The 72089-nt window shown below is 32.1% G+C and overlaps 2 protein-coding genes and 1 pseudogene across 3 annotated transcripts; all 3 read right to left on the reverse strand.

Annotated features, from left to right (window-relative positions):
* Positions 1–4862: 4862 nt before the first annotated feature.
* On the reverse strand, positions 4863–18282 carry LOC129291769 (uncharacterized; annotated as a pseudogene).
* Positions 18283–41352: 23070 nt separating this feature from the next.
* On the reverse strand, positions 41353–54355 carry LOC129289945 (tropinone reductase homolog At5g06060-like). Its single transcript, XM_054926684.1, has 5 exons — positions 54213–54355; positions 44143–44350; positions 43215–43434; positions 42488–42597; positions 41353–41517 (listed from the first exon to the last, which is right to left on the reverse strand). The coding sequence occupies exons 1-5, from the start codon at positions 54353–54355 to the stop codon at positions 41353–41355; spliced, it is 846 nt and encodes a 281-aa protein (XP_054782659.1).
* Positions 54097–59697, reverse strand: LOC129290728 (uncharacterized). Of its 2 annotated transcripts, XM_054927629.1 has the most exons (12): positions 59139–59697; positions 57803–58359; positions 57630–57719; positions 57285–57524; positions 56785–57006; positions 55739–56018; positions 55324–55658; positions 55121–55230; positions 54941–55044; positions 54777–54853; positions 54594–54690; positions 54097–54407 (listed from the first exon to the last, which is right to left on the reverse strand). In XM_054927629.1, exons 1-11 carry the CDS (start codon positions 59431–59433, stop codon positions 54595–54597), a joined length of 2406 nt encoding a protein of 801 aa, XP_054783604.1. In that variant the 5' UTR covers positions 59434–59697; the 3' UTR covers positions 54097–54407; position 54594. The 2 variants fall into 2 exon arrangements, with proteins under 2 accessions (XP_054783604.1, XP_054783605.1); XM_054927630.1 differs by having other exon boundaries at positions 54097–54690.
* Positions 59698–72089: the final 12392 nt, after the last annotated feature.

Here is a 72089-nt window from a genome sequence, read left to right on the forward strand (position 1 = left end):
TTAAAAAAATAGAAAAAGAAAGTCTGTACATGATTGGAAAGTACATTTCCCCAAAAAGATCAAATAAAAAAGGAGGGAATCAAACTGCAGGCCTTTGTTATAATCTTTCTTGGAGAAAAAGTATAATTTTGCTATTTTGTAATTTAAAAACTCAGATAATGTACAACACAATATCATAGATACTCAATACACAATATTCATGAATTATTAACATAATATTCATACATGTTTAATTGATCAGTACGTTTAATAAAATATATAAGTGATGTAAACAATATACAACGTCATCTTTATGGATGCACAATACGATATTTATATATTTTTAACTGATGTCCATGCATGGACACACATAGATGTTGTATTGAGAATTCATAATATCATATTGGGCATCCATGGACATTGTATTGTATATACTCTACGTAACTTATATATTTTAATTAGCATATAAATCAACTCAACATGCATGGATATTATATTGAGAATTCATAGACATTGTGTTGTTCATCCACAAACATAGTGTTATACATTATTTGTGTCACTTGTACATTTTATTAAACCTATGATCAATTAAACATACATGAACATTATGTTGAGAATTTATAAATATCATGTTGTGCACCTATAAATATTGTGTTGTACATGATCTGAGTTTTCAAATTATACAAGCAAAAGTGTACCTTCACTTTCAAAAAAAAAATTATAACAAAGGTCCTTGACCTGCAGTGCAATATTAGAATGTATTGGACCTATAATATAATTTTTTTATTATTTTAGGACTTGCAGTATGATTCCCCGTAAAAGAATTCAGAAAAAACCTAATATTCGACCCAAAAAAAAAACAGAAAAAACCTAATAAACCTGAGCACACAAACACATATGGTATCTAATGGAATCTTGTTTGTCATTATCAAACTTTGGCTGGTTGTCTTATTATTCCTCAAAGTCGCTGTCGTTTTGGCAGACACAGGTCACCGGAAAGGACCCAGAAAAACTCGACGATATTGAGACCTCATCTAGAAGCCCGTGTAAAAACACACAAGGTTGACGTGGTAGAATACCTTTCTCATGTTTGATATAGGTCCATAGTTTATATTAATTTCCCCCTCTCTTCCACCATTAGATGCTTGGTTTGTTAGATAAATGAGTTATGTTATACCAATTTAACTGAAAGTTTCTAATTTAAAAAGGATCTCATTTCGGTTCAATCCAAATTAGTCTAGGTTTCATGCAAAAACTTTCAGTTTCTTGATTGTGCACATTACTCAAAAGCCATTCGTTTAACATTGGCCGAGCCATTCAAGCACATCACGTCATGCTTTGAATCTTTATTGAATATTTTTTATCATTACAATTTTTTATTCTCTTCCAAAATTTAAAATTTGTTTTATTGACAGTTGTTAATCATGCGCAACTTAGTTTTGATTCTAATATTAGTTTTATAAAAAATATATTAAAAAAATTGACAGTTATTAATTATGTGTAATTTAAAAAAAATGATTTTTGATTCAAATGTTAGTTTTGTAAAGAATATATTTTAAATGATAATAATTATATTATTTTCAATGAAAAATTTATTTAAAAAAATATTTGTAAGAACTGTTTTTGGGTCAATTGAGCCAAACTCAATCCAAGCACTTGACCATCAGGTTGGGCACTGGACAAAAGTAGTGCTTAGCTTAACACTATCACATGTGCAACCCTACTTTCCATAAGAACTGCACATGATGCACTTTAAATTAAAGTGCTCTCTTTATTCACTCAAAAAATTTAACATGTTATCTATATACATAGACACACAAATCTATTATCGAAATATGTTTGATGCTTGGAAAAAAGTAAGTTGTGTGGTGAGTCACTTTCCATCATTTGGAAAGTGATAACCATTTTGTGAGTGCACGCGTTAGATTGGCCGCAAATTTGACTCGCCAACAGGGACAAATCCATAAACCATTGTGTGGGGGCATAAATGAAATTTTATCAAAAAGTGGGGGAAATTAATTTTATCATTTTTATAAACAAAATTTTATCTATTATAGATAGAATTAATAGGTAAAATTTTGCAACATGGGAATTTTGCAACATGGGAGGCCACAGCAATTGCTGGCCGCTTGAATTCGTCACTGTTCGCGGATCACTTACTCACTCACTCTTTATATATAAAAAGTTTTTTAAAACTTTTCTTATTCTTAAATATAAAATATTATTAGTATACTATTTTAATAAATGGATCATTATACCTTTATTAAATTGAAAAAAAAATAAATACTCTCATTAATTTACTTTAAAAAAAATTATTTTTATTTGCAATAATTAGTGACAAAATTAGAATATTGCGATGTTTTTAATTAGATAATTAACTTTTATTGATTTATGTAATTCAATTTAAAACATCTTATATACAGGAATTGAGGGAGTAATTGATTGGCCACCGGAATATAGTTTGGATTTTGGCATTGTTAAATATAAATAATGCGACTTTATTGTTTTTCAAATGTATGGAAGAGTTACCCGTGTATGTATCAATCGCGTGATAAGCTATCTTCTATCCTTTTGAAAGTGATAATCATTGTGAGCATGAGATCGACCGTAACTTTCACTCACCAATGAATTTAATTTGAACGTGATAACTAAATCTATCCACCAAAAATAATGTTGTTCAATAAAAATTACTTTTGAAAAATTAAACTAGTCCAACATATTATTGTTAATCTCAATTTGAAAGTGGTAAAAATTAAATTATTTTATTTCATATTAGTTGAACACTAATTTTTTTGTAGAACGATTGATTGTAAAATATTTTAAATTTATTTTAAATATTGACATATGTATTCTCTAGTTAGAGAAGAATTAATTCATTCATGTCGATTCCACTTCCCAAAGACTAATAACATGGGCTTTAAGTTGAACATGGAGGAATAATGATTAGTTGATTACATAATTTCATATAAAAAGAGAGAGAGGAAAGAAAAAATGGATCAATACTTCAATCCATCGTAGTATCCCTTGTCCAATTAAATATGAAAACAAATATTTCATTCTTTAAAAAAATCATTAGATCTCACATATATAGTTTTAGATTTAACAAATAAAAAAGTCAAGCACATTACTATCAAATATCATACATGCATAAGCTAGGATTTTAATTCTAATTCTATATATCTTAATCTCGATGGCTTGAGCATTGCATGGGAATTCGTGCTAGTTCATAAGATAAAATGTAAGTATGTTTGTAAGTATTTTTTATTCTTGAAACTTATATTAAGAAAGCCTCTAATGTTTATTATTAACCTTTGGCCAAAAACAGAGGACTTGGCTTTGGTCCGCTGAGAAAACGTGCCTCCGCAACTTCACTGAATTTTGGAAAAAATCTAGACTGTTATATAAATGTGGATGGTCCAAATTTAATGTTTTAATTTTTATTTTTATTTTATATTTATTAAAATAAAAAATTTAATAAATCTAATCACCAAGCTAAACAATAGTTTTAATATAAATGATTCAAATTTAATGTTAAAGTATTTATAATTTTTATAAACTAACTATTTAAATATACTTTGGCCAGTGTAGATTTAATATTAAAATTTTTATAATTATTATAAATTTTCAATTTTAAATTCAAACCATCCATATTAAACCTAAATTGTCTAACCTAGTGATTAAATTTATTAATTTTTTTTATAAATTTGGATCATCTATATTCAACACAAACTGTGCAAATTGATTATTAGATTTATTAAAAAATGTTATAAATATGGACTATTCATATTAAACCTAAAATGTACAGACTGGTGATTAAATTTATTAAATTTTTTTCATAATTTTTTTAATAAATATAAAATAAAAATTAAAACATTAAATTTGGACCATCTGCATTTATATGGATAGTCTAGATTTTTCTCAAAATTCAGCAAAGCTATAGAGGAGCGTCTACTCAGCAGAGCAAAGCCAAGTCCAAAAAAAAAAAAAAAAAAAAAAAGCCTATTAGTGACAAGTTCTTTATTTCATTAACATATGGTGATAATGAATATCTATAAATTTCAAATCTCAATGTAAATAGTAAATAGCATCAAAAACTTTAATTCATATATTGATAATTTTCTTAAACTTTGACTTACTAGTAGATGACTCATTTGTCATATATTGATAATTTCTTGAACTTTGACTTACTAGTAGATGACTTATTTGTTTGTTGTATTATTGAACTGATGAAATAATCAACTCACAATCTATAAAAAATTAATAGAACAAACTAGAACAAGAATTTATTGCAAGTTTTGAAGGTTAAAAAAATTATTTGCATATATTTTTAAGTTGAAATAAATTCTATACAATTTAACCAATTTTTGAATTGTTTGTTTTCACTTTTTTTATAATTAAGTTATAACATGTAAACATTTCTTATTACTCTATATCACATTATCAATTTTAAACAAAAAATCCTCATATTACAATTTTATAATAGTCTAGAACACAAAAAGTCAAAACTCAACCTTGACATCATGAAAAGCTTCCCTTTAAGCCTCATAGGAATACAGAAGTATTCTTGATAAATTGACCTGGATCTTAATCATTGTATTGGATCAATTCTAATATTTTAGTACAATGAACTTCATAGAAATTAGTTACTTTCTTTATTTAAAAATATAAGACATTTTTTTTTAAAGTGAAATGTTAAAAAATATAAGACATTTTATATTATTCAATGTGCAATTAATGAGATTTTTTTTCAAAAATATCCTTAATGAGAGGTTTAATTAATAAGGTTTTCAAATTGAAGCACTCTTTTAAATAAGGGTAAACATAAAAAGAGTATGTCATTTTAAAGACAATTAACTAATTCAAGGATGTAATAAGGTTAAAAATGCCTTATAACATTAACCAGGGGAAGTATAAATCTAGCAAAAATATCTACATCTCAATTTTCAGCATGAAGACATACATACATGAAGATTTTTCATAGATAGCCTCAAGTAGAAAAGTAATGCCATCATTATCCCATAGCAAGTACAAACCTTAGAAAAAAAGAGAGTAAATCTTTCTGCACCCGCCAAATTCTGGTTCTAGGTATGCAAGTGATTTGAGGTCTCATGACTTCGTATTCATTCTTTGGAGTCTTAATGAAACAGGCTCCTCCAAGACAGAGACACTAATATTGCTCCAAACCTCAGGGTTAGTAGGAAGCTGAGCTATTTTCTCCAAAATTGGCATATCTTCAGATAGAACGTAACCAAACACAGTATATTCCTTCTTCCACTCGTTGTGATTAGCTAGGCTGATAAAGAATTCTGGACCTGAATCAACCCATGCAACTGACCCCCTTCTCATTATGGTAGGACAGAATTCTTTTGGAATATCCCTGAACATAGACCCTTGAGCTTCAAATGTTCCTTGAATTAGTGCAAAAGGAGGACCAAATAAACCCTACATAAGCAATTAAACCCATAAGCATATCATAAAGAAGATAAGAAAATATGCGCTTCAGAGTTAAGTTATACAATAGCCAGGGATTTTTGCAAGCACTTGCTTTTTTAATTTTCAACGATCCCTTCAACTTTGTAAACTGGAAAATGCTGCCTGTAGTTATTAATGTTCTGGATTTAAGCACTTTTGCTCATTTAATCATTTCCCAGCTACCCATGCTAATATCAACGCGACCTCTCAAAAACTGCCATTTGTCACATGACACATTTCCAGAATGTCTAGAAACAACTAACAAACTCTATGTTACGTAATTATAATAAATAAGGAAATAATTAAGACTTAATTAGGGTTCAAATAGATTTAGATATGATTAATGATTTAAATAGACAGGATTTAGATTTAAAATAGGATTTGATTGATTTTTAATTATATTATTTTTTATATTAGTAGGATTTGGATAGATTAAGATATATATTCATGGAAAAATAATGCCTATAAATAATAGGCAATAGAGTACCTAATTTTAGACTTTGATTTCCAATGAGAAATGCATATTTAGATTTTCTCTCTGTTTGGTTTCTCTCTCCCTTTTACCCTCTCTTTCTCTCTCTTTCCAATCTAAATTCTATGACACTTTCAGGTGGCACCTCATGTAATGGGGTCAACGGTAAAGTATGCAGAAAGGTATAAATTTTGTAGGTGACAGATGAGGAGATATTTTCTGGTTTTCAAATTGAAGGATATCTGAAATTTGCTGCAATGGAATGAAAGAGCAATACAGTAAGCAATCTATCAAGGAACCGCCATCATATTTCTCCATTCTAGGACAAGGTAACAATAACTTCATCACATGGGCAATATATGATGAACATGAAGTAGATAATAGATATGCAAATAACCACTAACAAGAAGAGGAGGCTCAACTAATTAAAGTTGACATAAGTGATAGGGGCTCTCCTCACTTAAATAAGTGATTGGGGATTTGAATCTCAACCTTTGGACATGTAACAACTAAGTTAGGAAAGGTCTACTTTTTGCCCTCAATAACTTGGGGGAGACAATATCTGTTGTTGGCAGAACCCTTGTATGACAGTAATCCATTCTATGGACAAAAGCATTAAGGTTTGAGTACTGCTATATCAATAAGAAGACATCTAATTCTAACCTAGTAGGCCATCAGTTTGAAGCCCTTATATAAATTTAAACAAAAAAATAACATAAAGGAAAACGAGAAAGTTCATTGATTCATAAAGGATTACAATATTTTTGAGATGGGACTAACTCTAATTTCTAAATAACTTTTAAGACTAGAAGGTTAACAAGATTTTATTATAGCATCATGCTGTGTCTTTCAACATTCATAAAGAATGACATGACGGTATTGGCATCCAACCAAAAAAGTACAAAAATCAGGCACTTCATATGCACTCAGCCACTCACACGTGCAAAGAGAGATATAGATGGAGAGATTTTCAGCCACAAGAACTCATCAAATGATCCATATTATAAAGAGATTGAACACAAATAATTAATAAAAAGCAAATGCAGGAGACTAAGAAAGAAGCAGTAAAACAAAGGAGGAATTTTCTACAATCGTTGGTCATTATTATAACACATATATTGATCCTTACACATTTTTGGTGGTTTCCGTCTGAGTCCCAAAAACTTCCTTGGCTTTCAGCACGATAAAAGTGGCATCCGACACAATGTTTCAATGCCAAAAGATCAAGAATGTAGGTAACGGACTGTGGAGCGCAATTAGGCAAAAGCTGTATACCATAAAAGGATCAGTTTAAAGACAACACACATGTTATTCTAATCGATAAGAAATAAAGAAAAAAAATTACGTTTCAATGCTGCATAAGTACACTAGGAAAATAGATTAAACAGCTTGGAATTTGGAAAAAAAAAAAAATCTAAATTTCAAAATTTTCCCACTAAGCAGTAGCAAGAAAACAAAGTTTGGCTTTCTCCATTCAAGAAATCTCCAAGACAACTATTGGAACCTTGGATCATCAGGAAACAGTATGTCAGTAGACATGTACACCATTAATCCACTGTTCATGACATTACACTGCATATCACAGTGAAGGGCAAGCACAACTAATACTTAGACAAGCACAAATCCATATCTTATTACAAATGTAGAAAAAGAAGTATACAGATTCAGGATTTACGATAGTCTTGTAAGCAGGTAAAAAAATTACTTGTATGCAAACAAGGGGAAAAAAAACAAGAAAGAAAGAAAGGTAAAGGGTGCAATTACTTGTGTGAGGTCTTACAACAACAAAACAACAACAACAAGCCTTTATCCCACTAGGTACGATCGGTTACATGGATTGCAAGACGCCATTGTGTTTTATCATTTATCAAGCTTTTAGGAATATTATTAATTAAGAGATCGCGTTCAATAACTTCCAAGAGTGTTCTCTTAGGCCTTCCTCTACCTCTCTTAATCGGCTCAAAGTTATATGTTCCACTCTTCTCACTGGTGCCTCCCTTGGTCTTCTTTGTACGTGTCCAAACCATCTCAACCGATTTTCTACCATTTTTTCCTCAATAGGTGCCACCCTCACTTTTTCGCATACGTGCTCATTTCGAATTTTATCTTTACGTGTATGTCCGCACATTCATCGTAACATTCTCATCTCTGCTACTCCAACTTTATGCTCTTGCTGTCCCGTTAGAGCCCAGCATTCACTACTATATAACATTACCGGTCTGATAGCAGTGCGATAAAACTTTCCTTTAAGTTTATTAGGCACCTTACGGTCGCAAATAACTCCTTTATCTTTTCTCCAATTAAACCACCCAACTTGAATTCTATGTGAAATATCTCCACTGATTTCGCCATCATTTTGAATAATGGCTCCCAAATATCTAAACTTTTCCACTTGAGGTATAATTTGGTCTCCCAATTTCACTTCCAAATTATTGTCGAATAGTCCTTTACCAAATTTACAATATAAATATTCCGTCTTACTTCTACTCAGACGAAAACCTTTTGACTCCAATGTCCTCCTTCATAACTCAAGTTTGCAATTAACCTCTTCTCTTGTCTCTGCTATAAGAACTATATCATCCGCGAAGAGCATACATTTCGGAATTTCCCCTTGAATATGTTCCGTCAAAACATTTAAGATCAAGTTGAACAAATAAGGACTCAGAGATGATCCCTGATGTAGTCCAATCTTTATAGGAAAATCCTTTGTTTGACCACTAGGCGTTCTTATACTAGTTTTTACCCCCCATACATATCTTGTATGGCTTTAATATAAGCAATCCGTACTCCCTTTTTTCTAACGCTTTCCAAAGCACTTCTCTTGGTATACGGTCATAAGCTTTTTCCAAATCAATAAAAACCATGTGTAGATCTTTATCTTTACAACGATACTTTTCCATTAATCCCCTTAGTAGATAAATCGCCTCTATAGTCGATCTACTTGGCATAAAACCAAACTGATTCTCAGAAATACTTGTCTCCAATCTCAACTTGTGCTCAATTACTTTCTCCCACAATTTCATTGTGTGGCCCATGAGTTTAATCCCTCTATAGTTAGTACAATTCTGAATATCTCCTTTATTTTTATAAATAGGAATTAATGTACTTCTCCTCCACTCATCAGGCATTTTCTTGGACCGTAAAATCACATTAAGTAACTTAGTTAACCATCTCACCCCTTCTTCACCTAAACATTTCCACACTTCGATAGATATACAATCAGGTCAGGACAAAATCAAGTATAAGAAGAACTGTTTTAAAGCCATACATTTGTGTAACAATAAGAAAAATTGGGAGAGGTACCGTATGGCTAAGAAGGAAATTAAGAGAGCTGTGGGTGAAGCTCGTTCTAAAGCTTTTGAAGAATTTTATAAGAGCCTTGAGACGAAGGAAGGAGAGCGAAATATTTATAAGATTGCCAAGAGTAGGGAAAGAAAATCAAGAGATCTAGAACAGGTAAGGTGTATTAAGGATGAAGAGGGAAGAACTTTAGTTACAGATGATGAAATTAAAAGTAGATGGGAGATTTACTTTTCTAAACTTTTCAATGATGGAGAGGGTTCATCTAGTAACTTGGAGGATTTAGTAACTGGTGAAGGAGAACAAAATTTGTCATTCACTCAGTGTTATACCCAACATTATACTTTGTTTAGTCCTTTTTAACCGTTAAACCTATCTTTATTGTTCATTTTTAAATTTGGGAGTGCATGTATTAAAAAAAAAAAGAAATTGGCGTGATAGCCTGTATGAGTCTATGTTTCATATTTAATAGCATTTATGTACTTGAAAAAACAAGTATAGAAGTATGCTTACATTCAGGATTAGCTTCAAGGGATAGCAAACAGATATATAATGACGTAAATGATCATGCTAAGCATACTGGGTATACAATATAAATGGCAAAAGCATGTTAGAAAGAAATATATAATATACACAGAAAAACTTACTCTTATACGAAGAGTTCCATATTCAGTTTCCAGACCAACAAACCCCTGTAAGTATAATTGTATAAATATTTAACAAAAGGATAAATAAATAGTTAATAGATAGGTTAACAAAAGGTCAACACTCATACACTTATGTCATTATCTTAAACATGAAAGGCTAACAAAGTATGTCAACAATATATTTGGAGCATGTTACTATAAATGTCATGATATGATAAGATTCCGGATAGAATTCAGACTTATTCAAGAAGGAAGAAGCAAAAGACAAATTAGGATTAAATTCATTTAATTTAGTATTTTAATTTTAGATAACTAGATAATTAGTTTTAGATATTTCTTCAAATTTTATTTAGTTATTTAACTCTTTAGATTCAGATTTTATCTAGTTAGATTTTATTCAGTATTATAGATTTTAGGAAATTTTATTTAGTTATCTAAATTTTATTCATTATCTTAAATAGTTATCTAGATTTTATTTTAGATTGTATTTAGCATCATAAATATGACTAGCAACCTTGAAGCTAGGACATGAGAAAATTAATAAAACAATCTTTCAAACCCTTTGGAGATTCTCCCAAGTGTCTATTGAGAAAAATATAGAACGAGATTCTTATTCTATATCATCTTAATAGATTTATTCTTATTATTTCTTCCGGTTATTGTGAGCCCTTATCAATTTGGCACCAGAGCCATGGTTACTACTCGTACGGGTCAAGAAACAAACCATCCTGACAATTCATCCAATCGCTCCCTAGAAAATCAAGACTCAATCGTTTCAAATCTAGCTGCCATAGCCTCAAGACTCGAAACTCTTGATTTATTAAAAGAGAAAATAGAGGCACTCGAAGCCTCTGCACTTAACAAAGGCAAACATGCTCGAGAGGGCTCCCGCAGGCGTTATTATGAAGATGAAAGTGAAGAGGAGCAAGAAACTCATAGACATAGCAGATTTCATCGCACAAAAATTGAATTCCCAAAATTCAGTGGAGGTGATCCACAAGGTTGGTTTTTGAAGGCTGAAAAAATATTATGGCATACCTGAAGAAGATAAAGTAGACGTAGCTTCATTGTCTCTCGAAGGTGACGCCCTCGATCTGTTTGCTTGGATCAGCCATGAACGGACGCTTCATTATTGGGATGAACTGATGTCAACTTTTCAGGAGAGTTTTGGACCCCCTGAGTACCAAAACCCCGACGAATTCCTGTGCAGCATCAAACAAGAAGGAAGTGTGCAGGAATACAAAGCAGAATTTGCCAAACGATCATCGTGAGTCAAGAATTGGCCAGAGCACTGCCTACTCGGCGTTTTTCTGAACGCACTGAAGGATGACTTGCGCGCAGATGTACGTATTCACAAACCAAGGAGTGTTTACCAAGCTATGAGTCTGGCACTGGAGTTTGAAGGGAAGCTTCTCTCTCATAGGTCCAAGCCGAACAGTCTACAAACCTAGAATCGATATAATTCTTCCTTTCCCTTCGCACGAGAACAAACGACTCAAGCCCAAAAAGCTTTGACGGCGTCTTTAAACTCGTACAAAAACCCAGCAACGTCTTCTTCATTCAACAATGCATCGTCGAGCTTGGCCAGACTAGCTTCCATGGACGCCGAGCACCTGCGCAGGAAGGAGAAGGGCCTTTGCTTTCGCTGTGGGGACCCATTTAGACCTGGGCACCGATGCAAGAGTTCATTCTCTTTAATGGAGGTCACCGAAGAGGGCGAAGAGATAATTCCTCCACTCGAAGATGCTGCACTTGAAGAAATAGAACCACATGGAGCTAAAATTTCATTAAACGCCATCTTGGGCAGCAACTCTGGGTCAGCAATGAAACTTAGTGGAAGATTGGGCTCTCGACAAGTGTTATTGTTAGTGGACAGTGGGTCCACACACAATTTCATCTCTGGTGCATTAATCCAGGAACTTCATCTACCTACTCAATCAATTTCTACTTTTGGAGTTCAAATCAGTGAAAGTAGTATTGTGCACTGCAACCGAATCTGCAAAAATGTGGAAGTAGAACTGACAGGTCTAACCATTAAGGAAGATTTTTTCCCCTTCACTCTAAGGGGGGCTGATCTGGTTCTTGGTATTAAGTGGCTAGCATCTCTTAACACAGTGCAAGCCAATTGGAATCAACTTTTTATGATTTTCTGGAAAAATGGTAAGAGGTATAAGCTGCAGGGAGTCCCTAATACTACTAGAGGTGCTCAACTTAACTCAATACAACAAATTGAAACTTCCGCTGACTCTAAATCTCTCCAATATTTCAACCCGAAACTGTTAATTGCAGCTTTCCCATCTATTTTTGAAGGACCTACAAACTTGCCACCATTTAGAAATCACTCACATACCATTACCCTACTGCCAGGGGCCAGTCCTCCTAATTTACGACTGTACAGGTATCTTCATTATCAAAAAACTGAAATTGAGAAACAAGTTGAAGAATTACTAAAAAAAGGGTTCATTCAGCCCAGTTCCAGCCCATTTGCCAGCCTAATCTTGTTGGTTGCAAAGAAGGACGGATCATGGCATTTGTGTGTAGATTATCGAAAATTAAATAGCATCACAATTCCAGACAAATATCCAATTCGTAATATTGATGAGTTATTAGATGAGCTACATGGGGCAATTTATTTCTCCAAATTGGATCTACGATCTAGATACCACCAAATTACGATGTCACCTGATGATATTTACAAAACGGAGATTTGAACCCACTCTAGGCACTACGAATTCACAGTCATACCATTCAGCTTAACTAATGCTCCAGCCACTTTTCAAGCAGTTATGAATGATTTATTTCGTCCTTATTTGTGAAAATTTGTATTGGTATTTTTTTTATGATATTTTGATCTACAGTTCCTCCGTCCAACAGCACCAAGATCACTTGCACACTGTCTTGCAAACACTACAGGAAAATGTGTTCTGTGTCAATTTAAAAAAATGCTTTATAAGGAGGCCAAGAGTTCCTTTTTTAGGACACCAAATTTCTGCTCAAGGAGTAGAGGTGGAAGCTGAAAAGGTAGAGGCAGTACGTGAATGGCCTATTTCAAAAAATGTCAAGGAGTTACGTGGGTTTTTAGGCCTTGCTGGATATTACTGACGTTTTGTGCAGAATTTCGAGATTATTGCTCGACCCCTTACTGAGTTGACTGAGAAGGATGCCTTCTTATGGTCTGAACCAGCTCAAAAGGCCTTTAATCACTTGAAACTTGCATTGATGATGGCACCGGTTTTACACTTGCCCAATTTTGAAAAGGAATTTACAGTTGAATGCGATGCATCCACCAAAGGGATTGGGGCTATACTGTTGCAAAACAACCATCACATTGCTTACTTCAGTAAAGGGTTTTCTTTCTCTAACCGCTTCAAGTCCACTTATGATCGTGAACTCCTTACATTAGTACTGGCAGTACAAAAATGGCGTCATTACCTTCTTGGGAGGCATTCGTTAGAACAGATTACGCCAGTCTTCAATATTTACTACAACAACGTATCACCACCAACACTCAACAAAGATTGATTATCAAGCTTTTACCATTTAATTTTACTATTATCTACAAAGCAGGAGTGGAAAATAAGGGTGCTGATGCGTTATCAAGATGACCGTAACATACAGATTTTTTTCAGTTGGCAGTACCCTTCGCGCCTGAGCTACATGACCTCCCCTCTGAATTGGCCTTAGATCCATTCACTAATACAATAATGCAGGAATTGCAAAACGACCCAATATTTCATCCTAAATTCCACCTAGTTAATCAAAAACTTTTCTACGATCACCGAGTAGTCATTCCCTATTCATCCCAGTTACGACCAAAGTTACTAGCAGAAGCCCATTCTACTACCATTGGAGGATACAGCAGTTTTCTTAAAACATTTAAACGTCTCTCAGAGAATTTTTATTGGCCAACAATGAAAGCGGAAGTGAAAGCATATGTGCGACATTATGCCACTTGTCAGCAAAATAAGTATCAAACTCTGGCACCAGCAGGCCTTCTTCAACCCTTACCGGTACCCTCTCAGATTTAGGAGGACATCTCAATTGATTTTATCACAGGTCTTCCAAAATCTGGTGGGTTTGAAGTTATTTTGGTAGTGGTGGATCATTTGAGTAAGTATACTCATTTTCTTGCTCTTTCACATCCTTACACTGCTAAGAAAGTTGCCACAATCTTCTGTGAGGAAATTATCCACCTATATGGGGTACCTCACTCAATTGTCTCTAATAAGGATCCTATCTTCATGAGCTCGTTTTGGTAAAAGTTATTTCGATTAAGCCAGACCCAGTTGAAGATGAGTACTGCTTACCATCCTCAAATAGATGGTCGAACAGAAGTGGTCAACCGCAGTCTTAAAGCCTATCTACGATGTTTTGCACACAAGCAACCCAAGTCTTGGCACAAGTTCTTTTGTTGGGCAGAATACTCATACAACACAAGTCATCATACATCAACCAACCATTCACCTTTCAAACTAGTATATGGGAGAGATCCTCCTCCCCTACTTCCTTATGTGAAAGGAGAAACACCTATAGCTAACTTGGAAGATCAACTTGAAACCAGAGATGCAATGATCCGACCTTTGAAGGATGATCTGCGCAAGGCTCAGGACCAAATGACAGCTTATGCTAACAAGCATCAAAGGAAAGTCGAGTATACTATGGGTGATGTTCTGTGGTTGCGAGTATAGCCATTTCGTCAATAGTCCCTTGCCAAGCGAAAGTTTGAAAAATTATCTCCGAACTTCTTTGGGCCCTACAAGATTCTTCGAAGAATTGGCAAAGTAGCTTATGAATTGGAACTGCCAGCAAACGCTCGTATTCACCCTATTTTCCATGTATCTCTCTTGCACCCGGCTCATGGGATAAATCCACCGCTTGCACCAGCTGCCTTACCATTATCAGCTGATTTTGAGTTACATGTACGAGCTTATCGAGTCTTAGATCATAGATGGACTCGTTATCATTCGCTTGAACTATTGGTGGAATGGCACGAGCAACCTGTGGAAGAAGCAAGCTGGGAGGACTACGACCTATTGCATGCTCAATTCCCTTCTTTTCAACTTGAGGACAAGTTGAGTTTTCAAGAGGGGGTAATGATAAGATTCTAGATAGAATTCAGACTTATTCAAGAAGGAAGAAGCAAAAGATAAATTAGGATTAAATTCATTTAATTTAGTATTTTAATTTTAGATAACTAGATAATTAGTTTTAGATATTTCTTCAGATTTTATTTAGTTATTTAACTCTTTAGATTCAGATTTTATCTAGTTAGATTTTATTCAGTATTTTAGATTTTAGGATATTTAGTTATCTAGATTTTATTCATTATCTTAAGTAGTTATCTAGATTTTATTTTAGATTGTATTTAGCATTATAAATATGACTAACAACCTTGAAGCTAGGACATGAGAAAATTAATAAAACAGTCTTTCAAATCCTTTGGAGATTCTCCCAAGCATGACTATTGAGAAAAATATAGAACGAGATTCTTGTTCTATATCATCTTAATAAATTTATTCTTATTATTTCTTCCGGTTATTGTGAGCCCCTATCATGATACTGCAAATTATCTGTTGGGATATAACAAAGGTTTAATCAATCAAATGGTCCCTAAAGTTTTCTTAATACTTTTGACTAGATTCCTGTAGTTATTTGTAATTGATCCATATGTTACTAAAATAAATTTAATTGAAACCCTGCTGTTTCAAAGCTGTGACATATCCATGAATTAACTGTGATATAGCAAGGGGATGTAATTTTGGCAATTGAAAGTATGCCACATCTGTCTACCCTTTACAAATGTCAGAATCAACCCAAAAATCTTCTTTATAAGATAGTGCAGTGAGTTGTAAGAAGATCATATTGTTGATAGTCTGACAGAAGCTATTTTCTCCCTTTCAAACCTCTTTTAAGGGATAGAGAAAATGTCAAATTTGGGCTGAAGATAGTGCAGGAAAGCTCATTAGTCATCTATCGTGTCACTTTAGCTCCAATGCTCCTGGTAAGCTTAGGGAACCGAGTGAGGGGAGATGGTCTTATTGGCCAACCATTAATCAGAAACGTCATTGGCTACAATGACCAAGAAAGGTGTAGCAGCTCCAATGCTCCAAACGCAAGAGCACTAGTTGCCACTCTCAAACCTTGAAGGCTTGAATTCAACCATTGGTGGAAGTGGGATTCTTCTTTTCACTACAAGTAGCCTATGCCTATGTCCATCACACCCACCTCTAGAGAGGCTAGTGATCATCAAAGCAATGCCAGAATTAGCATTGGGTCTGTGAAGGGGCCCCAAAAAAATACCTTATCTCAGGCTCTGGTTTACTTTATGCCCTTCCATCATCCATGAGAGGCAGTGCCCAGTACTGTAAGTGATATGGCAACAGGCAACACTTGGATTCCCAAAACATATCAATTTGCCACATCAGAGTTTTTTCACAGGCCTGGGACAACTCTGGTGGCAGGGTTCAATTATATTTTTGCAAATAAAATACGGATTCAGTGACAAAAACAATATTTAGAAACATTGCAGCTCAAAACATAAGCATGTACAAAATGAAATGTTTGCCCTATAGAAAGGGGGAGGGGATTGGTTGAGAAATTAATCGTCTAATGTCTCACTTGTCATATAGAGATAGAAACCCATATGTCTATTATTATTTCAAGAAAATCCCAGAATCTACCACCAGGTGATATTTCTTACATTAGAATGCCATTGTGATAAACATTAATCAGAAACACTTTAGCTCAAAATAAAGCTGTACAAACAATGAATTTATAGAATTAAGAACAAACTTATCATAGGTGTACATATCTTGAAGTATTATGATGCAGCATATATTCAACAAGAGAATTAGCAACAATAATATGACATTCCTACCTCTCTTTCCAAAGACAAGCCCAGAAGTCCACATAACTAGATCACCTGAATCTCGTCGTTCAGGGTTAAAAACATCCTTCTGTCCTTTTAACCAACACTGCAACCAAAACAGGTAAGTGAAGTTCAGCCTAAAAGCAGGGATATTCCTCTATTACATAAACATCAAACAACACGTATTGTAAGATCATATATTTACCATGATTGTAAATTTGTAATGTATACGCCAACAAACATACAAAGTCAAGATATAAATTTTTTGGACAAAAAGTCAAGATGGCATCCTATTAAAGCACACCCTTGAGGAAAATGCATATTATATCTTTTCAGACATTTTTGTAACCATTGATTTAATGATATCAAGTAATTCTACAAGTGCATGTGTTGGAAATATTAGATAGATGGCAGAATGTAGGTCTATTGTCAGATTTTGAAGGTGAGAATAATCTAGTCAATTAAAAGGAAACGTGTATGAAATTACCTTTTTTGGTGACAAGTTGGGGTCAAAGACTGATGGTTTATCAGAATATGAAGGTTTAGGGCTAGAGAAGAAAATTTTCTAAACAGAATTGAAATCAGTAATGATTGAGAAACAACAAAGAAACCTTTGGCGCCCATGAAATGCAGAGAACACACCATGCTGCAGAAGATAACCAAATTAAAGGTAACAATAGGCATACGATCAATCAAGTAATTAGTCAAGTCTCAAAAGTGCCTTCAATTAATCAAAAAGTTTAACTTCCAATTGCCATAGGAACAAGAAGAATATAAGCCCATGTAACCATAATTAGTCAATAAGTTATCGTAGCACAAGTATAACCAGACAAACGTAAAACCCAAGTATCGGATCACATGTATGAGCAGAGTAACAGATTTAAATTAGCATAAAACCCAGAATTCTCAATAATGTTCCAGACATGAACAGATACAGTAGTAAAACGAATCTAAATAGGAGCAATACCTCGCCAAATCTAGGCCCACTGGCTTCTCTATCTCCACAAAATACCCAAGAATTACATAAACAAGGACCACAATCATCCCTACACATAGCCTGAGAAGCCTTGCAACAATCCTCCAAAGAATTGAACCTAAATTCTGTACCCCATTTAACAGCATCACCCCAGAGCTCCATATGCTCAATTCCTCCACAACATTCTTCTTCATGTCACCCCAAATCCTCTCTAACCCATTCTTGCATTGAAGAATTTGCTTCACTGCCGGGTCTTAAGACCACAATGATGAAAAGGTACATCATGAAACAGGAGATTGCGCCCATTAAGAAAAGAATTAGAAGAGAAAATCGACCAAAACCTGAATCGATTTGGCAACGAGCCATTTGAAACCATGGACCGATTGGAATGATCTAGAAATTGCTCGTCCCAAATCTCTTTCTTCGCTAATGAAATTACAGTGAAAAGCTGGGGAGCCTGAATCAACAACATTGGAAGGTAGCATTGCCAAAGCAGAACGAGGCGTGCATTGTAAGTTTCTAACGACACGTTTTTCGTCCATTTTCTTCTTCCCTTTCCTTCACCAGAAAAGGAATAAATCCTTGTTATGATTTGTTTTTAATAGATAAGCATAGACCTGATCTCCAAAATTATTTTTGATTCTCAAGAATAACGAAACGAAAACAGTAAAGCCTATAAATTGATCTTTTTCCTATTCTAGGTTTATAATTCAAAATTGGACAAGTCTCCACCCGAGCAATCATCACACAGCATGTCTGATATAATATTTATGTTAAATATGATTTAAAAAAACCATTACTCATCAGAGGATTAATGTCCATTTTTCGTTGCAGCATTCAGTATCTTAAAATTTTAATTGTAGCAATGTCGACCTATAAATAATTAAACTATAGAACAATGTTCCCACTAACGTTAAATAGGCAAATGTTAACTTTGTTGACTCAAATCGTGTTAATATGGCCTTTGACATAATCAAATCACAACTATGTTTTTCATTGAAATAATTAAATCATAATAATATTGCTCCTAATGTTAAGTCTAAATCAACAAAATTAACAATTAATATTTATTCATTTAATATTAAAGACAAAATTACTACGATTTAATTATTTTAAAGGTGACACTGCTATCATAAATAATTTAGGACACTAAATATTTTTACAAAAATAACTTATATGCAAAAATAGACCTTCATCCTTTATTACAAAATTGGAGTGAAATTAGGGTAGCCATATTGTGTTTAATTCAACATATTGTGTTAACTAGCTCCACAAAAGAAAATTAGTGACAAATTGAAATTTGAGTTGAGTTGGGTTTTAATACATGAGAAATTATTGCAACAATCTTTTTCTCCCTCTCCACACACTTATGATTTTACTAAAGGATACTTGTACTTAATTTAACTGTTTGTAATAATTTGTTAAGGAGTTTGTAATAATACTTATGATCAAGTATTTTCATAATTTCTCCCTAAATAATTTGCAATAATTTGTAATAATACTTGTACTTTTCTTTCATGGTATCATTTGTTTGTTAAAAATGTTTAAAATATATAAATGTGTGTTTTTTTTAAATTTGTTTTTGTTTGGGCTAAAGTCCAATTATTTAGGCCAAAAATGATAATTTTAGCCCACATCCACTCAAGTATTTTAAAAGTGGAGAAATTATGAAAAGAGTTGATCAAATAAAGTATCATTACACTAAAGGAGAAGTGGAGGTAGTTTTGGGGGGAAAAAAAAAAAGTGCAACTAGCAACCTTAGTAACCTTAAAAGAGTGGAATATGAATTATAGGGAAAACTGTTACTTAATACCTATAAAAAGGGAGAAGTCACACACATAAAAGATTCTTCATCTCTTTAACAATACAGACACATCTATTAAACAACTCTATTTGCCACTTCAGGAATGTGATACTTTAGATAAAATTAGTTAAATAATCTAAACTAAACACTTTGGCCCCGTTTGGTATAATGAAAGAGTTTTTAATAAAATCGAAATTGAAATTGAAATCAAAATTGAAATTGGAATTAGAATTAGAAGTAAAATTGGAATAGAATTTGATTCTAAAAGTGTGTTTGGTATGGAGATGGAATCTTGATATAATTTTAATAAATATATGTACTTAAAATAAGAAAAGACTAAAGCAATCCTTTAAAAAAAAAACTAAAAAGCCATCCCCATCTATCAAGCCTAATAACCAATTATTAAAGACCCCAACACCATTTCCCTAATCAACATCGTCAGCATCTTCTTCATCAATAGCTATGGCAACACCAACTTCAGTGGTCACTCTCAGTCTCAAACTCTGAAGACCTGTAATGTGTTCGGCCATTCTCTCTTCTTCTCATCATCATCATCTCTCTCTCTTGTCACGGTTTTTGCTGCTCCTACATCAACGTCGAAATCATCGAAAGTTGCAGTGGACGTGTCGTGCTTCATCGTTACACCAACTCCAATGATCACACTTAGTCTCAAACTCTAAAGACCCAAAACGTATTCGACCATTCTCTCTTCTTTTCATCATCATCGTCTCTCTCTCTCTCTTGGCATTGTTTCCCTTGCTCCTACATCAACATTGAAATCATCAAAAGTTGCAGTGGACGTGTCGAGCTCTGTCATTACACTAACTCCAATGGTCACTCTTAGTCTTAAACTCTGAAGACCCAGAACATGTTCAGCCATTCTCTGTTCTTCTCGTCATCACCATCTCTCTCTCCTATCATGGTTTCCCCTGCTCCTACATTGATGTTGAAATCATCAAAAGTTGCAGTGGACGTGTCAAGCTCCGTCATTGCATCCTCCATGGGGGTTGGTTGTTGCTTGATACTGTGATGGTTAAGATAGTGGCCTGTGGGTGAGGGGGTGACAATGGTAAGGTGAGAAGGGCAACAATGGGATAGAAGTAGAGAGAGAATAATTCCATAGAATCCAACCAATTCCATAGTTATCATCACGGAATCTAATTCTAGCCTTTTTCATAGAATTACAATTCTTGAGAATCTTAACTCTGGGCTATCAAACATGCTCACATGTGGAATCCATTTCCAATTCCATTTCTAAGATTAGGATTCTTATATACCAAATGGGGTTTTTTTCTCTCCATCTTTAGGAATAGATACTTTGGAATGCTAATTATGATATGGGCAATGCTTGATCAAGAAAGATCCCTTGGTAGAAGCTGTTCTCCCACGTGTGTTGGAACATATGTGATAGGGATTTAGTCGCTTATCCTCAAAATTAAACTAAAGCTAACCCTAGGTCATCTCTCAAGGAATGGTCTTAGTCTAAATTAAAGTTATCTAGTGGAATAAATCACCCAAGTTTGAAGGAGTTTAGTTACCTAACTAATTATTTAGTGAATTAAGTTAGCAAACTAAACCTAATTATGAATGAAGTGGACTTTCCTTTTAATGTAAGAACCCCAGGGTGTTGTTAATGAAAGAATCCTAGCCTCTAATTAATTATGGCAGCTCACTTAATTTCTCTTCCTTAGCTGAAAAATGTATTTACTTAAGATAACTATCTCAAGCAATCTAGCTTCACTAATTTAATTCCCTAAGTGCTATTACAAGCCTCTTAGGTAACCTCACTAGCTTAGCTCAAGAATTAATCAAGTGTTTAGTTAAAATTCATTCCCAATTGCCACTGGCCAAAGCTATACCTAAGTTTAAAACTATGAAAACTCAAGCAACTCATCAAGTATTCACCACACAATTACATGCTAGGTTAATACAAAATATTCACTAAATGAAATCACATATTCCAATGCAAAACTACTAAGCGGAAGAAATTTCCAACAACAAAAGGAAGTGAAATTCAAGTCAACAATCTTGTTTCAACACTAACAATTACAACCAACCATAAAACTAAAGTCAAATTGAACTACAATTAACCATAGTCATATTATTCTAGTGAAATTGAAACAAAATGAAGAAATAATTAAGCTTAGCCAAATGAAGACTTCAAAACTCCTCTTCCATAAACTCCTTCCTAGGATTCCATGGAGAATTTAGCTAGAAAATATCAAAACCATCTTATTTCAAGAACTAGACATAGTCAAGTAGAGCTCCATGGAAATGATGGAATCAAACTTTAAATCTCATTGCAAGTGGTGGGGATAGGTTCATCCAAGCAAGAAGAATGGAATGGTGGTGGTTTTGTGGAGGTTTGATATTTGAATGTGGAGTTATGGGTGCTAGAAAAATGAAGAAAGTAGAGAGAAGGTGAAGAAAATGAAGAACAAGATGAACTAGAGAGAGAAATTGTGGAAGATGAGTGAATGAGTGAATGAATCTCATTTTGGGAGCTGAATGGTGTGCTTATTTTGTTTTGCCACAGCTGAAACTTAATTAAAAGAAGAAAAATAAATTAAAATGAAAATGGGAGTCTTGTCACACTTGCAAGGTGGCAACCTTCTATTAGTTTGTAAATGATTCCAATTTGTGTGTAATTTCTCATGTGTCATCCACATCATTTAAACTGATTTAATATCCTAAAAATAGCATAAATTATGTGCAAATGCTCAGTCGTTGACTTCAAAGAGTATTAACTTTAATTGCCCAATTGATACACAAGTCACATGCCATTTATGTCACATAAATCACATAATTCAATTAAATAATGTGTGATATAATAAAATCTAATTAATGTTCATAATTAAATTCATAATTAGAAGGTAGAATTTATTAAATTAACCAAGTTTTAGGCTGTGCAAAATTATATAAAAATTTTTACATAAAAGCAAACTGAAAATTAAGTCAAATTAAGACAATTTAAAAAGTATTGACTTTTTTATTTAATTACTTTCAAACTAAAATAAATTTTAAAAATATAATTTTGCCACTCATCAACTGGATATAAAATGAACTTTCTCAAATTTTCTCGTACATTTTCTCAAAATTTTATTTTTTTAGACCAAAATACCCCTACTGCACTAAACCTAAAAACTTAAGTAAAGTTTCAAATCTAATGCAATGTATGCACTTAAAGGTGATAAATAATTAATAAAAAGGTCCTAATTGACCAATAAAAATGGGTAACAAATGTGTTCTATTAATTTTCCCACATTTATCTTTTGCATTTCGGGCAAAATCAAGTAAAAAAGGTCTCAAAAGCAACTATAAGATAAAGAAACAAGAGAAAAACAATGTTCAAAGTCACTAAAATGCTAATTCATGAAATTTTACAAATTATCAATCAATGTGGCAATAATTAGAAAAGAATTATGCACATCACAAATAAACTCTCACCAAGAATCAATGTCAAGGAGTAAGCGTCTCTTAGTTAAGTATTTGCTCTCATCACTCAAAGTGTATAAGGTATTAAATTTCACTCAAAATTCTTTAGGATAAACCCTACCATAAATTTGTAACCCTTCTACATCTACATCATTAAATAACACTTGCAATCAAGAATCAAGTGGACCTTATTAAGCTATAATATGGGTAATGAAAGGATTTTTAAGAAATGCATGTAAGAAAAATAAGGTTAGCATTAAGATAAAGATAAAGTCAAGATATATCCCCTTAATATATAAAACATAACCTAATTCAATTGAATGGACACCTTAACATAATGAGGATAGAAAGCAATAACAAGAAATAATAAAACAAATGGAATGGATGAGCTAGGCAACTTTTTATTCTTTTCTTTCTTTTCTTTATCTCCTTCTTTTCTTTTCTTTTTTTGTTTTGTTTTCTAGCAACTTTATTTCTTTTCTTTTTCTCTATATACATTTTTTTCAAATCTATCTTTTTTTTTTCTTTTGATTGCCCCTAACTGTTTGAAAACAATGGAAAAAATGGATGTAATAGTGTAACAATAAAGGATAAAGAGTAATGGATAGAAAAATGATAATAGGCATCCACTCACTTGATCTAGAACAAACAATGAATATTAAAAAGATATATAAAAGTGTAACATGTATTCCTTGGGAAAAAATAGGGTAAATTTTTTTTTTTTAAGAATCAAACTAAAAGCTCAAGGTGGCTAACAAAGGATAATCAATAATAATGGGTTGGCTATTTGGCTTTTGGCTATTTTTATGAATGTCATCTTTTATCTCCTATCAAACAAGTGTAAGACATGTGGTCTCAATTAAGAAGTGAAACAAATTCTTGAGGGCAACATCACTAAGGAATTAATCACACATGAGTGTTTAGCCTCTTCCATGAAAGGGTAATGTGCCACTCTAATCCATTAATTTAAGGTAAAAGAGTGTTTATTTCACACCTATTCAATCCTAAAAATTATCATATCTCAAGCATCAAAATATTCATTCAAGATCTAGGTCATTAAAGAACCTCAAACAAAACAAAACAAAGCAAAGAAAAATTTAAATTTTTTCAAAATATTTTTGCAAAACCAAACAAACAAAGTACAATGTTTATTTCTCTTCCCCACACTTAAATCATGCATTGTCCTCAATGTATGTATAAACTAGTGATAAAATAAGGTGAGATCAATAATGAATGCATAACAAAAGTGTGGTGTAGAATTTTTTTCAACACATAAACAAATAAAAAGAAACAAGCAAACCAAAAATAATGAAATTTTACATTTTCATACTAGATTCATCTCTCCCACACTTGCAATTTACTCAATCAACAAATCAAAGTATAAAGAAAAGTAAAGTAAAGAGCAAGGTTGAAGAAGATACAACCTAGTTTAAATCTCCACAAGCTTTTGAAGTTGAAATTTTCGTTTTAAGAAGTCGCATGAAACTACTCATTGTAATCTTCTTTTCAAGCATCTTGGGTAGAGGTTCAGGACCAATTAATAATGACTCCAAGATGAATGGTGTGGAATCTTCGATAACTTTATATGGTTGATCATCTAAGTACATGTGGGTTCTTGGCCATATCATCATTTAGACCTATAGAATCAACAAAGAACCCATTTGGCTTTGTAAAATCAATTCCTTGAATTCCAACCTTGTCATCTTGAGTTATTTTCAATTTCTTGTTCAAATCCTCAGTAAGAGCCACAGCCTCTTCAAGCGTTTCAATCAGGTGCTCGGCCAAAGGTATCATAAGTGTAGAACTTTCCTCCAATAGCTCGAAAACCTCTTGGACATCAAGCTCGAGTGGAGGAAATTCCTCAACATTAGCTCCTTTGATGCTTTCACCATTAGGATTTTCAAGAGCATTTACTTTGACTTCAATTTCCTCATGCTTTAAATCCTCCAAATTCTCTCCTTCTTGTGACTTGTCTTCAATTTCTTGTAAACCTCGCACATTAGCCTCTTCAAGTTGAGCAAGTTCCTCCTTGAAATCAAGAGATGGTTTGGCCACATTGCCTTGTTCACCTATAAAAGAAGGTAAACAATCTTTCTCAAGCACATCATGGTTAGAAGAAGCAAGTCCATATGCACTATCAAAAATATCACAAAAAGGAATTGGAATTTCAAGCACACAAGATAAATTATCGCCACCATTAACATCCATTTCATTTTCTTTATTCAAGCTAAGTGAAGAGGTCAACACTTTCAATGATATTTGAATCTAAATCAAGAGAATTATCATGTGAACTCAAAGTGTTTTTCTCCTAAGTGTATACTTTTTCACAATATGATTCATGCTCAAACATCTAAGGTAATTCAATTATAATTTATTCGTCTATGTCATCATCATTTAAATTATTATGCTCATCATTAGATAAAGTCAAATCGTGAAGAAGAATCCACCTCAATAGGAATAAGAGAAATTACCTCTTGAAGTAAAGGTTGGAGTGAGTCCTCTCTTAGAGATTGAGTGGCTTGAGGTGTATTTATGTTCTCAATAGCTTCATAAGCAATTTTTTCATGCATCTTCAACTTGAAACATGTAATTGTTCTCTTGTAGGGCTAGGCTACTCTATATGATTCACAATATCCTTTTAGAATAGGACAATCATAATAAAAGTGGGAGGTAGCCTCACAATGCACACAATAAAATTTACCCCTTTATGCATATAATTTTTTTAGATGCTCAATGTCAATGGGTGGTATATACTCAACATGAGTGCTGAGATTGGATTCAAAACTCATGGGATTGGAAAATTCATAATTGTGACTTGGATGGAAATGACCATAATATGGGGGTGGATAATCAAAATTATATTGTTGAAATTGATTATAGAAATAGGATGTATGATCAATGTTAACTGCTGGAAATGGATAGGAATGCATGTTAAATGAATGATGGAATGAATCATGATCATGAAACCAAGCAAAAATGCAATGAAACTTATATCCATAAGTAATGATGCAAATTCAAGCTCAAATGATATGTTCTATACAAGTGTATGATGGAAATACAAGCAAAACAAAATTAAGAGAATTTTTTTCTTTTTCCATTAAACTCAACAACAATGAAATAATCAAACACAAACAAAAACAATACCAAACAAGTGGAAAGAGAGTTAGAAATACTCAATCAAAAAGCTTTGACAATTTTGAAATTCGCATAGCAAGATCTCTAGAGACAGTGAACTTGTGAATTTTCTAACAGATGATCCACACAAGAAATTTCCCTGAAAATTGTATTCACCATAAAACTACATGTTAGGCTAATACAAGACATTCACCAAATGAAATCACATATTACAATGCAAAATCACTAAATGGCAGAAATTTTCAGCAATAAAAGGAAGTGAAATTCAAGTCAAAAATCTTGTTTCAACACTAACAATTACAAACAACCATGAAACTAAAGTCAAATTGAACTACAATTAACCATAGTCATAGTATTCTAGTGAAATTGAAACAAAATGAAGAAATAATTGAGCTTAGCCAAATTAAACCTTCAAAACTCCTCTTCCATCAACTCCTCCCTAGGAAAAACATCAAAACCATCTTACTCCTCCAAGAACTAGACATAGCCAAGTAGAGCTCCATGGAAATAGTGGAATTAAGCTTTAAATCTCCTTGCATATGGTAGGGATAGGTTCATCCAAGTAAGAGGAATGGAATGGTGGTGGTTTTGCGGAGGTTTGATGGCTAAATGTGGAGTTATGGGTGCTGAAAAAATGAAGAAAGTAGAGAGAAGGTGGAGAAAATGAAGAACAAGATGAACTAAAGAGAGAAATTATGAAAGATGAGTAAATGAGTGAATGAATCTCATTTTGGGAGCTGAATGGCTTGCTTATTCTATTTTGGCACAGTTGAACTTAATTAAAAAGAGGAAAAGAAATTAAAATAAAAATGGAAGCCTTGTCATACTTGCAAGGTGGCAACCTCCCATTGATTTGTAGATGATTCCAATGTGTGTGTAATTTATCATGTGTCATCCACATAATTTAAGCTGATTTAATATCCCAAAAATAGCATAAATCACGTGCAAATGCTCAGCCATTGACTTCAAGGAGTGTTGGCTTCAATAGCCCAATTGATGCACAAGTCACATGCCATCTATATCACAAAAATCACATAATTCAATTAAATAGCATGTGATATAATAAAATATAATTAATGTCCATAATTAAATTCATAATTAGAAGGAATAATTTATTAAATTAACTAAGTTTTAGGCTGTACAAAATTATATAAAAATTTCTACACAAAATCAAACTGAAAATTAGGTCAAGCTAAGACACTTTGGAAAGTGTTGATTTTTTATTTAATTACTCCCAAACTAAAATGAATTTTAAAAATATAATTTTACTACTCATCAACTGAACATAAAATTCACTTTCTCAAATTTTCTCATACATTTTGTCAAAATTTTATTTTTTTGGACCAAAATATCCCTAGTGCACTGAACCTAAAAATTTAAGCAAAATTCCAAATCTAATGCAATATGTGCAATTAAAGGTGATAAATAATTAATAAAAGGGTCCTAATTGAAAAATGAAAGTGGGTAACAAATGTGTTCTATCAATTTAGAAAGATATATGCAAAAACATTTATTCTACAAAAGATAATTCTGACAGAGACATCGCACTTACTAGCATTCTCAATGATCAATATCTTCAATCAAAAATCAACTTTCTAAATTAATAAGGAGATAGATGAAATGCTAAGTGATTATGCTCTAAAGATGGATGGGTTAGACTTGATATAGATGGCTCAGTCAATAATCAAGGTGCTACTTCTTGCAGTGGACTCATATCACCCATGTATAGGAGCCAAACTTTCGAGCATCTTGAAAGGACTAAGCATTTATTAGGCTAAAAAGATTGACAAAGTTCATGCCTACTCTAACTTTATAGAAGCTCTCACATTAATACGTAATAAGTTCTCTACAAATCACCTTCTAATTGCTACTATCAATAAAATTAGAGATATTCTCATGAAAGACCGGATGATCATGCTCGATCACATCTATGGGGAGGTTCATAAATGCGCAAATTGGCTAGCACATCAAGCTTCTATTGACAATCTTAATATTCACATTTTTGACACTCCACTACTTAGATATAGAAATTTTTTATACGTTGACATGACACAACATGTCTTCTAACACGGTGTCTCTATGGCCTTTTATTTAAAAAAACAACTCTATTCGCCCAATGCAAAACTCAAATCTTGACCTTAAATCATCTGTTACTTCACCTAATATGACTCCATTGTTTAGTAGATTCAACCCAACACCCTTGGCACGCCATGCATCTAGCAGAGAGCACTGAATCCTCCAATAACTAATAGAGCTCTAGCTTCTGATAGAACAATAGTAACAATGTGCCAATGCTCTTCTTTTTAGTATTACATCTCTTACTTCTTGTAATTTTCTTTTTATCATTATCAATATCATGGTTACTCTCACCATGCAAGTTTTAAATGTTTCTCCATTTTTATTTCTTAATTTTCTTTATTTTTAAACACATATATTCAAGGGAATTGTGGTAAAGGATCCTATCAACTCACCGTTTAATTTTTTAAGTCAGCAACATCACATATTTTAAGGATACAGTCCTCTAGCATGCCGCCTAATAAAGACAAGAAACAATTTTGTTCAAATTATAAAGGGAAGAAACTTTAAAGCATATTTATTATCAAAAAAGACCAAAAGAATATGAATTTACTTAGCCAAGAGACTTATGTTGGATAGAGAGGCACAATGGAAGATTAAAATTTTAAAGTCCCTATCCTGATATGGACCGAACAAACTCGTTTAAGTCAAGGTGGATAGAAGAGTTAACTTTTTAATTCTTTAAAGTTGGCACACATTTGGATCTCAGGAGCTGACAACATAAATCTGCTCCCTTTACTGGTATCCACACGAATAGCTCTCTAACTCAAACAGCGTCCATTCTTCTTTGAACGTTAATTTTCCTTTCTATAGTGTGTTTAGTGGCTCTCAGAGTATTTTTGTCGTCAGAACTTTTCTAACTCTCTCTCTACCTTCATAAGGACCTCCCTATCTATATATAATATATAGATAAGGTTTTTTATCTTCTACTCAAAAGCTCACAAAAATTTAATTAAATTTATCTTATAAATTTAATCTATAATATCATATCTAATTCAAATTTATCTTATAAATTCAAATTATAAAACTGACATAATATTCTCTCTTATCATGTTAGTTATTAAATTTAATCTATCATATAAAATTAAATTTAAAACTAACATAAAATAATATAATATAATATATATCACATATACATATTATATTATATATATATATACACGAATATATATATATACATAAATATTTCAAAAATATATATATATATATTATATTATCTATATTTAATTTTATATATCATATACATATATCATATATATATTTGATATATATACACATATATGGATATATATATATATATATATATTTCAAAAATATATATACATATATATATATATATAAATTATATTTTGAATTTTATATTTCATATATATATATATATATATAAATTTTTATCAAATAAATATTCAAATATATATATAATTCATTCACCCTATATTACATTCTTTGAATCTAGATATATTCCAAATTCAACGAACTTGGACATTATAGCTCGAGTTGAGCTGTTCTTGTGTGCGATCCTGCAGGCCCATATGAAATTGACAGTGGGCTAATTACACTATTAGCCCATAAGTTACAAGTGGCCTTTAGCAAGACATTGCAACTATCCAATTCACATAGAGATCGATGATCCAATGTAAACCATCATGCAACCATATCACATCCCTTTTGTCATGTAATATTTTAGTCAAATATAAGACATGAAATTGTCATTCTCCTTTACCTTACCATTACTTTCTCAATCTTTGAGTAGATTGACAATAGCAATGGAAAAATCCTTTCCATTATAGTATGGTCATATATTTTCTCAGTCTTACTCATCGAGGGGCCCAGTAATATCTCTCACTTAATGTGAGGGACAAATTTCATCTTGATCACTCATATTCCTCTGCATGAATATAACTAAACTCAATCATAGCTTTTATAATCACCCAGTCAAAGGTGACTTTTGACTAGGTCAAAGTTCAATAGTCATCATGTAGGAATCCATGATGATCTCAGGTCAAAGGACTTAGTGATATAGTTACATATGAGATAAGCTTATGACTTGTACCATGCAGCTTTCTCATAGCTTGGTCCAGCACTTTATACTCTTTCAAGTGCCTATGACTTTAATTTATATCTCTATAATTAATCAAAGTCATACCAGTCTTGTTTCATCTATAATCTCTTAAAAATAACCGACCAGGGACATTTAGGACAATCACTATAGTTTGTCCAAGGATACAGTTATCATATTTAACATGCAATTGTTATGATAACAAAAGAGAAATTCATTAAATAACAATGTGCATAGTATAATAATTGGCCCTAGGGCACAATTTTCAACAACTTAAATGTAATTAAAATTTATTGCAAAAATACAAAATTACCCTTACTTTTCCTTTTTCTTTTTTCTTTTTAAAGGGCCACTCACTACCACCAATTGGCAAAACTTTAGCAATGGTTGCTGAACCATGATTGATAGTCACTAAAGATTCAATACTACTAAATCTAAGTTGTGGCAAAGGATAGAGGTTGGAAACGAGTGGGTGTAACATCTAAAAAAACTTCAAATCTAGAAAAAAATTGACTAATTAAGGGATAAATTAGTTAAAAATATGATTAATTAATTAAAATATATTTTTGGGTTGCTAATTAGATTTTTAGGTTATATTTGGCTCTAAATTGAGTTAGGATGGAAGTCAGATTAAGTCGGGTGGCATCGGGGAAGTAAAATCAACATTTTGCTTGCTGCGTCATGAGCCGCGGCTTGTGTGGCCTGCACTGCAGCACATGGCACAACAGGAAACTTAAAATTTTGAAAATGATATGAAAAAGTCAGTTTTTGTGGTAGGAAACCTAGAGCACAAAGGGGGCAACTTTGGGCATTACTAAGGCATCATTTTGGGAGGATTTTGAAGACAAATTGAGCCTTCAAACTCTCTTGAGTAAGTTTCTTACCCTTCTCCTCTACCTTTTCATCTCATTTTCCATAGGATTTGAAAGAGGGAGAATTTGCTTTGATTGGATTAAGCCATGATTCTATATTTTGAAGGTTTCTATTGACTCTAAAGGTTTAATTTAGATTCATTAATCTTGGATATGTGGTAATATGAAGCTACTTTATTGTTTGGTGAAAGTTGGATCAAGCCCTAACTTGATCATGGGGTTTTGAAGTATGATAAGTTGAGATATTAAGTGTGATATTATGAGAGAGCTAGAGGGAGGCTTGAAGGGATTGTGTAAACAAATTCTAATCTTAACAAGCCTCTTTGTTGAGAATATGAGTGAGAAGTGGGAGAATTAGGAGGTTATTAGTAGCTAATAGTGCTTGTGTTAATTGAAAATTAACATATAGTACTTGCTGATGTAGATTGTGGTGTAGGAAGACTTACCTTGACACAAGAAGAAATTTAGTACCATAGATAACCCTTTTAGTAACAAAAGGGTTGATGTAACTAGATAATTTGCATTATTTATTACCTTGAATAAGTTATTCTCAAGTTGCTTTTCTATGATTTGTTGTGTATATATGTATAAATTTTACAAAGGTTAACTATTTTAGAAAATGAGTGGAGTATTGGTTTGTGAAATTCTATATTTTTGAAGTGAATGGTAAGATTTGTTATATTTGTTTTGAAAGTTGTTTATGCATGGTCAAGTGGAGATATTTAGTGAATTGTGGCATATTAGAGAGTGGGAGGTCACCCTTATAGAGTTAGTGAAAATTAAGTCCATATGGCACTACTGATACCTCGGGATGCCAGGTGCAGCATTTACTCTCCATAGTGCCCGAAAATGGGTGCGGTGTTGGAGACTTACTCTCCTTAGTACCCAAAAGGGTGCGGAGTTATAGAATATGCTCCTTAACATCCGTAGGATGCGATGTTGGAGTAACAATACCTCAATTACTTGTAATAGGGGGAACCGGTAATTCAAAAGTAGTTTAGGATAACTTGGCCAGGTAGTTCTACCATGGATGGTGAGCTTGGGGACATACATATGGTTTGGTTCTGTGAAATAGCCTACCGGTTTGGTTGGGAGTATTGGAGGACCGGATGGTTAGGGATCATGCGTATAACTTGTGGTGATTTTATATGTTGTGCTTATTTTACTTGATTTAAAGCTTGTTTATAACTTGGCATGTTAATCAATAATGTAGCTTATCTTAGTTACTGAGATTTTTATCTTACCCCGTGGTTATCATTTTATAGATTCTACCACTGAGACTAAGCAGGGAAAGGAATTGGGCAAAGACTAGTAGATTTGCTACATTATGAATAGTAATGCCTAATTTTAGTTTGACTAGTGTACATAAACGTATATGGATGATATTATATGTTGCCAACTAAGAATGCATATCATTTTGATTGGTTGCAATTGTTTCATACTATGTTATTTTGTATTTTAGCCCAATATTATATATGATGTGAATATGTGGAAATTTTTATGGTGATAGGCTAAAATACTAATACAAATGTAAGGAATGTTTTATCTATGTGGTGACAATGTATATGTCATGTATTATGTGACAATAGAGGCCAACTGTGTATATGGTGTTGATTATGTAATTTGGCCATATTGAGTAAAAAGGGCCATTAAGTGGCCAAATTTTATGTTTGATATGTTTTTGTGTATTTGAATGCTTACTCAAGTGTATTTTGGTCCATTAAACTTGATTCAAGCCTCACAATGGGTTAATGGTATAAGTTATGAGTTTTGGGTACTTGGATGCTTGAAAATCATTTTAAAAACTGAATTTTTCATCCGAGCATCTAAAATTCTCATACGGTGTCAGATCATATCAAAACGTGTATCATTTGTTTGCTTATTGAATAAGTTTCACGTGGGCACTTAAATCACTCTAATGAGACATCGGATGTAAAAATGGCACACATTCGAAGTTCATCCAGAAAAGCTGTCATGATAGCATTGTTGTCATGGACACATGCACCGCAGCGCGCACGATATAGCGAGCGAACTTGCTTTTCTATGCCATATGCCGTGGCGCACAGACCAAAACACTCAAAAATGACATTTTTTGGCCCTGTTTTGATGTGTTTTGCTTCCCAAAACTTTTCCATGCTTCCAATACCTTTATAAATTATTGAGTTTAAGCTCAAACTATCAATTTAAAGGGTTTTTATGGGATCCTAAATTTTTCAAAATTATTTCTAAAAGATTATTAGTTTTAACCCTTATATAGATAATGTGAGTTTAGGAGCAATCTTTGTTCCTAATTATGATTGTGTGGTAAATTTTGATAATGTCAAGGTGAACATTACAGTAGGCCTGGCCCATATAAGCTCAAACCTTCCTATAAAGGCCAAGCCCTTTGTAAATTCCTCAAGGTTAAACTATAATTAACTCTAAATCACAATAATCTAGGGTTTAACCCTTAAAGAATTACCAAATTGTAAAGTTTTATAAAAGGAATTTCTCAAAATTCTTTGGATGGAATCCCAATCTTAACAATTTAATCTCAAATATTATTTAATAAGTTCAAGACAGAGTTTTAAAAGTAAAACTGAAGCTTGGAAATCACTTGGGACCCAAATAATAAGTTTTAAAATTCAAAAATAGATTTTGTACAGAAAATGACACGTGCATCGCGGCTTACATCTCATGCCCTGTCTTCTCTGTGCCCTGTGCCATGGCGTGAGGCGCCGTGTGCCACGGCACATTACACAAAATTTGACAGATCAATACTATCATATGGTAGCACAGGGCACGAACTTTCAACCTGTCCCAAATCTCCGCCCGACCTCCAATTGACGTGGTTTCGGTGTTTACACAGACCTTTCTCCTAACTCTAGTTAATGGCACTAGTTACACATTCAAACTCATTTTCTATAAAAAGTTGAACACCAAAACTCATTATAACCACTTTTTCACAAAATTTCACAAATGGGGTGTCCCAACTCAACCACACGTGCCAATAGCTTACACCAACCCTCCAACCATACTCAATGAATCCTTGCAAAAACACTTACATCATAAAATCATCACTCAATCCCAATTTTCACAAAACATAAAGGGGGAGAAAATGTTGCACAAAATCAACTATTTCATTCCAAGTTTTTCAAAATACATATGTTTCTACTTGCATAAGTATTTTGGCCTTATCCACAGGTTTACAAACAAAACTCACTAACACAAGGCACAAAATACACTAGTTATACACAAAATCATACAAGTAGTGCATAAATCATGTCAATTAATCCTAGATGGCAATTACATTAACAAATACACGTGAAAGTAACAAAAGAGGGCATATAAAGGATTACTTCACAAATCATAAGCCTTTGTATGTTTTTCCCAACTCGAATCCAATGAGTTAGGTTTTGAAAATATTAAGAATTGAGGGGTGAGTACAATCACTCAGTAACCAAGTTTCACTTGAACCATACAGTTGTATATCAATTATTAATAGATACAATTAGGCAAGTAAACACGAATAACATATAACACTCGGCCACGGCTTACCAAACTAACAACCATGTGATCGGGCTTGCCATAAAGCACTGTATCAGTTTATTTAGCAAAGATGTTACACGGGGTCACAAAGATAACAACCATACGCCCTCCACACATGCAGGACCATAAAACTAACAACCATGCGGCCAAACTTATATGCACGATCATATGCTAACCTTATATCCTCCTGTTACCTTCGACATGAAACTAGTGGCTATTATATGGTTACATCATTCACGGACTAACTTAGCCTTCTATTTGTGAGGAGCTACCAGGCCAAGGTGAACTCACTCACTTATATAATCCGATTTTCCCTTATACTAATAATCATGGGATGTCGTACCCCTAATCTAGCCTCCTCATGAACTAGTGGAGACTAGTCTTAGGTTCGAGTCCCTTATACAACAAGTGGGATAGTCCCAAAACAACCATTAGACAAGGACTACCTCTCGATTTCAACAGTCGGTGCTAAGGCTAGTTCTCAATTCCAACGATCACTGCCAATACCACATGAATTTCAACTAATCTACTCCTCTCCTTAGGCTAACTCTTGCCAATGATTATGTTATGCACATTTCTCATATAAAATAAAATTTAGCAATCAATTCATAATACATGAATTCACATAACACAAATGCTCTTCAACTCAATACACAATTATTCACAATTCTCTACCCATAGTAATAAATCACAACCAATTTCATAAAACACCAAGGGTGGCAAAATCAAAGTTTTCTTTCCAAAACTATTTTACAAATCAAACACTTTGCCAATATGCATCATTAATTTAACTCATTCATCATATTTCACAAAACACAATTAATATTCCATCATAAAAGTAAAGTTTCTCCCAGTTACCTCAAACTTCTTAAAAGTCAAAGGTTTACCCCTTACTATACCAACTTTCCAAAGCTTCAACAAGCTCGAATAGTGCCAAAATGAACCTCTCTACATCCATACCACAAGAACATCATCATTATCTAACTTTTGAAGCTTCATTAACATAAAACTCCGCATACTCTATTTTTATCAACTCATAATCACTACCCATTCATACCTAATAGGCTCATTAAGTTCTATTAATGTACATTATTGTTAATGACACCTCAAACCATCATTAATGCACATAAACCTCTCCCAACTACCATATTTATAATAATTTTTGGATAATAAATGCTTCCATGGACCAACCACTTTCAAAATTATCAATATAGTGTTCTAATACATTAAACAACTACCATTATACTCATTTTAACTAATGGAATCGGACCCATACTCCTATGAATCAAAAATCCATCTCCCACCTCAAACTCTACCATAAATCATCATAAATGAGGGAGAGAAAGGAAGAATGAGGCTTAGATTACCTACCTTGGGTGTTTGAAAGCTTTAAAATGTCAACAATGAGAGCTAAAATGTGTGCCTTAGCAGTGCCTTAGTGTTCTCTTCGTTTTCCTCTTCCTCTTTTTTGTCTTTCTTGCTTAGAAAATGAATCAGATGTATCTAATTTTTGGTCTTACACCGCAATGCACGCTGCCCTCCATGGCCACGCATGGCACAGAGGAGTATGTTTAAATTATCTCTCTACACCGTGGCAGACCAACCACGCACCGCAGCATGTGGCACAGAGAATGGTTCTTCACTTTTTCTTTCTCTTTCCTTACCTGGGTGGCCCACCATCGATCTAGACCCACTTCTAGGGTTGAAATCACATCAATTGTGCCAAGTTAAGTCCCTCTAACCACACACCTCATTAACTCACTAATTACCCTCATTAGATTAATAAAGCAAGGTTAAATTTTCTTGGGTGTTACACCTTAAGCTCAATTTTTTAAAAATTATTTAATTTTTAAAGCTCAGTCCTTATTCAAAGGGCTCAGAGTCAAGCCCATAAGCTCTTTATTTTTTTTATTTTAGGTTTTTTAAAAATTAAAAATTTCAATTGTAACATTTCATATATTTTAAAAATACAAATTATAATATTAAAAAATTAAAAATAAATAATAGAAAATCAAATCTTAAAGCATAAACATATATTTTAAAAGCTTAAATTCAATTTCAAAATAAAAATATTTTTTTAGAGTTAAAATAAAAAAGGGCCTAAAACAAATGGCCGAGCCCTTTTTTCAGGGATTATTAGGGTTGGGCTTCAAAGCTCAATTTTTCTAAAAAATAAAATCTTTTTAAAAAACCAAAACTCTTATTAAAAAGGAGCTTAAATTGGCAGCCTGTCAAGCCCAACTTTTATTCCTAACTCTAGCTAAGGATAAGTTTGAACCCATAATCCTTGGCACACTAAATGAGGTATAGCCACCAAGCTACCAAACACTTTTAGTTGTATTAGGCAAAACAAATATCTATAGTGGCAGCGGCGGCAACAGTACTAATATAGTTTTCTTTTTTCTTTTACCACTTCTTTATTACAAACACAAAGTTGACATACTAATTCCTTAATAGCTTTTATTATTTTATGAACATTACTTATTAATATAATATAGTTAATTACAAATTGAGAGGTTTGGAATTTCATGTATTTTACAAGTTTTCACTTATAAATTCACATTTAAGTGTTATTAAAATAACATGTTCATTACATGTAATAAATTTAATTTTCAAATCATTTGTTTGTTATAATGTAAAGTTGACTTATTAATTTTTTTAATGACACTTGTTATTTTAGTAACGCTACTTGTTACTTGTAATTGACTATGTCAAATCAACAATAGCATTGCTAAAATAACAATTGTTGTTAAGGAATTAATTAAAAAGTCAACTTTATGTTATAACAAACAAGTGATTTGAAAACTAATTAAATTTATTGCATATATGAATTTTTTATTTTAAAAATATTTAAATGTCAATTTATAATTAACTCGCAAAATACTTGAATTTTGAAACCTTTCAATTTATAATTAACTATGTTAGATTAACAAGTAATGTTTTTTAATATAGCAAGTGTTGTTAATGAATTAACAAGTCAACTTTATGTTATAACACATAAGTGATTTAGAAACTAGTTAAAATCATTAACTATATGAACATGTTATTTTAGTAATATTTAAATGTCAATTTACAAATGAAAGCTTGTAAAATACATGAATTTCCAAACATTCTAATTTTTAATTAACTTTGTCAAATTAATAGGTAAAGTAATGCTCATAAAATAACAAGTTTCATTAAGGAAGTAATAAGTCAACTTTGTATTCGTAATAAAGAAATGGTCTTGAAACAGAAGAGCAAGCTAAAATCAACCTTGTGAGGTTGTTTGGGGTTGGAGATTGTCAAGGTAAGCTTCCATTGCTTCTCCCTAGCTTTTTCATAAATTTTTCTCTAAGGTTTTCGGGGGTGGTTGAGGATGATTTTGGTTTTGAGGAGATAATGACTGAACCCAATGTGGAAAGTTGATTCTTATTTTTAAACCAAAGGTTAAGGTTTATATGTTTGAGAAACAGCCATAGAAGTAAAAGCATACTCCCTTCAATCCAAAATATAATCATTTTTTAACTAATCGTAATTCAAAATATAAGCAATCTAATACATGTAATTTTTTTTCATTTTACCCTTTATATTTATTAACAAAGATATTTATGTAAATATATTTCTAACTCATCATAAAATACATTAGTAATTGAGATTAGGAGTAAAATGGAAAAATAATATTTGTTTTTATGGAAATGAGTACTTTATTGATATGTGAAATTTTTTCAAAGGCTGTAATAAAATTTAGAGGAAGGAATTATTTTTAAAAGGAAGAAAATGTAATATCCCAAAAAAAATTCTTATAAAAGGAGGAAAGAAATCGAATAGAGATTGAAGCCCTTTCAAGACATAATGAGAACATGTCAAAATTTAAGAATTATTTTTATAAAATCTCAAACAATTGGGAAATCAAAAAACACATTTTGAACTAACATGTGAGCTATGTCTGCTTAAGCATGATATCTTGAGTTTAAGGTCATTGTTAAGCAATTCCAACATTGTCCTAAAAAATCATATAGTTTTTTAGTTAATATTTTGGAAAAATCGCACCAATGGCCCCCAAAGGAAAAAAATTGCACTTAAGGGCCAATACATTCTAAAATGGGAAAAATTTAGTGAGGGACTTTGATCAAATATAATGAAAAAGAGAACCTCTAAAATTTTGAAATTTCACTGAAAGAACTGTACAAATTTTTATTTGAATTTGTGACAGAAATGATAAAATTGCTCTCATTTAAATGAAAAATATAAATGACTTATTCACTCCCATACTATATATTGTTCTTTTATTTATGAAATGTTATTCATTTTCCTACTTCACTTGTTTATAGTCATACTTTCACTTGATTTCATTTTAAATCCATAAACAAGTGAAGTAGGGAAACGAACAACATTTTGTGAGTAAATGAATAACATACAATATTAAAATATTTTACCAGAATCAAGTAAAATCTTAGATCTCATTAATTTTATCTAAAAATTTAACAAGTTTTTAACTTTATTCTTATTAAATATATATACTTGAAAAATAAAATAATTTAGCATTTAGTAACCTTTTCATTATTTAATAAAGGTAAAGATGTAAATAATAACCATTGAGATGCTTTATTTACCAAAACAAATATTTTCTCTACCTTATCACTAAGACCATAGGAGTATCAATTAAAATGATGTGTGTGTGTAGTTAGAAGGTCCATGTGAACTGGAGGGATGAAGGGACTATCGTCTTCAGAAATATTAAATGACACGGAACCAAAAACATTCGCAAGCTTGGGAATATCCTGCATTTACCCTTCATTTGAATGAATATAAAAATATAAAGAAAAAAATTTGAGAGAAAACTCCTAAAAATAAAAAATTATTATTTTTAAAATTTCTCCTCTAGTTTTCTTTTCTTTTTATTTTTCTTTTACTTTTCCCCCATCCAAACCAAATTTTAATGTTATATTTGAATTAATAATGATTTAGTTTTGGATCAAATCTCTTATTTAGATGCACAAAAATTTATAAACTTGGATTTGATTCATTTCAAATTATAATCCTTTTATAATTTTAAATTTTTTCTACACTTTAGTTATTTTAAATTTTAATCATTTCAAACATCTTATTTTCTTACATTTTTGCTATTAATACTTTTATGACTTTTGTATCTTTTCTTATCCCTTTTTAATTAAAAATAAAAATAAATTCATTATTTTTTTTATTTTGAATTTTAGTTCACCTCTTTTTCATTTAAAATTTTTTAAATTTTTCAATAACATGAATTTTTAATATAAAATTTAAATATAAACCCATCAATTCAAACGCTATTCAAAGTTACCGAAATGCGATGTTTTGGAGCAGCTTCTGGCGGTAACGATGAATAATGATGCCACTCTGTGCAGAAAGCAAATTGGAACAATATTCTCTAGGCCTGGTTAAAATATTTCGACTGCAAAGCAGATTAGGACAACCTGTAGGCTCAGTATCTGTTGAGCATTTTCACATGAAGCAATGCAAAAATATCTGCTGACTTTCTATTATAAATATTATTGAGACAACGTGTAAATTTTTTCTCTTTTAATGAGTGTAAATGACATCAATTAATAATTAAGTAAAATAAATGAATATTATAAAATAACAATTCTATCTTTTCACAGAAAAACTTACTTGCAAGGCTTGTAGAATATTTTTTGATTCTATGAAGCCTTTAATACAAATATATTTCTTCCATTTCCGAGTCTTACTCCTAATAAAATAATTAATTACTTTCAAATTAATAATAATTTTTTATATTTATCTCTATTAAACACCTTACAATAATTATAAAATCATTATTAATAGAAGCACTTAAAAAAAAATAATGATTACATCTCAAAAAATTAAAAATATCTTATATTTTTTAACATTCAACTTCTTCAAAAATACCTTATATTTTTTAACGGAGTAAATATTGGTTTTGAGACCCTGCAATGTAATATTCTCCCTTTTTCAGTTTTCAACTTCTCTTCACATTAACGGTAATTTTACTTCTTTGGCCAGAAAATGGTAGTTTCACTTCTTTTTATTTCAGTTCCAGACTAATAGATTATATGGATCTGTTTATAAGTCCAATTCAACACATGTTTGACAAGATAATATTTCTATATTCTTGACGGATTCTTCTCTGCGGATGGAAATCTAACTTCTACCTTCGAGCCATTTTCAAACATCACTATAACAATGAAAAAGATTTCGCAAAATACGGAGAAAAAAAATCTCCATTCACATTTGTAAATGACATATGAATAGCATATGATAAATTATCCATAGACCATTGTTTCATAGTTTCAATTATGATCAATAGATAATATTCATAAAGCCAAATGACCCCTTAAATTATATGTTTAGAAGCAACTACGACCCTAAACTTATTTTGCCTAAAAAATTACATAAAAGGACCAAGAATTTTAGAGTCTCTGCCTGTAATTTTTGAACTCTTTATTATAATTTTTGGGTCTTTTTATAATTTTGAGGTCATTTTTTTCATTTTTTTTGTAAACTAATAGTAAAAGTTAATTTATATTAACAGTAGGAGTTAAATTATACTATTTTTAAAAGTTGAAGAGAAACATTTCATAAAAGATAAGTATAGAATCCTAGACATTTTTTAACCTATAATTTAGGAGTCAATTGGCTCGTTTAATAAGAAAAATAAGAATTTCAGATGGCAATAACAGAGAACCTTTTATTTCTTCCACACTATCTATAGCAGAGACAAAACAAAACCATTTAAACTGTGAAACCTCCATCTGCATGTATAATTTGTCCAGTGATGTATGAAGCAGCAGGAAGGCAAAGAAAAGCAACTAGTGCTGATATCTCTTTAGGCTCTCCAATGCGATTGATAGGAAGTTGAGACGATATAGAATTTAATATTGTTGCGCCATCTTCTTTCTGCATGCAGATCAGAGATTATGTTTCACTTAATTAGTAAAATGATTTTCTATGGAGGAAAAGAAAAGGATGAAAACAGGACAAATGATGCTTAGAACATGACGTAACAGGATTGTGAGCAGTTAGATATAGCAGCGGGCAAGAATTTAAGCTATGATGCAATGCTTTTCGACAGTGATAACAAATAAGAACCTATGAAACACGTACATGAATATCAGCTAATAGATAAATCAAACGATTAAATATGAGTTTTTTTTTTTTTTTTTGCTAGGCATCTTGTGTTTGTCATATAAAAAGAGTAAATAAGCAAATTGGTCCCTAAATATAAAAAGGCATTTTGGATCCTGAACTTATCTTCTATGTAATATTTCTCTTCAACTTTTAAAAACTGTACAATCTAACCTCTGTTGTTAATAATGCTAACTTTGATTGCTAGTTGACCAAAAATGATTAAAAAAAAGACAAAAAATTGCAAAATAGGGCTCCAAAAATAATATTAACTTTGATTGCTAGTTGATCAAAAAATAATAGAAAAAGACATAAAAAATTGCAAAAAATGACCAAAAAAAGAAAATTTTCTTGATCATTTTCTGTAATTTTTTAAATCTTTGACTGTAATTTTTGGATCATTTACTATAATTCTTGAATTTTTTTTTTTTGTAATTTTCGAGGCAATCAAAGAATATTTAGATAGGCTTACTGGTTTGTAAATCAGATTAGGATACTTGGTGAATAAAGAAAATTCTCGAGTTGAGAAGCACAAGGATAATATCCTCTTTGGAATAATCAATACTATATGGTGGCTTACCTACAAAGAAGAAAGAAAATATAAAGCATGTAAGGCTCGCAGACTTGGTTATGAGTATGAGAATATAGAAGTGTCATGCAGGAACTTCAGTTTTCTTTCAGTGCATTTCAAAAGTGACTGAATAATGAAACAGAAATTTCAGACGATCTTGCATGAGCATACCGAAGTAGTCTCCAAAAGTGAGGTCATTATTGCCCCAGGTGCCACCGCGTTTACACGAATATTTTCCTTTGACCATTCAAAAGCCAGATTCCTTGTGACTTGATTCATAGCTCCTGAAATGTATGTAATTCTTTCGTCAACTGCATTTGCTGAAACTTACCATACTAGATTACAGAGTCTAACATTAACTAAAGAGAAAATTAAATTGAATACCTACATTCATTCAAGAGAAGGGTAAAAAAGCAAATTAACTCTTAAACTATAAGTTCAAAAGTGTTTAGGATCCTAAATTCATTTGGTGCAATGTTTCCCTTCAACTTTTAAAAATATTACAATCTAGTTTCTATTGTTAATAAAAGTTAACTTTGACAACTAATTAACCAAAAATTGACAGAAAATGTCTTCAAAATGTACAAAAAATTACCAATAAAATTTTCTCAATCCTTTTTTGTATTTTTCCTTTATCGTAATTTTTGTTGTTGTAATTTTTAAGGTCCTTTTCTGTCATTTTCCGGTCAACCAACGGTAAGAGCTAGGTTGCATCATTTTCAAAAGTTAAAAGGTAACATTGCACCAAATATGAGTTTAAAATCCCAAATACTCATGAATCTATAATTTAGGAGCCAATTTGCACTTTCATTCTTAAGAAGAATGTGACTATGTGTGGAGTCCACAACCTAGTAAGCTTATCTTTTTTCGTTTGTCTTTATGAGAAAAGGGATTAAACATACCTTGGAAGCTGCATAGACTGAATGCTGAGGGAAAGCTCTGAAACCAGCAATGGAGGAGATATTTACTATGGTACCATTTCCTGATGCTTTTAGAAGTGGGTGAGCGAGTTGGCTCGAACGGTAAGTAGACTCAAAATTCGTTTTCATCAGTGTTGAGAAAACTTCAGCAGTACAATCTGTTGCTTCCTTAAATATATTAGTCTCAGCATTGTTTATCTAAGTAGAAATTAAACAAGGTATGAAGTCAACCGGAATATGACATTTTTCATGAAGAAATATGACATTTATTAACAATGGATAGTTATGCAAACACATTAAAGTTTGTCAACATAATTGGATGTTCTAAGTATCTTATATTAAAAAAAATAGAATATCTTGATAGCCATTTACACACAACTGCAATCTATATTCAGTGGTTTAGGATTTTGTGCAGTTTGTAGTATCCTTTCCAATATAGTCAGGGAATTGTCATCCATCCATTTCAATCCAATCATCTATTGCAAGTTTCTATATGGCGTTAATTCACTTAGCACAGCAAATGAAATGATATAGCTACGGCATGTGACTGTATTCAATGGCGAAAATACATTGTTGTAAGGAGGCAAGGGAATGCATTCCCCCACTTTTGGAAAATTACTTATTTGTGGTATGAATTTAAGTATTTCGCATTTAAACCCTTGATATTTTGAACTAGTACCTTCCTTTGAATTTTAATATTTTGCATCCCTATCCTTGACTTATGATATGTTGACCCTAATTCAGGGGTCTTGGCTCTTCCACTAAATGTATTGGACCAAAAACTGATAGACTGAACTAGTTCTATTTGCATGCCAGCCCTGTGCCTAAGCCAATGCATTTCTTCTTCTAACATGCATGTGCACGTGTCAATCATGTGTGTCCTATGATTTTGTGAGAGAATCTCACTAGGATGTCGAGCTTTCCATGAAAGATTGAGGCGACAGTTTCCATTAGATTTTCACGTTGGTCATGGAATTGAACATCACAAACTGATCCAGTTACACTAAATCCTCTGCTTTCCCACTCTTTCAGGCATCTATCAATATCTTCTTGGTTACGCGAGCATATATGCACAGCTGCTCCAGATTCTGCTAATTCTTCTACCATGGCATGCCTAATTTAACATCAATAAATATGAAGCAGTAGTAGAAAGAGCACTGATATGATTTAAAAAGAAAAACAAACAAAATACACAACAGAATATAAACATTTATTTTAAAAAAAATTTAAGGAGGTTTAGTCATATTTCATCCAAAGCTCAGTTCTTCGTCAGTTTATACCCCAAATTCTGCTAATTCTTCTAAATTTTTTCATTATTCAATCATGTTAAAATTTAAAAAATAAGTTACAAATTCATCACAATGCATTCATAAAATTGAGAGATGGACTTATAAATTTCTAGAGTTTGACACTTGGGACCTAACTTGAATTAATTGGTCCTTTTAGGACCTCTTTGTCATTCTCCCATTTTTCATAGGAAAATGATAATAAAATCTCTCTAAATTATGTAAATGGAAATTTGATCTCTCGAAATATCATAATACTAATGAAATCCTTAAGAACCTCTTTGTCAATAAGTTTTTTAGAAAAAAGATTATTTTACCTTTATTGACAAATTGTGATTTATTGTTCAATTCTTGTAATTCTTTAAAGAAAAGTTGTGATTCTTTAAACAAAAGTTGTAAATAAAGTTTGTTATTTTGATAACTTATTTTTCAATAATAAAAATTACACTTAATAAATAGTAATTTTTTGTACAACTCTTGCAATTCATAGAACAAAAATTTTTATTCCTTAGACAAAAGTTGTGTTTGGGGCTTGTTTTTTAATAATAGAAATTACACTTGAGAAATTGTAATTTCTTGTTTAATTCTTACAATTTACAAAACAAAAATTTTGATTCCTTAAATAAAAATTGTAATTGGGTCTTGTTATTTTTAGTAAAGGTAAAATGATCTTTTTTTCTAAAAAAGTTATTAATAAAAAATTTCCTAGAGACTTCATTGATATTATAGTATTTTGAGGGACTAAATTATTGTTTATATAATTTGAAGGAATTTTTTTTTTTCATTTTTTCATTTTTCATTGACAGAAATATTTTTATTTTTCATTTATTACACTCTGGACTTCGTTATTGATGTCAAAAGTAAGTTTGAATGAGATTATTCAAAAGTAAAATTATTTTGTTAAGATTTTGATTTTTTTTAAACATTATTTATTTGAATTAAAGAGGATTAAATTTTAAAATATTAAAATAAAATGCACCAACCTGCTATCTATTTTACCTTAATCCTCCATTCTATTCTTAAAGCTTATACCAAACTCCTTTAAAAGGATTTATTTTTTCATTCGTTCGACATCATTATCTCACGTGTTTAACTAAAATATGATTCTTTAAGCATAAGTATTGCTTAAAATTCATTTTAAGTTATTCAACAAAAAAAAAAATAACACACGCACACGTTTTTACTCTTTAATTCTTGTTTTACTTTTTTTAGTTATGTACACTTATTTATTTAGTATTTTTTAAAAAAATTAAATAAATAAGTGGATTATGTTTTGATTGATGAAATTCATGTTTCGATTACGTGACAATTATTATGAGTATAGTCATCGAGTATTGGATGCTGCGTTGATATATGGGTACAATAATCGTAGGTCTCTGTTAGCAGGTGTTTCTATTTGGATGAAAAAGGTCAGGTCGATGGGGTCAAATTGCAATGAAGCCAAGCTACCTATTTAATCTTGAACTTTTTACTGGAGAGGATGTGAATGGAAGGGAATCCTTAGTATAGTTGTTAAACTGATACTCCATTCGAACCCTAGTATATACTGTTTCGTCCAAAATATAAAATATTGAATAAGTTATATATATATATATATATAAGATTAATATACAATTTAAATCTTGAATTATAGTTCAGAGGCGATTTGAACCCTAAATTTTTAAAAAGTGCATTTTGAACATTAAACAATTAAATTTGATGTAATTTTATCCTTATCGTTAAATTTAAACAAATGTTTGTTAAATTAAGACATAATATGTAATTTTTATCAAATTTTACTCTCCCTCTTTCTCCTACCCTCATTTAGTAAAAATTACACAGTGGGGTTTAATTTTACAAACGTTTGTCTAACTTAACGATGGAGGCAAAATTATCCTAATTTTAATTGTTTAGGGTTTAAAATGTACCTTTTAAAAGTTTAGAATTCAAATCGTTTCTTTAAAATGCATGTTAACCCTTGTGTTTTTTTAAAAATATTTCTAATGAATAAATTATTTTATATTTATTTTAGAGTAAAACACTATAGTAAAATAGAGGTAAATTTGAAAAAATGGGGTGAGTTTGAAGATAAGTAATTATTTTATTGAAAATAAAATTCAGTTAAAAATATCTTATATTTTTTAATGGAGCGAGTAGTTAAATATCACCATATATTTGTGCTCATCATCTGTGATCAAATAAATGTGTATTAATAAGAAAAGGATTAATGAGCAAATAAGACCCTAAACTCTTGCTCAAAAATCACCTTAGACCGTTAAATCTTAAAATATGCAAAATAAATTTTAAACTTTTAAATTCATAGCAAAATAAATCCTGATCGTTAAATTTTTTAATACCGTTACTGTCTACATAGGTACTGTAATGGTTAAGGTAAAATTCATGAAAAAATAAACCTTGAACAATACCTGCGTGGACAATAACGATATTAAAAAATTAACGATCAAAATTTATTTTGCTATAAATTTAAAATTTTAGAGTTTATTTTATATATTTTAAGAGTTCAGGGCCTATGATAATTTTTTAAAAAAAATTAAGATCCTATTTGCTCATTAACCAATAAAAAAATACAGGGTATATGTTTCGTCTAACACAATCATAAATAATAAAATTAATTTATAAATTTAATTATGATAAAATATATCTTTGTAGATAAATCTAACATAATAAGTAATAAAATATAAGATAGTACAAAAATTATGATAGTTGAGACAATCTATATCATTGTAGATTTGATTTAACTATGTATTTTATGATATCTTTTTTATTTTTAAAAAATATGATTTATTATTTTTATATTGAAATTTTTGATATCTTCTTGTCCCGTAATTTTAAATATTCTTTCTTCCCTATCCCATCCGATTATTTTTAAAAGTTACTTAAAGTAATTTTTTAAAATTATTAAAAATATGTTTTTTGAAATCTGAATTATTTTCAAAATTTTAAATTTTAATTAAAATAAGCTTGATTTTAAATTATCTCCTTGAAATTTATTTTTTTTATTTTTTCTTGCTATTTGTATTATCACTTACCATCATCATACATAGTTAAATAAACGCGTATTAATAAGAAAATGGAGTATATTTTTCATCTTCCGCAATCATGGACATTAGAATTATTGAATCTAATTTAATAAGTAACAAAACATCCGGAAAACAAAAAAAAGTATGATACAGATCTTTGTGGATTGGATTTAACTACATATTTACCAGCCGTTAACTAAGAATTTTTTATTTGTGAAATGTAAATGCTCCATAAATTTAATTAACTCAAAAATAAGCATTTTGGCGAAATGTTATGAATTAAGTTTTAATATGAATTAAGTTTTAATATATAAACCAACTGATAATAAAATTTTTCGAATCTGTAGTTTATTTCTCTAATTCGAATTACTCAATGTTGGAGACACAACCAATTGATTAGATTCCTTTATATTAGGAAATTTCTCTTTCTCTCTATATATATTGTTAAATTAATTATTCATAAATTTTAAAATGTTAGTAAAGAATGATCAAACACTGGAAAAAAGGATTCTTAGTTAAGGTAGGCCATTAAAAGAAAAAGGTAGAATTACGTCCAAGTTTCACTCAAAATAATTAATTATTTTTAGGTCCATTGATAGCTAAACTTTAGATTTGTGTTGTCATTCTTATTGTTATCAAACTCTTGAATTGATTTTACGAGTTTATCATTTTTACATTTCAATCTTACAAAATCATGTTAACTCATTCATAAACTTAAATTAAATAAAACTAGATTAAACTTGTGAATTGACTTTTTAAATTTATTATTTTTATATTTTTAACTTATAAAATTATGTCAATTAACTTATAAACTCATTAAGCAAGAGATATATATATATATATATATTGTATAAAACTTGATCCATAGAAATAGTAGAATAAAATTCAATGAAAAATAAAAATAAAAAACAAAAACTAATATTAATAAAAAAAGAAAACCAAAAATACTAAAAATAAGTTACCTTATTTTAATATTTTTATGTTCAGCATAATAATCTATGAAGATGTATAGATCTAATTTCAATTATTTATATTTAAAATATATTTAAATTAAATTATGATCATATTTTATATTTTAATTGTTTAAATATGTGTTTTTTAAGGCTATTTATTAATACTATTCAAGTATACGTTTTAAGTTTATATCTATATCATGAGTTTACTTAAATTTATGAGTTTAACAACCTTAATCATTTTCCTAAGCTTGGTTGTTAATAGACCTAAAGCGAGAACTTAAAGTAATTCCCTCAAAAAAAATGAAGAAAATAAGGAAAATAAATTACAGAACATGTGACATAAAAAAAAAAATACATATCGCCCCGATCGCATTCAACTAAAAGAGACAACGCCCGAAGCCCCTTGGGAGACAAACATGATGATATTAATTACAATGAAGAGGATAGAACCAATCCTGTGCAACAAAATATCAACAATAAAAATATTAAGCTGTGCCAGGGTCAATACGCTGGATAACAAAACGAGGCTACGGAATGAGTCACAAGCACCAACCCAATTTGTCTGAGGCTCACAAGTTAATCCAAAGGAAACCAGAATGGCACTCACTTCAATTCCCATTACAGTGCCACTTATTCCGACTATAATACTGTCATTTATTTCCAATTTAAATGCTACATACCATAAATCACTGCGGTGGAGAAAAAGATCTCATAACTCCAATACTGAAGGCGTTAAGGACAACGGACTGGCTTTTTTAAGAGACAAACAACCCAAATTAGCAATAACTCGCCCAAACTCATCACAACATTTATTAGAATGGGTATGGTGGAACCTGAAAAAACAAAACATATGATTACCAAATAATCTCAATGTCGTAACCGTTAAGGATAAATAATATGGTTAAGGTGTATTTTTGTCTTTAAAATATTTTTTGAGAAGAACCCAACATCTTAATGTTTTTATTAAAACAACTTTGTCCTTAAAATTATTAAAACAGAATATTTTTGCCTTTTCTATCAAAATTGCTATATTAACCTCAAATGTTGATTGTTAGAAAATTTGATAAAATGGCAAAAGTGCTCTGTTTTAATAACTTTAAAAATAAATTTACTTCAACAAAAATGTTAAGAGTGCTAGGTGCTCATAGGGAAATACTTCAAGGATAAAAATACACATTTATCCTAAATAATAAAAATCGCCTCACTGTTTGAGCATGCAGACCACAATTCCAGAGCCACAATGAAACAAAACATCACGTTTAACAAGTATGCATTGCAACGATTGCATGTCAAATACAAATTTAAACCAATTTAATTATTTGTAGTGGGTGAAGAAGAAGAAGAAAATATTTCAATGATTCAACAAACAATTAAACAAAGAAAAAACTTACCTCAAAACTCCATTTTAGGAGTCTCATGGCTAGATGGTATCAATAACTTGTTGAGTAGTAGAGTCTTGATTCAAGTTTTTTTGTGGCTGAATGATATCATTAACTTGTTTACGCTCCATAATGATAATTAAGGGTAACTCATGAGTTTTTATAGGGGATGGAAGGCCATGGGGAAAAAATTAGATCTAGCCAAGATAATGATCATAACACACACATTTATATAAATATATATTAATTAAGTGATATAGATAGTATAACTAGTGTGAATTATATTAATTATTTTAAAATATATTGTTAATTTAAAAATTAAACTAATAAAGAAAATAAATCCAGCTTCCTTTTTATAAGGCAACAACTATCCCTGCATCCATATATTATTTCACAGGTTAATATTCAATTTAAATCTAAATTATAGGTCTAAAGACAATTTAAACTTTAAACTTTTTAAAAGTGCATTCTGAATCCTAATCAATTAAAATTAGAACAATTTTACCCTTACCATTAAATTTAGACAAACATTTTCAAAATTAGGGGCCTAATGTGCAATTTTCATCAAATGAGGGTAATAGAGAGAGGGAAAGTGAAATTTGATAAAAATTACACATTAGGCCCTAATTTAATAGGAAACGTTTGCCCCCAACTTTAATTACGTAGGGTTCAAAATGCACCTTTTAAAAGTTTATTATTTAAATCAAGTCTAAACTTATAGTTCAAGGTTCAAATTGCATATTAAATATATATATATATATATATAATTATATGCTTTCTTTATGATATTTCACTTATATAATTACTTAGTGTTTTGAATAAGCCAAATGCTACATTTATTCCATTCAAAGATGCACTTGAAAGGAAAAAATTTTGAGAAAATTAAAATTTTAACTAATTTTTTTGAGAAGCGCAAATTAATTAATAATGATTTAATATTATGGTTCAAAAAAGTATGGCTGAATTTTTAACATGTCAACTGATTTGCTAAACTTTCAATATTGTAGAATACTTTAAGTAGCTTTAAATCCGTGGATGGTCAGTTGCAAATATATGAAGATCAGTTGTAAATGATTTATAAATTTTGGAAGTTTTGTAAGTTTTGAAAGTCAACTTACAAATATTAGAAACTTAATTGTAAATAATAAAAGATTAGTTGAAAAAAAGCTTTAACATTAAAAAAGTTCGTAAAACTTCCACAATTTACAAAAGAACTGCAACTAATTTTTTGAATAATGTAGGAAAAAAAATTCTTCTAATCAAAGTTTTAAAAATGAAATTAATTGATCAAGATAAAAAATTAATTTGATTTAAATAAATGGTAAATTAACAAGGTTACTAAAAATATTAAATTAAAATTCAATAAAAAATAATATTTTTGTATCAAAAATTGTTATTTTTAAAAAATTAAACTCAATATATTAACATTTAAAAAATATTTTATCAATATTTAAAAGTTCAATATAAAAAAATTTTGTTGATAGAACTGATTATGCTTGGATTAAAGAAATGAAAAGACACTCTAAAATTAAAGAACCAAAATAAAACCATATAAAATTAAAAGACTAAAGTTGCACTTTAGCTTTCATTCAATAGTGACTATCTGAATCAGTAAATCGTCCATGGTCAAAGATTTCACACAATTCACATCCATGTAAATAGAAAACGGAACAAACGCGACGAGGAGTAATGAAACGGCGTATCAAACAGCCTACAACAACATTCATGCATAAAACTTCTCTTTTTATTTTAGTTTTCTAAAAGCATCCTATATAATCCTATTTGAAACATTATTCATTAAATATGCACACCTCTCACAATAAAAATTCGATTCTTAAATTTGCATGTGAAAAACTAATTTATTTTACTAAACCCAACCTGTTATAAACATGAGTTTAAAATTGCGGAAGGCAACCATTGGAAGGAGATTCTATCCTTATCCCTTCTCTCCTTTCCTTCTCATCCCCATCTCCACGTTTGGTTAAAAAATGAATTGCTCAAATTCAATTATTTTATAAAACAATCATTATATTATATTATATTATATTAAAAAAATCATTTTAAATTATTAAAATTTAATCTACATAGTTTATAACTGTAATAAAATAAATAACAAGATTAATTTATAAAAAAATTAATAACAACTATATCAAATTTTAACAGTTTAAATTTATTTTTACTATTATATGATAATTATTTTATAAAACTAAATCTAGACCATTTATTCTGTTTCTAAAGGGAGGAGAAAAGGATGAGAAGATCCAAACCCGACAAGCATTCAGTCCATTCAAGCCTAATTTTATTAAACTGGCTTAAAAAAAAAAAAAGCATAAACTAGCTTCCAAGCATGGCCCTTTCAAGATAGAAACAATCTCAGACATTTGTTTGAACCTATTTTTGTGTTAACCCTTGAAGACAATATTTTCAATTTTAAAATTGAATTGAATTTTCATATGTTTATGTTTTGCATTACTTATTTTTAACTTCTGAACATTCCACTTTGCATTTTAGAAAATGAATATAAAATATTATAACGTAAAAATTAAAATTCCCAAAATAAAAAAGGGCTTTCAAACCCTACCCTGCACACATTAAGGTCTGGGCTTCAAAAATCGGGACTTATGGGCCCAGCCCGCCCATTTCCCTGATCTACTGTTTTTTTCCTCTCATCTCGCCTCACAGGATATCATACAAAAGGGACAGTTCAGTCATTTCAGCAAATCTTGATCTCAATATGTTCAACCAAAAGTACACAGAAGAAATGCAACTCGTGTGGCAAGCGCATTTTCATAAATATTGGTCAAGTAAATTGATATGTTTTGTGAGATCACGTTACCAAACCAATAGAATGTGGACAAGGCATAACATACTTTACCAGTATTACAATATCACACCCCAAAAGATTCTACATGATAAAACTATTTACAAAAAAGAAAAATCATAGTCAAATTATGAGCAAGAAACTAAAAATAAACATGATGCAAAAACTGGCTTCACCCAGCAAAAGGACTTCACAGCACCCTGCAGTGCAGAAAACAAAAGGAAGACAAGAAACTAAACAATTGAACAATTGAGTCAGTTCAGTGCACATACACTTTGGTTCCCAGAAAAAACCTAAGACTTACCTTCAAGCAGCGGACAACCTAATAGAGAGACCATCTACTTGTAAGCATGAGAATCTAGAAATGCTAACCACCAGTCTAAAGAGCATTGACAATCATATGAAACCCTAAATAGGTAAACTTCGATATTGGCAATCAGCATTAAAATAGGTAGGGATGTTTTCTGAAATCCTAGCAGCCCCTGCAGTCCCAATAAATAACAGTCACACATTGGAAAACCCAGATAGAGTATTTGGACTCTCAATCCTCCGGCAACACATTCAAGTGCATTCAAGACCAGAAACATCATTCATTCAGAGAGGATTAAGTATCCACTTCAGAACAAGCAAACTATCCACCTGAGTATCCAACAAAAGGATATATATGGACGAAGTCCTCTAAGTCCTCACATGAGGGAAGAAAAGAATTATAATTTTTCATGCTCTAGGTTCGGGCCAAGGATTCTACAAAATCCTTCACGTCATAACCTGGTTAATAAAGTCCCAACTTCAAAATACACAACACAGTAGCAAGTGATTCAGACGAAATTCAATCCTTTTATGCTACTATACAGCCTCTCCAATGTTGCATTATCCAATTATATAGCAGTGTTTATGCAAATCACGAGCAACCACAAACTTGGGAATTATCGCATTGCTACAAATGCAAATTTATGAGGGAACTAAGTAAAATACTCTTGAGAAAATGTATGAATGCTTCTCTAGCACCAGCACGTTCCCTCCCTCCCTATGTAAAAAACCTAGCAAGTTAAAAATAATTCCAGCAACAAACTTTAGGGAGTGCATCATGCTTTTTATGATACACCCAATGGAGTGAGTTCCAATGAATTATTCTGACTTCAGTCATTGCTCAAATAGTGCTCTTAATACTACCAGTGGTAGCTCTAAAATGCACTGGTTAGTTCACTTCTGTTCATGATCATGACACAAACATAAGTGATCCAAATAAAACTAATCACCTCTTTTTGTGATGTCAACTGTAAGCCAACTTTATGATGGATTCGGAAAGATGTAAAAAAGTCCACAATTCTTAACCATAAAATGTAACAACTCCAGCTTGCATCACTGCCCCCAAATGAATAGAAGATATCATGACCATCTTATAATTATCCACCCATATGGAATTCTTATTTAGATAAAAGGAGGTTCAAGTTACACATGTTGAGAACTTATCATCTCTAAATAACTCAGCCCTTACATCACAATTGAAGAACCAACTGGAATAAATCCCATCCAAAGAAGAACCATGATAGTTTGAACTGAAATAACTCTTGGTATTTGATAAATTCCCATAGTCCTTTGTCTTCTCCACATTGAAGGCACCATATTTTGCATAGCGCACAACCTTAGTGACCATAGTGCGCAACCTTCATCAACATCCTAAAGCAGCTCACTTTATTATACCATATCTGTTCATAGACAAATTCACTAGTGACCATAGTGCACAACCTTCGCCAGTCATCCCTTGGGATAAATATGTAGAGATGCTATGCTGAGGATAATTAACTTTCTCACAATAAAGATATTATCTAATATCTAATATTAGGAGCTTCATGTAGTTCAATGCAATAACAAAGTTATAACTAAGTACTTGCCTTAATAATAAGACCCAGACCCACTACCACCCATGTAACTGCTACTACCACCCACACCTCTGCCAGGATATAGCGATGAGTATGAGCCACTACCAACCTACAGCAGCAAAGAAATGTGTGATTAATGCATGCCCACGTGCAACAGTACAAGCAAACGAAACTGGATAGAAAGTAGAAACATACATCATTTCCACGAGAAATGTATTCACCACCATAACTGGAGGAGTACATACCACCAACATCACTACTGCCAAAAGAACCTGAGATACCACACACAACGAAGTAAGGCCACCATAATGACAGCACTCTGATGTTAAAAACAACAAACATTATTTGAACAAACCAACCTCCACCATAACTCATGCCTTGACGACTACTATACATCCCATGTGAGTCCTGACTTGACATAGAACTCCTACCACCACTATAGCCCATGCTAGATCTTCCAAGTCTATCAAACAAAATACAAGCAATGTGTAACCACTATGAAGGAGTAGTCATGTAAGAATTCTGAAAAGAAAACTAACCTATCACCATAAGCATCCCCATACTGTGAAGTACTACCACCATAGTCATAATCCAATCGAGCTCTTGATTGGCGAGCACCACTTTCTGCATATCGTGGAGGAACATCATCCTGGGAAAAAATTAAACACGTAATTTTAATCTAGAACCTGTGAAACAATGAGATTTAAAAGTTGGCACAAACATGTTCACAATTGACGCTTACCATGGCAGCATATTGACGTTTCGAGCCAGAGAGAGTATCATAATCACGAGGACGTCCTTCACGGTAACTTGGATGTGGAGGTGGAGGAGGAGGAGGCCTCTCAAATCTTTGGACATAGCCTTCATCCACATAACCCCTCCGAGGTGCCACACGAGATGAAGTACTTCTAGGAAGCTCAGAGTAGGTAGGGCCACGGGCAGGATAATCCCTATAAGATGGGCGTCTCTCAGAGGCCACCCTAGAGCCGTAATCTGCAGCTACTCTACTTCTTGGCGGTGGTAACTCCTCACGCCGGCCATAATCTCTCTTCATACTACTTTTTGGATATGCAGGAACTAACAAAATGATAAAATATTGTTAATAAAGCTAGAGTAAACAATAAAAAGACTGTAATATGACATTACATGATACATACCAGCTGGTCTCCTATCATAGGATCTAGCTGGAGGAGCCACAGGCCTAGCCCTCACTGTCATTGGCATGGCTGGACGTCTATCTCTCACACTAACAGGCCTGACCAGAGGAACACGACTACTAATGCCCCTTACACCACGGGCAGGTAAACGAGGTGCTGGTCGACTCCATGATGGTCTTGTGGCTCTTCCAGAAGCACGACTTAACCGAAAATCCCCACGACCACCATGTTTTCCATGGCCTCTCTGAAGTGGTCTTGATAATCTTGCCCTAACTTTTGCCTGCATGTATACGTAAGTATATTGTTAATGGTGCATAGTGCACACTAGAAAGACTCCTAGAAGCAATCCAAAGATAAACATAAAAACACTAACTTTTATTTAGATGAATGAAAGGAAAAAATACGCTTAACTTGTTCAAACAATCTTAGTATAATGGTTCTATTGTCTCAGGTTTCTTTGAGCATTAAACTTGTCTAAATATTTTTTGGGTTACAAGACTCCCCAATCTCATCCCTAATATAAAAGTATTTGATGAATGAATGAATGAATGAAGACTGTCAAACAATAATAAATAATGAAGGGGCAGGGCAATGACAAAACGATAGAGGGAAAAAGGAAAAGTAATATAGGGCATGAACCCTTAATGAAAAAGAAAACAGGAAATAAGGAGAAAACAGAACAGAGAAGAGAGATGAAGGCAAAAAAGAGCAGAACATAGGGGAGGCGAGAGAAATGAGCCAGAAAAATAGAAGGCTTCAAACTTGGTCACAGAGCCTTCAAAAGCTTCAGGGGAGGGAATAAAGGTTTTGAAGACAAGGCTCTTCAAAAATCTTTTCACATGGTGCTCTGACAAAATACAACACCAGTGGCGCACAAAGAACTGATGAAGGTACCAAATAGATCATGCGATGCCACAGAATTGAAATTTTAATAGGGTTGCACAAATTACAAACCAACATATTTAACAGCTGTACATTTCCAGTTATATTAAAAGCCAATACAGAATGTGATACCCATAAAAAGAGGGTCATTACAGAATACTGACCTTACTATCTCCTTCACCTATCTCAGAGTTATTAATGCTTTTGGCACATGTCACAGCAGCATCATGGGTATCAAATGTAACAAATCCGAAGTCCTTCCTCTTAGCAGACGGCATGTTTCTGGCAAGCTCAATCTTCTCAATCTCCCCATATCTCTTAAGAAGACCCCGGACACGATCCTCATCCCATGATGGAGGCAGACCATCAATAAATACAGTTTTAACCTGTAAACTTAATACACTTGATCAGCAAATGGGCAGTGAAATAACACCTTAGCACTAGAACTTAAGGACATACAACTTGTCTACAAACAAGTCTTGAGAGCCCCCCACCCTTGAGCAAATAGCTAGAATCATAGAAACTAAAAATCACCAAAACAACCAAAAACAAAAAAATTGTAATCTGCGGCAAACCCAAATACTTCAACAAGATCAAGAAATACTCCATTTCAATACAATAATCCCAGGCCAAACAAGAAATAAATTCAGATCCAAAAGATTACCTGTGCCATAATCTCATCACCTGGGTCAATAAAGGAATCTGCAAAGGAAACCTTTGCAGGCCTATCAACTCCAAACACAACATCTCTCTTCTGCAATCGCTTAAAGGCATCCATAGCCTCTGACCGAGATGAAAATTCTAAAAAAGCAAATCCACGATTCATTCCTTCATTATTACTATCTTCTACTAAAGTCAGATCCTCCACATTGTCCACTCCATAATGCTTTAGCTTCTCCTTTAACTAGCACCAAAATTTCCATTTACAGTCAGAAAAACAGCACACTCGATTATTATTAAGTTAGATATAACTCAGTCCTTATGTGACATAGACCAAACATATACTTACAGCTTCCTTTGTCCAAGTCTTGCATATGTTACCCAAAAAGAGGGTATCACTGTCCTGACTGGGGGTTACCCCACACTGTTTGCCATTAATCTGAAATTGCAGTGATCAGAAACCTCAACATATAATTTAGAATTTTAAGAAGCCCACCCAACCATGAGTAGAAAAAAGATTACCACTGGATTTTTCAGCTCTGTTACAGCTCGTTTTGCTTGCTCCACAGTTGCAAAACGCAAGAATGCAAAACCCTTATTCTTTTCAGTCTGAGGATTCATCATAAGCCTCACTTCAATAACCTCACCAACTGCACTAAACACCTTCCTCAGGTCATCCTCAGTAGCATCTTTATCTAGGCCTCCAACAAATACTTCAAATTCCTTGCGCTTTCTCCTCTCCTTCAAACCTTCATGGTGTTCCTCTTCCTCTACATCGGCAATCTCCTCACGCTCATGCTCCTCTCCAGGATTCTCATCATCCTCTTCACCCTCAAGTTCTCCATGAACGTCCTCCACTTCCTCCTCAACCATATCACCCTCTTCTTCACCTAAATTCTCATCAGGATCTTCCTCGATCTCCTCTCCTACCTCCTGAATGTCATCTTGCTCAATTTCCTTCTCATCATAGTCAACCCCCCCATACTCCTCAGGTTCATATTCTGGATCATTATCCTCCAGATCTAAGCGTTCATCTTTTTCATATTCATCTATCGACTCCTTACCCTCCTCTTCATTGTCTGCCATAAAATAAAGGGGTATCATATTATACCAGTCAAAACAAACTTAACTTTTCCACATCATAATATTAAGGTAGTCTGCATCCCATAAATGATCCCTTCGTTCTTGGTTAAAGTAATTTCCTAATTGCCATATCAACAAAGCATGAAATATAACTTACACGTGCATGAGCTGAAAGGGAACTCAAGCCATGAAAACCACAATCCATCATTGGTACAGATCGAAAAAAATTATGGATCTCCATACCACAGCTCTCCCAAGCCAACGTAGAAGCAAGTTCAACAGCGTGAAGAATGGTCAATTCAATCTTAGCATCTATATAATTCTATCTACTAAGTTGATTTCTTCAACAGAGTGAATTTATTATCTTGAAATTTTAAAACAAAAATGGGGGGAAAACAAAGGAGGTCGGGGGGAACATCAATTTCCCTGATTTCCCTAAAAACATTGTTACACTGTTGCCTATATGACGAATAAAAGACGCCCCTACTAAACCAACCATATGAGACCGTGAAACAATAGCATAGTAATTTTGTTTGGGGAACCTGAATAAATCACTTTACATCTAAATAACTGAGGTACATCTTACATTAAAAGCAAGAAATCAAATTGTAAAGTGAACACGTACTCAATGTCACATAAGACCCACATAAAACCCAGCAAACACAAATGAGAAATATCGTCGCACACGACTCTTGTCATCAAATCCCAGTAAATAATCCTCGATTCTTGAAGCAAAAAAATTAATAAATAAATAACAAAAGAAAAAAGCGCTTACTTTTCACAGCAGCCGACCCATTTGTGACAAGATTCGCTTCTTCAGCCTCTGAAGCGACTTGGTTAATATCAAAAGCCATCTGATTCATATCAATACCCACTTGCTTCTCCTCAACGATCGGTTTCTCCTCGACGACGGGCTTCTCCTCAACGACCGGCTTTTCTTCATGCTTCACAATCTCTTCCACAAAATCAAGATTCTGCTGATTCTGGGCAGCCTTCGGCGTTCCTCTGCCACCTCTTCCCCCTCTCCTGGCCGCAGCTGCAGCCCCTCTCTTCACCGTCCTCGGTGGCATCGCTCACAAATATACTCGAATCAAACTACCCGAACAAAAAGTTCTCAAACTTATACGGATCAGGAAACCCTAAGCTAATCCTCAATTCAAAGAACTGGAAGATCAGAACCCGAAGAGAACGCCAACACGGTCAAAAATAAAAACTGGATTAAAAGTCAGCAGCCCAATACACAGAAAGACGGCAAATTGGAATTCCGAAGGCGAGGGGAAAAAACCCTAGAGACGAAGAATTAAACGAAGAAAAGAGGCAAAACCCTTAATAACTCTGGACATGCTCGCTCAGAACCATATATATAGTCAGTCGTATTTAATGTGTTTAAGGAAAAATTGATACGAACGTCTTTTTGTTGGCCAAAATTTTAAATGAGATTAAATGTCAATTTGCTTCTAAATATCCAGAAAGCTTCTGCCACTTTAAACTTATTTTGAGTATATTAATCTCTTTAATTTTTAAAAATAATTTTGTTTAATTTTTATTATTATTATTAATAAAAGTTAACTTAAATGATTAGCCAATCAAAAAATGATAAAAAATTTCAAACATTATTAAAAATGACAAAAAAATTGTAATAAATGATTCAAAAATTATAAATAATAATTCAAAAATTTTGTTATTGCCAAGAGTCACTTGGTTCACTTGGCACCAACACTCCTCTCATAGCATGAATAATGGGGGTACGATCCAAGAGTGGACAAGGCAATGGGTATGTGAGTTTTCTTTGGGTGGGTGAATGGGTATTATTGATAATCATGCCTTACTAAAAAAAAATTATTTATCTTTTTTTGTAATTTTTTATGATTTTTTTCATTTTTTATTAATTAACTTTAGTTAACAATAAGAACCAGATTGTATCATTCTCAAAGTTGAATAATAACATTGCAATGAAAATAAGTTTAGAGTCTATAAGCTTCTAGACCTATAATTTACCAGTAAAGCAAAATAAAATTTCAAAAAGTTTTTATATACCAATAGAAAACCTGTCATGTATTTTGGTACCCTTCTTATTGGGAGAAGAGGGAGATAATATAAGTAATCAAGCAAATTAAATAAATATATTTTTAATGAAACAATTAGGTTGTTATATAAATGAAAATATAAAAAATTTAGAACATCTATTTAATGAAAAAGAAATAATAAATATGTTACTAGAAGAAGTACAAATAATGTTAGAAAAAAAATTATAGAGAAAAAATGAAAAGACTTAAAGAATATGCTAAACCTTTAGAACAAAAAGTATATAAAATAAATAAAGATTATAATAAAAAATTAAATAAAATAAAATATGATACAGAAAGACTAAAAACTGAAAAAAGTATGATAAGTTATTGTAATAAATGATTCAAAAATTATAAATAATAATTCAAAAATTTTGTTATTGCCAAGAGTCACTTGGTTCACTTGGCACCAACACTCCTCTCATAGCATGAATAATGGGGGTACGACCCAAGAGTGGACAAGGTAATGGGTATGTGAGTTTTCTTTGGGCGGGTGAATGGGTATTATTGATAATCATGCCTTACTAAAAAAAATTTATTAATCTTTTTTTGTAATTTTTTATGATTTTTTTCCATTTTTTATTAATTAACTTTAGTTAACAATAAGAACTAAATTATATCATTCTCGAAGTTGAATAATAACATTACAATAAAAATAAGTTTAAAGTCCGTAAGCTTCTAGACCTATAATTTATAGGTCAATTTACTCATTTACACTTTTAAATTAATTTTTATAATTTATTTTATTTTAATCAATTTATATTATAAATTTAATCAATTTATATTATAAATTTTTTGAATATTTTTTAAAATTAAATTATTTTTTATATTTTATTAAAAGATGTCTGACTTTAAAATTATTTAAATAATTTTTTAAAATATTATTTAATTATGCTGCCTCAAGTTTATTCTATTATTCTTTTATTTACAAATATTTTAAATGCATTAAAATTATTATCATTATTTAAATAATAATAATAATAATAATAATAATAATAATAATAATAATGATGATGATGATAATTAGATATTAAGTTTTAACACTATAGATTAAATAATTAATTATGTTAATTTTTAGCATTGATATATATTCAAGTATTTATATAATTTTTGTCTAATACATCAAATTTTATATTATATATTTTTAATATATTAAATTTTATGTTATTTAAAGTTTGCGTGATTGGTTAAACTTTTTTTGAATAAAAAAATTATCATGGAATATATTTTTTTGAGTCATTTTAATTTTTAATATTAATGTATTAAGTTTTATGTTATTTAAAATATTTATCAAATTTTTTAGATGTTCAAAATATATTATATTTATATAATAAAAATTAAAAATCATAATTTTATTAATTATAATTTTAAAAGCACATTTCATTATTATATTTATTTAGTTTACAAAACAGATTCTTGAAAAAATTTATTCAAACATAAATTTTATTATAATAATTAATTTTTATTTAACTGATTTTTGTTAAATATATCTTTAACAAATTGATGTTTGATTAATGAAAATCCAAATACGAATATTTACTATTTAATATTAATTAAATTATTAAATTAGATATATGAGTAAAAGAAGGGAGAGGGGTCCACGCGGTTTTGTGGGGAACGCACAGCACAAAGGCGTGGGAGATACGGGGTAGGATCTCATCGTGCATTTTGATCATCTTCCCATATTGGTGGAAAGCTCGGACAAATGGCTTTTCTTTGTTGTTTTTTCAGTGGAAAGGGAGGATAGTTATTCATTGAATAAATAAAGGACTAATAAAACTTTTAATCATTCAAATTTAATTTATCTCCACTATTATTTTAGTTATTTAAGTTTAATTTTTATTAATTTAGTTTCTGAAATTTGTCTTAATTATACCTTATTGTTTAAATAGTAAATATTATTAAAATTTGTTGACATGAATAATGAAATATTGATGACAGCTAAATTAATGAAAAGAAATTTAATTATTTAAAAAAACTCAAAAACTGAAAAACATAAGATCAAAAGGCAGTATAAGAAACTTAATTAGTAAAAATTAAACTAATTCAAGTGTTAATTTGTTCTCATTTAGTTATATATGTATGTCAAGTTATTAAAATACTTCACACATTAGATTAATTTAAAAATAAATTTTTGTTTTTAACACTTAAAGGATTACATTTTAATTTAAGAAAATATAAAGGATTAAGTGGATAATTGAGACAAATTTGATATTTATGATACCAATAAATAATTGCAACAGAATCTAGAGTTGAGAATATGGGTTGAATTATATGGATTGACCAAATACCTTGTTATAAGAGTTGAGTCATGTTGAAAAATATTGACCCATATGATTTTTTTAGTTTGAACCACATAATCATTGCCCTAATGAATTAACCCTAATGGGTTAAGGTTGGCCCATTTAATTCATATTTTTTACAAAAAATAAAAAAAATGAAAGGAGTTTTAGCACCAAAATCTCACAAAACAAGCAAATTTTGAAATAAATTATGATGAAATGGATCCATTTTATGATGTAAATTTTTTAATTGCATGGAATGTCATAATAAAACTTTTCATTTAAAATTTTTTATCACCTAGGTTGGATTGAAAAAAATCCCAACCCATATGAAAATAAGTTAAACCTAGCTCGACCTATATTTTTCTCAATTTATATGGATTGATTCGTATTCTTAACTCTAATAGAATCTAAAACAACAAGTAATCAAAATCAGCTAGCTCATTTTTTAACCAAACAAGTTTGAGACCAGAGACATGTCTTTTCTTGTATAACAAATAATGTCCCCAGTCAACATGAAAAAGGTTATGCTCCGCTGTGAAAGATTCCCGTTTGTTTGTTTGTTTTTTTTGTTTTACCACAATACCAACACATGATTCCAAAAATGAGGTACCAATTGCTACCAACAATGTGAGGATCGATGAAAAAATTTTATCATCAGGGGCGAAACTAGAATAGAAAGGAGGCTAAATCAGACAAGCCAATTCAAGTAAATTCAAAAATAGTACAAAGTTAGGTTTAGTAGAATAATAAAATTTTAATAGTTGAGTTGAGTTTATTTGGTCTAACTAAGCTTGACAAGCAAGCTCGGATAAGTTCATAAAAATTTTAAAGTTAGATTTAATAAAATAATAAATTTTTAATATTCAGGCCAAAACATGATTGGTTTTGGGACTTGAATGCCCAAATAAAAAAATATATTTTAAAAATATGATAAATATTAATTAATTTTTTAAGTTTTATATTATTTTATAATAAAATATCATATATTTGAGTGCATTACTAAAGATATTTTTTTAAAAAAATTATATTGTCATATTTTTATTATTTTTAATCTCTAAAATATTTTAAAATAATATTTAAAATGTATTTTGATATTGATTTTAGATTATAAGACCCACATATTTTTTTTAAAAAAATTGAGTCTTATATATCATTTAAGTATCCAAAAAATATGTTTTATATTTTTTAAAAATAAAATAATTAATTTTAAAGTAAAACATTATATTAAAATTAATTTTGAAAATAAAAATTGTGGGTATTTAAGTTGCCCGAAACCCCAATGAATTCAAGTCAAGCTTAACCATTTAGGCCTATTTAGGACAGGCTTATTTGGGATTGGGTTGATTAAGTTTGATGTAATGTCCACCATGAGATTATTAGAACACAAAACACAAACACATAACATCATTATGATAATCGAGATTAATTAATTCCTTATATAAGATTATTATAACACAAGAGTTTAAAAAGTCTAGTTTAGAAGATTTGAGATCTCAAGAAACCTTTTTAGAAAAGATGCTTGAGCTCAAACCAAAGTTTAAAACGAAGTAACGAAAGCATGAAAACAAACAACAAGCATTCAAGCATCAAAGAGGCTATTCTAAACAATTCCCAAAATGCATTGTCCGCCACAATGCGTGTGTCATCCGCTGCGGCAGATGGCATAAAGGGATTAGTTCCCTTGTTGTGTAGGGTCCCACGGCTCATATGTGGCTCTTTCTTACATCGTGGTGCAACCTTGCTATCATAACAATACTTTGAGATTAACTTTTGAAGTGCACTGTTTCACTATTTGACGTCCAATTTGAGTGATTAAAGTGTTCATGTGTGGCTCTTTAAGCCACCTAACTATTGGCACTTGTTTCACAGCTAAACACTTTACCATTTAAAAGTTGGACATCTAAACACAAAATTAACCTTTTTCCTTTCAAAACTATCACAAAGGTGTCCAAACTCATCAATCATATGCTAATTACCCTAAGACCACTTAAACTAACTCAATTGAAATACAATGCATCTAATTGACTAATCATACAACGACAAATGCACTCTAAACATAAATTGGCTATTGGAAACCCCATTTTCATAATAATTCAAGGGGTGGCAAAGATAACATCCAACCATATCATATTCATCAATGCACATACAAACACTTTCATAATACTGCTTGTACTAGTATCTTGGCCCCTTACAACACTCTCATCACAGTTACATTATCATAGGTTGAGATACCCACAATTCACATATTCTCATGCAAGTGCATCAAAATAACATATGTTCTTAAGTTGGTATAAAATTCATAAATTATTCATTACAGTACCTAAAAAGAGAGAGAGAGGACTATACAACCACAAGCCTTTCAAATCTTAGTGACATCTTCCTTCTCTTTGCCTTTGTTGAAGCTTTCACCTATAAAATATAACTACGAGATGAGTTGTAACATCTTAAATTTTTCAATTAGTAATTTTTGATATTTCTAAGGATAAATTGGTCAATTAAGATAAATTATTGATTAATGAGGTTTATGGGAGATTAATATAGTTTTTGGATCCTTAGACAGCCTTAGAAGAGGGCTAGGTCGATGTTTGAGCAGGCCATTCCATAGAAGAGAGTTTAAATTTTGGTATGGCTTTTGTGCCATGCGTCGTGGTACATGTGCAAAATTTGCACTTATTAGATCGCGAACCAGATTGAAAATTAGAAGAGAGGAAAGGGTGAACTCGAGAGTAGCGATGGAGAAGAGCTTATAACTACTAGGGCTTGCTTCCAACATGATTTTGGAGGCCTTATAAGCTTCATATACATTGGGTAAGCTTTCCTTTCTTCTCCCTCTCCCTCATTATGTGAAAATTTAGACATTTGGGATAATGAGGGCTTTGCTTCTAATCCTAAGTTTATGATTTTTATAGTGATTGGAAACTTTTGTTAAGGGTTTGGACGAACCCTAGGTATAATTTAAAGGTTTTAAGACAATGCGGGATATTGGTTAGTGAATTTGGTATATTGGGATGTTTAATAGGATGGTTAGAGTATTTGGAAATGGTTAATATTATTAAAAAAGGAAATTTGTATTTTAGGCACATAGAACCTAGTGAATTCGGGATTATCCGAAGTGATAATTGATGATTGTCACTTGATTGTGTAGATTGGGTGTTGCTCGAGCTACCTCGTGTACAGAACGTGTGGAGCTAACGTTGAGCCACGGTAATCCTTTTGCATGACAAAGGGTTGAGGTAATGAAATAATTTACACTAATTAAATATATTGCCTAATTATTTATGAGTAGATAAATATATGTGTTTACATGTGTTTTGAAAGTTTGGCATATTATGAAAGATGATTTTCTCATATATTAGAAACTACTTTTGAAATGATAAAGAATTGTGAGTTCTTACGTGAAAATTTGCGATTTCTCATAAGGGTATGAAATATGTGGTAATTTGAGTATGATCATGTTAGGGGGTGGGAGTTCACCCATAAAAGGAGTAGTAAAAGTTCATATGGCATGTATCTCCTTAGTGTCTAATGAGGCACGGTGTTGGAGATTTTCTCCTTAGTATCCATGTAGGATACGACGTTAGAGAGTGACATTCCTTAGCATCAATGATACGGTGTTGGAGTAACGACACCCCGATTTGTGTGTGATAGGATGAGATCATAGTTCGAAAGTAAGATAGGATACCTTTGGCCAGGTGATCCGACCACTGAAGGTGAGCTCAGACCATTATGAGAGTGCACTTGGTTCAAGAGCCTATAGTTTCATTCGAGGTGATATGGAGCTCAGATGGTAGAATGATCATGTTAGTGGTAAATAATTTGTGTTGATGAAAAAGAATATATTGTAATATGCTAAAAGTATATTTTGGAGTTTTATAGCTTTACTCCCTTATGATTGTGCATGTTAATTAATAGTAGTGAATTATTTTGTTACTGAGATATTTATCTCACCCTGTAGCTATATTTTACAAGTGAGGGCTCTGGTAGGGGAAGGAAAAGGAAGGGGCATCTAAAGAGTGAAGAGCATAGTTATATAGCTCTTTCCTTTCCTCTTTTTGGGTATTGTAATGAATATTGTCAATAAATAATGCCAACTTAGGAATATGATATTATTTTGGGATATTACTTGTATGAATTTGTGATAAGTGTGTGTATGTTGGTCTAAGGTTGATGTCGTATGTGTTTGGCTGAGTTACAATTACAAATGATATAATTGAAGTGATTTATGTGCCAAAATGACCAAATTGATATGTGTGTTAGATTTTATCCACCCCTTTATATTGTTGTGAATTGGGGTTTTGATGGTCATTTTGAGTGTGAATGCTTAGTTGTGTGTTATGATTGAATTGTCATGTTGTGTGTGGTCCATTTGAGGTGGTTAACATGTCTCTGGGGCTAATGTCATTTGGCATTGTAAGTTGGACACTTTTATGTGTGTTTTGAGGTGAAAACAAACCATTTTAGGTTCAAGTATCTATCTTTTAAACAGATGATTGTTTGAGTGTGAAAACGATGCCATTAGTTAGAGGGCTCGAAGAACTTCATATGGACGCTTGAACCGCCTAAATTGGACGTCGGATGGCAAAAGGACGTGCTCCGAAAATTCAAAGAACTGTCATGACAACAATCTACTATTATGACAATAGGTATGCATTGCAGCGCATGGTAGTTAGGCAACGATGCAAGTAGCCTTCGATGGACTCATCCCTCTATGCCATCCGTCATGACCGACGGGCCAGATTTTTGGAAAAATGGCTTGTTTCAGCTTATTTTGAAGTGGCTTGACTTCTATGCTTCTGTGTTTGTTCTTAATTGATTTTAAATCATGGTTTGAGTTCAAACAATATTTTAAAAAGGAATTTCTTAGGGTCCCATTGTTTTAAATAATTATCTTTTAAAACCCTTGAGTTATGATAACCATTGCTTAGGATTTTTCTAATCTTGGTTATCACAACAGCGTGTAAGAGTGTTGTCCTAGTAATATCAAGGCAGACATTACAATTTGGTATCAGTTTCAAGCGTTTCGAGACTGGTATGTGTGATTGTTGTGTTGGATTATATTGTTGTTGCATTCATGTCTAGAAGTTGGCATATATATTCATTACACTTACCTTCCTTTGCATAGTTATCTCATTTAATGCTTCCTCTTTGTGTGGTTAATTCTATCCTTAGGAGGGGAGAGAGGATGGCAAGAAGAAGAACTGTCGGAACTGCTACAGGTGGTAACCCATCTAATATGGATGTGGTACCAGAGACCAATGAGCTACCATTAGAGAATCACATTTCAGTTAGTCAAAACTTAGAACAATCGAAGAATGACTCGCAAGGTGATGAGGCCTTGCTATTAGAGATAAGGAACTTAATGCCAGAAACACACAATTTGGTGCGGGGTCAAGGTGTATTAAGGATTGAAAGGGTAAGAGGTAATAGCAAAGCGATTGAGAATGAAGAAGGAATGTATGAGGAAGAAATGAAGCTTATGAGGAGAGCACACCTAAACAATATGGAGCCATGGGTGGTGCTAGTTCATAGAACTCTATGGATTGAGCATGGAAGAGTTTTTCACAGTTTCATCCACCTACCTTTGATGGAACAATGAAGGAAGGCAAAGCCAAAGAGTGGATTGAGAGAATTGAAACAATCTTTGAGGTTGTACCATGCTCAAAGAAACAAAAGGTGACTTTGGCCTTCATATTATGTGTGAAAGAGACTAAACATTAGTGGAAGTCGGTGAGATTGACGGTGGAGTTAAGTAGACATGGGATGAATTTAAAGTGATGTTTTTCAACTTCTATTTCCTAATGGCCTTTAGAGTAGAGAAAGAGGCTGAGTTCCATGAGTTTAAGCAAGGGAATCTTGATGAAGAAGCTTTTATCACTAAATTCAATCAATTGTCAAAGCACTCTACCTATCTCATAGGAAATGATGACTTAAAATGAAAGGCTGAGAGACTACTCGAGAAGATGAGGCTTGAGTACCAACAGTAGTTGGCCTTGTTTAAGATCACATCTTATGATGAGATGTGCAACAAGTTGTGAATAGCCGTGAGAAGCAGTAAAGAGGCAGAGACTGAGAAGAGAAGGGATAGTTAGGGTAGATTCTCACAATCACTTGGCCCTATTGGTGGAGTCAGTAAGAGGTCCGATTTTAGCTCCAGTAGTTTTAGGAGCTTTGGGAAGAAGAAGACTTTTTAGAGGGGATCACAGTCCTAAGGTTCTTTCCAGAGGAGCAGTGGGTCGAAGAATAGTGCCAGTGGTGCACAACTATCTCAGCAGGCTTCCACAATGCCTGTGCCAACTCTTAGCACAGCTAGAATCCCTCAGTTCTCGAAGTGTAGGAGATACCATATAGGAAAGTATTGGGCTTGCTTTAAATGCGATAAGATGAGGCACACAGCCAAATATTATGAAGAGGGTAGAGTGGGTACCGCAGAGTAGAGATCGACTGTTCTGGGAGGATATTTGTGTTATCCTAAGAAGAGGCAGGTGCATTTCTAAATTTGATTGGAGGTAAAATATCTCTACACAATTGTGATATAGATGCTTTGTTTGATTTAAGTGTTACCCATTCTTGCATTTTTGATGATTGTGTGTTGAGGTTGAAATTGTCTGTGCATACTCTACCATATGTTATTAATGTATTTATGCTGGCAGGAATTTCTATAAGAACTAACCGTGCTTGTCTGGATGTTGATTTGAGATTTGAGAATAGATCAATCACCATTAATTTGATTTGTCTACTCATAATTAGGATTGATGTAGTAGTTGGTATGGACTAGTTGTTGGCAAACAATACGATGCTAGATTGTGCAAGAAAGATAATATCCTTGCCAGTATACACTGCACCTATTGTGAAACCGAGTCAGTCAAGACTCTTGTCTGTAATGCAAGTAAAAAAGTACATTCAACAGGGTTGTTAGGCATATATGGTGTTATTTTCCGTTCATGCTGCTTATGATGGAGGAATCGAGAGAATCGGAGTGGTAAATGACTTTCTCAAAGTATTCTCAAAAGAAGTGTCTAGATTGTCGCCTGAGTGAGAGGTGGAATTTTTTATTAACCTTATGCTTGGAATAGAACCCATATCGAAAGCTTCGTATCAGATGTCTCCATCTAAGTTGGTAGAGCTAAAGAAACAACTAGAGGAATTGCTAAAAAAAGCTTTCATAAGACTGAGTGTGTCTCCCCAGGGATCATCAGTATTATTTGTGAAGAAAAAGGATAGCAGTATGAGACTTTACATTGACTACAGACAGTTGAACAAGGTGACAGTCAAGAATAAATATCCTTTGCCTAGGATTGACGACTTACTAGATCAACTGGTTGGGGCTGTGGTGTTTTCTAAGATTGACCTACAATTAAGCGGTCATCAACTGCGAGTCAAGGTTGAGGATATACCAAAGATTGCCTTTCATATTAGATGTGGCCACTATGAGTTCCCAGTGATGCCATTTGAATTGACAAATGCTCTAGCAGTATTTATGGACTACATGAATAGAATATTCCATCCCTATTTTGATAAGTTCGTGGTGGTGTTCATTGATGATATTCTAATTTACTCAAGAGACGAGAAAGAGCATGCGAAGCATCTTTATATTGTCTTATAGCTTCTTAAGGAAAATAGGTTGTTTCCCAAACTTAGCAAATGTGAGTTTTGGCTGAGGGAAGTGAGATTTCTAGGTCACGTGGTTTCGACAAAAGGGATTGCTATGGATCCACACAAGGTGGATGCTATTTTGAAATGGGAACCGCCTACCTCAATGACATAGATTAGAAGTTTCTTGGGATTAGCAAGCTATTATCGATGATTCATTTAGGGATTTTCACAGATTGTGTCTCCATTGACTAAGCTTACTTGAAAGGATTGGCCATATGTGTGGATCGATAAATGTGAATTGGCATTTCAAGAGTTGAAGAGGAAACTAACGTCTGCTCCAGTACTGGTTATTCTTAATCCTCGATTATCGTATGTGGTTTATATGGATGCATCATTGAAAGGTTTAGGGTGTATTTTAATTGCTTATGCCTCAAGACAATTGCGACTGCATAAGGAGAATTACCCGACTCATGATCTAGAGTTAGCAGTAGTAGTTTTTCCCTTGAAAATTTGGCGACACTATCTCTAAGGGTCTGTGTTTAAAGTACTTAGTGACCACAAGAGTTTGAAGTACTTAGTGGATTAGAAGGAACTAAATATAAGGTAATGTAGGTGGATGGAATTCCTTAAGGACTACAACTTTGAGATCAAGTACCATTTAGGTAGCCAATGTTGTGGCAAACACGCTAAGTAGGAAAATGGTGCATGTCACTCACATGATGATTTAAGAGCATTAATTACTTGAGACTTTCCTAGATACTTAGAGGAAAGCACCTCAAATGACATTGTATAATGTGCACTCTATAGTCATTTCTAATGAATTCTGGAAAGAGCTGCAAGCTGTTCAGTTTGAGGACGAGTATCTACTCAGGATTCGTGAGGATATTGAAGAGAGAAGACCTATAAAATTTGGATTCAATAATGATGGATATGTGACTTATCGGGATTGAATTTGCATACCAAGTGATGAGGAGATAAGAAAGACGATCCTAGAGGTTGTACACTATAATGAGTACACTATTCACCATAGTGTCACCAAGATGTATCAGGATATGAAGCAAATGTGGTGGTGGCCAGTAATGAAGAAAGATGTGACAGAGTTTATGATTAGGTATCTAACATGTCAAAAAGCTAAAATTAAGCACCAAAGACTTGGTGGTGTGTTGCAACCACTAGAGATCCCAGAGTGAAAGTGAGATAGTATATCAATGGATTTTGTCACTGGATTGCCAAGAACTCAAGTGGGCTATGATGCAATATGGGTAATTATGGATCGGTTAATGAAGTCAACATACTTCTTGGCAGTGAAGATAACATATTCACTTGAGAAGTATGTTAAGGTATATGTGAACGAGATTGTGAGACTTCATGGGGTGCCAAAAGACATTATCTCTGACCATGATCTGATGTTCACATTGAACTTTTGGTGAGCGTTGAAGAGAACAATAAGTATTACGTTGAGATTTAGCATGGCTTATCATCCACAAACAGACAGCTAAACTGAGAGGACTATCTAAATGCTCGAAGATATGTTGTGAGCTTGTGCCTTAGAGTTGAGAGGCAGTTGGGATACACATCTACTGTTAGCGGAGTTTGCTTATCATAATGTTTTCATTCTAGCATTGGAATGGCTCCATATGAGGCATTATATGGAAGAAGATGTCGATTGCCTCTGTGTTGGACAAAATTGAGCGAGAGAAGTTTATTGGGTCCTGTTTGATAGACTAAACCACTAAGAAGATCTAGTTAATTAAGCAAAAATTGCTGACAGCCTAGAGTTGA

The sequence above is a fragment of the Prosopis cineraria genome, unplaced genomic scaffold (genome assembly GCF_029017545.1).
Source record: "Prosopis cineraria cultivar Desert tree isolate PC_DT_omini unplaced genomic scaffold, ASM2901754v1 PC13, whole genome shotgun sequence".
NCBI classification, from domain to species: domain Eukaryota; kingdom Viridiplantae; phylum Streptophyta; class Magnoliopsida; order Fabales; family Fabaceae; genus Prosopis; species Prosopis cineraria.

Excerpts from the sequence above, each read along its gene's own strand:
- LOC129290728 (XM_054927629.1), bottom strand. The coding sequence starts at position 59,433 with ATGCCACCGAGGACGGTGAAGAGAGGGGCTGCAGCTGCGGCCAGGAGA. Across the intron at positions 58,360-59,138 it reads TGGGTCGGCTGCTGTGAAAA|ACAATGAAGAGGAGGGTAAG; the intron begins GTAAGCGCTTTT and ends ATTTTATGGCAG. Across the intron at positions 55,045-55,120 it reads GGGGATGCTTATGGTGATAG|ACTTGGAAGATCTAGCATGG; the intron begins GTTAGTTTTCTT and ends TTTGTTTGATAG.
- LOC129289945 (XM_054926684.1), bottom strand. The coding sequence starts at position 54,355 with ATGGTCACTAAGGTTGTGCGCTATGCAAAATATGGTGCCTTCAATGTG. Across the intron at positions 42,598-43,214 it reads CTATGCAGCTTCCAAGGTAT|CTATGAATCAAGTCACAAGG; the intron begins GTTTAATCCCTT and ends ACATTTCAGGAG. Across the intron at positions 41,518-42,487 it reads CACTTTTGGAGACTACTTCG|AAAGAAGATGGCGCAACAAT; the intron begins GTATGCTCATGC and ends ATCTGCATGCAG.